The 72,089-nt window shown below is 45.1% G+C and overlaps 2 long non-coding RNA genes across 2 annotated transcripts; one reads left to right on the top strand and one right to left on the bottom strand.

Annotated features, from left to right (window-relative positions):
- Positions 1–18,590: 18,590 nt before the first annotated feature.
- LOC141201395 (uncharacterized) lies at positions 18,591–47,139 on the bottom strand. The gene is made up of 3 exons (XR_012272938.1): positions 47,072–47,139; positions 20,760–20,806; positions 18,591–19,177 (listed from the first exon to the last, which is right to left on the bottom strand). It is a non-coding gene; the product is annotated as an uncharacterized lncRNA (long non-coding RNA).
- Positions 29,402–33,726, top strand: LOC141201394 (uncharacterized). The gene is made up of 3 exons (XR_012272937.1): positions 29,402–29,527; positions 31,136–31,297; positions 33,188–33,726. It is a non-coding gene; the product is annotated as an uncharacterized lncRNA (long non-coding RNA).
- Positions 47,140–72,089: the final 24,950 nt, after the last annotated feature.

Raw genomic sequence — 72,089 nt, 5'->3', positions numbered from 1 at the left:
AGAGGAGCAAGCGGTTCCAGAGGCAGAAGAGCCTGTACCAGCAGCCCAGGAGAGTCAACCCTCTGCTGACAGTGAGCCTGCCATGCCTTGCGTTAAGCCAAAGGACCCGCAGACAGCTGCCTGCCCTACCTGTACACCCAGCTGGTAGCTGTACCCCTAACGCTAGTGGGGAAAGCCAGGTTAGTCCACCACCAGACAGTGGGTTAAGGAGGTCAACCAGGAGCACAAAGGGACAGATACCCGCTCACTGGAGAATATAGAGTGTACTAAAATTGTAAATAACCCTGTTGCCAAATGTTGAATCGTTTGCAAAGTTACCTGCATGTTTATTAATAGTGTGTTTCAGTTTCTTGCAGCTACCGTAAGGACTCACAGGTTATGGACTTTTTTATAACCGGGACCTTGTATGGACTGCGTTCGGAGCTTAACCCAGGAATGAACTAAGACTGTGAAGGACTTGGGGTAGGACAGACCCCCACCTGGTTAAGGCTCCCCTTTGTATTGGTGATATGGACACCCGGTCACAGACCACACTGTGACCTAAAGAACTCAATTTGTGCGTCGTCTGTCTATTAATGTTTTATTGTTGTGCATATTGTCTTTGTTTATTGTTTAGTCCCGGAGTACTAAATTTCACTAGGGGGCAATGTGTCACCCTACCTGGATGCCACAAGTGTAATTAAAGCTGTGTCTGAGAGCAAGGGGGAGGTTCTCTGGTCAGGGGAACATTAGCATGCAATGCCTCCTGTCTCAGGCCAGTAGGGGGAGCTGGCTGCCCCTATAAAAGCTGGTGCTGAGGGCAGGGTTAGGGAGAACTGGATTGCCTGTCTCAGCTCTGAGACGTGTCCCAGAGTGGAGCAGGGACAGAAAGTTGATTGCACCTAAGAGGAAGTGTGGCAGGAGGAGAGCCACAAGCCAGAGACAAGAGGCGAAGAGAGCCTGTCTTGGCAGAGAAAAGACTTAACTTTACCAGACTTTGGTGTCTGAGGCTGGAAGGATTCCACATCCCCCAGCAGAGAACCAGTTTGCAAGGGACTGTACTTTCCTTGGCCTAAGAAGCCTGGAGGTCCTGCCACAACCGAAGGGACCAGTAAAGCCGTACAAGGCTGGGAGCAGAAAGGAACCCACGTTGCAGGCCATACAGGCGAGAATACATGGAAAGCTCGGAAACGTGGGCTGTTACCCTATCAGGAGGAGATAGCCAGAAGGAGCGTAGAAAGCACGGTAGGCCTACACCCTCACCCTGACCAGGGCCAATTTCCCCGTTGCTCTCAGACATCCAGGTCCCCTCCTAGCTGGGACTGTTTATGGGTCAGTTTACCTGTTTCAGTAAAGACCCTGGACTGCAACCTGTTGTCTGTGTGCTCCTTGCTCCTCCAGCACTATCAGCACTGAGACTCTCACTACCATCACTCCCACCATCCACTACACTGCCCTGGGGCCGCACTCTTCCCGTGGGGAATCACACTACCCTAGCTGCACACCTCATCAGCCCCAGCGGTCTGCATGCAGCGGCGGTTCCTAATAACCGCAATCCACGGGTGGCGTAGTCGGACATTATCAATAACACATAACGGACTACCACTGGCCTGACCACCCTGAGCCACGGAACCGGGTTGCCACTACTAATCCCATCGTTTCCCTAATTGCCCGGATCCGAGTGCCACACGGCCCAGGGGGCGAGTCAATTATAGCACATAACTGACTAATGCCTTTCAGTTAAGGTCTCTGTGGTTGAAGGGGCAGCACAAGGGAGTTTAGTTGTGCAACATTACAAACCTTTCTAACAGCTCTCCTCCTCTTATGGCACTCTCACCTCTGCTGTACTGCGCCTATCCCATACTGCCTGTCCAGAAATGAGAGCACAGTGTCAGTATCACACTTAGATGCGTTGTGCTCAACATGTACTCATTCTGCAGTGAGATTAGAGCAGACTGTCCTGCTTCTGCTCACACTGCTCCTGTGTGAGGTGTAATAACAGCCTAATATCACTGCAGAGAGAATACAAGTGAGCACAGAAGACATAAGTGTGATACTGGCACACTCCATAATCAGGAGAGTCAATAAAAGGGTTTGTAATGTGACACAGAGAAACTCAGCTGTGCGGCTCCTTCCTTGTCTAAGAGCTGTTACCTCTGCTTTCTAATCATGCAGAAGGTTAGACCAGGAGATCAGGACTCTCCATCATTATACATCTTAGGCTAGGTTCCCACGATGAACTTTTGGTGAGTTTTTGATGTTGCAGAATTTCTGCACCCATTAAGATAGGTTACTTGCATTATTTCTAAAATATGCAGCGTAAAAACTCACTAAAAACTCATTGTGAGAACGTAGCTTTATACCCTAAGAAACCTGCTTTGAGCTATGGTGGGGGCGTGTTCTTCTTTTCTTTGAGTGTTGCTGCTTGCTTATGATTGGTCAGCATCATACAGGAGAAATCTGCAGCATACTTAAGGATTTCTCACAAGCCTCATTCGGGTAAATGCAAAAAGGTAAATAAAATTACCAAAATTTCCACAAAAAAGTGTAGATATACCTACAGCGTATTCACACCCAGACTATAAGATTATGGCCTGTCTCTGGGTAGTTGTTTTTTTACACAGTAGTCAGAACCTACAAAATTGTGGTGCCGTGCATTACATGAGCTATACTAAGGGAGTGCCTGTCACCATAGAGCTAATATGTAGTGTTGAGCCACCCCCGTAGTGTTCGAGTTCGGTTCGGTTCGTCGAACACCCGTGTGTTCGCCGAACTGTTCGTCGAACTGTTCGTCGAACACCTTCGAACACCGTTAAAACCAATGGCAGGCAAACAAAAACACATAGAAACACATAGAAAACACCTTCAAAGGTGTCCAAAAGCTGACAAACGGCTCAGAAGACATAACTAACACATGGAAAAGTGACAAGTACATATAGTCATGCGAAAAGAAAAGAGGTGGAGGAGTAAAAGGAGGGGGAGACACAGATATAGGCATGTCATGCCCTTCTAAAATCCAAAAAGTGAGAAGCCGACACGGCCAGTCCGCTCCTGCCCGTGCCACCTCCGTGTCGCCAGGTTTGTGCCAGAGCCGCGGTGAACCCTGATGGCCAGCCCCCCTCTCCCAATACTGGTGCCTGTCCGCTGGTGGGTCGAGCGAGCCCCCCTGTGGTGGAGGCAGCTCTAAGCTTTTTAATTTAAATTGTCTCTCTAATTTGAATGAATACACTTTAAATCCATTTACAAGGATCTATTGGATTGCAAGTCTCATGCCAGCAGCCGCGTAATTCCAGCTCCAGTAGCGTCCACTAAAGCTGCTGCAGTTAAAAAGCTTTTATAAGGATCGAGCTCGGCTGTCCACCGCAAGGCATCCTACTGCCAGTCCCAGCCCCTATGCCTTGGGGTGCCTCCTGATGCTCTTCACTAAGTATCCCATGGTCCCGAAGCATTTCCTTTGAAAAGATTAAGTGTCTAAACTACAGGTGGTGTAGCTTGCTTAACAGCTGGGATAATCCGCTGACTAGCAGACACTGCTACTAGGCACAAAGTATTTCCTGGGCTAGATGCAGTTAAAAATTTGTAATTAGATACTCTCGTTGGATTCTGAGAAAGCATTCCATAGAGTCTCCTGGCACGCCATATATGATTCTCTTAAAAAGCTTGGGGTAGGGGTCTAGGGGACCCTTTTATAGCCAAAATCACGGCCCTGTATCACAATACGTCACCTAGGCTGAAGATAAATGGAACTGTAGCACCCTGAGGGCTCGGTTGCTACAGACGTATTGCACCTCACCCAGAGGTGTGATATCTCACTCTCAGGTAAGGATGGAGTGTGGTTCAGGACCCGACACCTGCATGCATTACACCACATTGCCGTGGGGCAGGGCGACCAATATGCCCCTGAGATGGGCACGACAGTCCCTGTCCCTGGCTGGAGTGGGGGGAGGGAACACTGAGGAAGGGGAACCCTGTAGTGCAGGAGCAGGGAGGAAGCAGTTCCTGGGTGCATTGAGAAGGGAGTATAAAAGGTGGGCACCATCTTAGTTCAGTGCAGAGAAGTCTGAGCAGAAGTGGCAGGGAGCAGGGGCTCTGCATGAGCTCTGCTCCGGAGGCGGGCCTAGTAACAGAGGCCCAGGCCTGGAAGAGGGAGAAGGAAGGAAGAGGAGCGGAGAAGGCTCCAGGAACGAGGAATGAAGGGATCCCAGGGGTGCGGACGGGTGAGTCGCCACCGCACGCCCGAATCCACCTGCGTGGAGGGGTCAGGCCAAAGGGGGAGACCGGTCCCCGAACTAGTGGAGGCAGGAACCGACCCTCAGCTAGAAACCGGAGGCTCTGACATTTTATGTGGCGCAGCCCCTCGCTACACCCGCTAGGAAGGCACCACATAGGGTCAGGGAAACTGGCGCCAAGTTTACCAAGAGGAGGCCCGAGGCAGCCGGACAGAAGTGTTGGTAAGAAAGGCCAGACAAAGGACACACAAAGGGGGTCCTGTGAAGTGCTCCAAAGTTATCTGGGAGTTGTCTGAGCCCCTCACCTGGTGAGCACAGTACGACGTGGGCAGCCGTTACCTGCAGACGTGGTCTGGATAATAAGAACTGTGAGTAAAGGCCCTGAACTGCATCACTGACTCCGTGTCGTTACTGCTGCTGCCCTGCACCATCACCCCCATCCCCCGCATACACTGCCCTGAGGCTATACTCCTCCCGTGGGGAGTTATGCTACGCTCTGCTGCACCCACAACACCAGCCTCAGCGGTCTGCCCAGTAGCGGCGGTTCACTCTGACCGCAATCCACGGGTGGCGTAGTCGGACATTTAAACATCAAAACCACATAAATAGTTCCGCCACTTGTTTGACCGCCCTGAGCCACGGAACCGGGTCGCCGCCACGAAGACTACAACCACCAGCATCCACCAAAAAGGGTCCGGCTCCGGGTGTCCCAAGGCCCAGGGGGTGCGTCAGAACATTTTCATCACCTTTCACAATCACCAATGGGACAAGGCAGGGATGTCCTCTGTCCCCTCTCTTATACATCCTAGTGACGGAGCACCTGCTCTCATCAATTCGCCATAACCCCAATATTAGGTGGATTGAGGTGGGAGGCACCGAGTACAAGTGCTCTCTATTTGCTGATGATGTCCTAGAATATATATCTCAATCACATATATCCATCCATGCTGTTATGGCTGAAATAGATCACTTTGTTACATGGTAAAATTTTAAAATCAATGCAGCGAAGTCTGAGGCCCTCGATGTCTCCCTCCCCAAATCCATATAGGATTCCATCCAGTCCAACTTTCCCTTTGCCTGGCCCTCACAGGGTATCAAATACTTAGGAATTCCTATTCATAGAGACCTCTCCCATCTATGTTATCTTAATTTTGGGCCCTTTATTGAACAACTCCATACAGACCACGGTTGGCAAGTTAGAACTGTAAGATTCACTACGTGAACCACTGGTGTTTTGTGGAAAAGCACATGTACACTGCGTTCCAAATTATTATGCAAAAAGTGTTTAGGAGTGATAAGGGAAGAATTTGTTTGTTTGTCAGTTAAACTCATTGATGGTGATGTGTGTCAGGGCTCTTTATATCACTGTAAGCAATTGCAGACACCTGTGCTAATTAGTTTGGCAGGTGTGTCCAATGAAAGGCAAGACTACTTAAGAAGGCTCTCTCACATTATTAAGCAGCCTACATTTTCTGCCAAAATGGGAAAGAAAAAGGATGTGTCGGCTGCTGAGAAGCAACAAATTGTGGAGTGTTTAGGTCAAGGCATGACTACAATCAACATTGTGCGATGATCAGGATGAAGTGTCTTGGCAATCAAGAAGTATGTAGCTGATTCACAGTACACACGTGTGCGTGCTGATAAGGGCAAATTGAGGACTCTTTCCTACAGGCAATTACGTCAGGTTGAAAGAGCAGCGGCAAAAAAGCCTTGTCATAGCAGCAGACAAGTTTTTGAAGCTGCTTGTGCCTCCAACGTCCCCCGAACAACAAGATGCAGGGTCCTTCAGAGGTTTGCAGCTGTGCATACGCCATCCTGTCGACCTCCTCTATCCACTTCACACAAGCAGAAACGGCTCCAGTGGGCCAAACATTACATGAAGACTGATTTCAAAACTGTTTTGTTCACGGACGAGTGCCGTGCAGCGCTCGATGGTCCAGATGGATGGAGTGGAGGATGGCTGGTTGATGGACACCCCACGCAAACACGGCTACAGCGCCAACAAGGAGGAGGTGGAGTAATGTTTTGGGCTGGAATCATGGGGAGAGAGATTGTCGGCCCCTTTAGGATCCCTGAAGGCGCTAAAGATGAACTCCATAATGTATGTGGATTTTCTCAAACAGCACTTCCTGCCATGGTTCAAGAAGAAGAACCGTGTATTTCACAGCAAGATCATTTTTCTGCATGATAATGCACCATCTCATGCTGCACATAAAACATCTGCATCTCTGGCTGATATGGGCATAAAAGGGGACAAACTTATGGTGTGACCCCCATGCTCCCCTGACCTCTACCCCATTCAGAACCTTTGGAGCATCATTAAAAGGAGTGTCTATGATGGCGGGAGGCAGTTCACATCTAAGCAACAGCTCTGGGAGGGTATTCTGTCCTCATGCAAAACAATTGAAGCAGAAACCATCCAAAACCTGACAAATTCAATGGACGAGAGAGTTCAGAAGCTCATTTCGAACAAGGGGTCCTATGTGAAAATGTAACATCACCTAGAATAAAGTTTTGAGTTGAAAACTGTTTGATTTCAGTTTCTAACAACCTGCTAATGCTTATAATTTCAAAAATGACCATTTTTTTGGTCTTTATTAAAATGAAAAGGTTGATCGAAAAGTTTGGGGGATCTAAGAGTGTGGCAACCCAGTAGTCATGATTACTTCGAATTCTGACAATATGAGGGTCATGCTGCAGGTAGTGCAGCAAGAAGGCACTTATGTGTCTTGCGCATCTCGGAGCCCCAAAATTATTTTCCGGGCTAGATGCAGCTAAAAATTATTTTTAATTTTAAATCTGGTGAAGCTTTAGTATAGATGGCCTAATAGGATCAGCGCTGCACACTGCTACAAAGCCCAAATTATTTTCCAGTCAAGATACAGATAAACATGATTAGTAATTTGAAAGCTTAAAACGGTTGGTAGGGTGATTTTAACCAATCATCAAGCTTTTACTCTCCCCAGGATGACACAGGGGTAGAAAAGTCGTTTCGGATCCATGATTTGTTCATCTTTATGAACGTGAGTCTGTCTACATTATCAGTGGAGAGCCGCGTGCGCTTATCTGTCAGCACACCACCAGCAGCGCTGAACACACGTTCAGACAGAACGCTGGCTGCGGGGCATGACAAGATCTCCAAGGCGTAAGTGGCTAGCTCTGGCCATTTATCCAGATTGGAAGCCCAAAAAGAGCAAGGGTCCAGTGACACAGTCGTGGCTTCAATGTTTACTTGGAGATACTCCTGTGCCATCGTCTCTAGGCGTTGACTATGTGTCAGACTTCTTGTCTCCTGTGGCCTTGCAAAGGATGGGCTAAAAAAGTGGTGAAATGATTCCGCAAAATTGATGTTACCAGCAGATACTGTGGTTCTGTTACGGTTTGAGTGCTGAACACTTGACGGTCCCACGGTTGGCAAGTTGGAACTGTGAGATTCACTACGTGCACCACTGGTATTTTGTGGAAAAGCACATGTAAGATTCTGCAACAGTCTCTGCTGATACTCCTGCATATGTGCATCCCTTTCTATGGCAGGAATAATTTCTGCAAATTTACTTTTGTACCGGGGATCTATCAGTGTGGCAACCCAGTAGTCAGGATTATTTCTAATTCTCACAATTCGAGGGTCATGTAGCAGGTAGTGCAGCAAGAAGGCACTCATGTGTGTTGCGCATCCAGGAGCACCAAGTCCCTGTTGTGTTGGTGGCGAGGTAACAATCATGCTTCCTTCCTCTGTCCTCTCCCCCCAACCTCGCACAACAGAAATGTGATCAAGGTCTCCCTCATCTGATGAGTCTTCCATCAGTTCGTCCTCCACTTCTTCCTGGGCTCCTGCACCTTCCTCACTAATTTGGCTGCTACCATGCGCCCTGGTAAAACCATCTCCCCCACCCTCACATGCCTGCCGCCTTGGTGCTGCCGACCGTCTGGACCTTGCAGATGTTAGCCCTTCCGCATACAACTCCTCCTCCTCTACTTCCTCCACCTCCTCTTGTGCCACCACCTGACTCCGAATTCTGTTTAACATGTGCTCCAGCATGTAAATCACCGGAATAGTCATGCTGATAATGGCATCGTCAGCACTAAACATCTTCGTCGCCATTTCAAAACTGTGCAGAAGGGTGCATAGGTCCCTGATCTGAGACCACTCCTCCAGCCTGATTTGCCCCACCTCTGAATCTCGTTGGCCCAGGCTATACGTCAGAACGTATTGCACCAGGGCTTGTCGGTGCTGCCACAGTCGCTGCAACATGTGCAGAGTTGAATTCCACCGGGTAGGCACATCGCATTTTAGCCGGTGAAGTGGCAGGCCCAACGACTTCTGTAGAGATGTAAGTCGCTGAGCTGCGGGATGCGAACGGCGGAAGTGAGCACACAGCGACCGTGCCCTCTGCAGAAGGCCATCTAGTCTGGGATAGTGGGCTAAAAATTGCTGGACAACCAGGTTCAACACGTGAGCCATACAAGGCACGTGTGTGACATTGCCCCGGCGAAGGGCCGCACCCAGGTTTGCAGCATTGTCGCACACGGCCTTCCCTGGTTTCAGGTCCAGTGGAGACAACCATTCATGAAATTGGTTCTCCAGAGCTGACCACAACTCCTCAGCTGTGTGACTCACATTTCCCAGACATTTCAATGTAAAAACCGCCTGATGACGTTGAGCCCTACTGCCAGCATAGTAAGGAGGTGTGCAGGATCCCTTCTGCGCAGTTAGAAAGCTTGTGGCATGACCAGACAGGCTTTGGGTGCAGGTGGAAGACCGAGAGGAGGTTGAGGAGGCAGAAGCAGTGGAGGAACTTTGACATAAAGAGGATTGACGCACAACTCGTGGGGACGGCAAGACTTGGACAGCAGCCCCTTGTCCTGCTGTCACCATAGTTACCCAGTGCCCAGTCAGCGACATGTAACGCCCCTGTCCATGCCTACTCGTCCAAGTGTCTGTGGTGAAATGCACCCTGTCACACACAGAGTTTCTCAAAGAAGCGGTGATGTTGTGTGCGACATGCTGGTGGAGCGCAGGCACACCTTTCTTTGAGAAGTAGTGCCGACTGGGCATCTGGTACTGGGGCACTGCGACGGACAAAAGGTCTCGAAAATCCTCTGTGTCCACCAGGCGGAAAGGCAGCATTTCTGTAGCCAAGAGCTTGCAGATGGTGAAATTCAACCTCTTAGCTTTCTCATGGCTAGGAGGAAATGGTCTTTTACTTGTCCACATCTGAGGGACCGAGGGCTGGCTATTGTGCTTAGACGGGGTTGATAAGGGTGTCCCCGGCAAACTGCCGGTCTGTGAGGAAGATGCAGGCGGACATGTTAGGTTGCCTTGATCCAAAGGTGGTGCTATTGATGTCGGACAGCGCTCAACACCAGCTGGTGTTACCACCTCCAAAGAAAATGATGACCTGCCAATCACGCTGGCTGTTGCGGGTAAAGAGGTGGCAGGTCTGCGCCCCAAAACAGGTGTGACTGCTGTCCCCCCAGTCACAGAGGATGAAGAGGCCGCGGATGCACAAGATATGGCAGACGGTGGTTGGCCCGGCCGGCTAGGCCGCATTGTAGCACACTGAGCTTCCCACTGCAACTTATGCTTCATGTCCATGTGCCGGTTCATGCATGAAGTACTCAAACTATGTATTTTTTGGCCTCTACTTAGCTTTTGCTGACAAATGTTACAGATAACACGAGTTGGGTCAACTTTATAGATCTGAAAAAATGCCCAGGCTATGCAAGGCTTAGCACCCATGCGACCTGAAGAGCCACCACGACTTGTGGTGAGAGGCAGAGTTGTGTTTGAGGATGCAGTTGTTGACGTGCTTCCAGTACTACGTCTCTGTCCAGGAAGGCGCAACCTGACCTCGTCGTCACTAGCATCTTCCTCCACCTCCTCTGCTGACCTCATCTCTTGGCTGACTGTGGGTTGACAGTAAGTGGGATCTCCAACCTCATCATCATCACCCTGTGCGTTATCACACCTGTCGTCCTCAGAGCCAACCTGTTCCTGCCCTGACAAAAAACTAAAGTTGTCGCTCCAATCAGGTATTTGAGTCTTATCATCGTCTTCCTCATTGTCTCCACCAACAGGAGTTACAGTTTGGGAATGAGGGTCTACATTATGGTCAGAACCTTCTGCGTCTGGTCCTGGATCCGACTCATAAAGATTCTGGGCATCAGTGCAGATCATTTCCTCGTCTGGATTCACAGAAGCGCTGGAGTCGACCTCTGATTCCCAGGCTATAGTATGAGTAAACAGCTCTGCAGACTCAACCATCTGTTCTACCTCATACTCAGACGGGCAGCTGGAGATTTGGGAGCTGTGAGGAAGCAAGTGCGATTGGGGTGACACCTTTGAGGACTGGAGTATTTGTGATGTTGAAGTTGATGTGGAGGAGAGCCCACTTAAAGGAGCACTTGATATCCGTTGAAGCACCTGCTGTTTTTGTGCCTCATCTGGAATTTGTAGCGATTGGCGTGGCCGTAAGAAAGGGATCTTATCACATTGTCCGCTAAAAGAAGTAGACATTTTAGTTTGGCTGGAAGATGGTCTTTCTTCTGCAGATGTTACTGTTGCTTTAACACCTACCCCACGGACACAACCTTTTTTCCCCTTCCCAACACGCCTATTCCCCTTTCCACCAGCAGCAGGCCTTTTTCCACTCATTTTGGTGGTTAACTAATTCACAACTCTGGAGTTGTTTGCACAAAAAAACAATGGATGGTAACCGAGCAGAGCTGAGTGGCCAAACTGTGGTATTAGGCCAAAACTATTGGCTGGGTTAGATGGAGAAAAAAATTATATTCAATTTGCAACCTGATGGAGGTCAGTATAGATGGACTAATACAACAAGTCCCACACACAGCTAGAAGCCCAATATTTTTTCAGAGGTAGATGCAGAAAAAAATATATTCAGTTTGCAACCTGATGGAGGTCAGTATAGATGGACTAATACAACAAGTCCCACACACAGCTAGAAGCCCAAATATTTTTTCAGAGGTACTGTAGATGCAGATAAAAATTATTTTTAATTTGCAACCTGATGGAGGTCAGTATAGATGGACTAATAGAGAAAGTCCGACACACTGCTAGAAGGCCAAATATTTTTTCAGAGCTAGATGCAGAAAAAAATTATATTCAGTTTGCAACCTGATGGAGGTCAGTATAGATGGACTAATAGAACAAGTCCCACACACTGCTAGAAGGCCAAATATTTTTTCAGAGCTAGATGCAGAAAAAAATTATATTCAGTTTGCAACCTGATGAAGGTCAGTATAGATGGACTAACAGAGAAAGTCCCACACACTACTAGAAGGCCAAATATTTTTTCAGAGCTAGATGCATACAAAAAATTATTTTGAATTTGCAACCTGATGGAGGTCAGTATAGGTGGACTAATAGAACAAGTCCCACACACTGCTAGAAGGCCAAATATTTTTTCAGAGCTAGATGCAGAAAAAAATTATATTCAGTTTGCAACCTGATGGAGGTCTGAATAGATGGATTAATAGAACAAGACCCACACACAGCTAGAAGCCCAATATTTTTTCAGAGGTAGATGCAGAAAAAAATATATTCAGTTTGCAACCTGATGGAGGTCAGTATAGATGGACTAATACAACAAGTCCCACACACAGCTAGAAGCCCAATATTTTTTCAGAGGTTGATGCAGAAAAAAATATATTCAGTTTGCAACCTGATGGAGGTCAGTATAGATGGACTAATAGAATGATGCTATGCCCAAAAGATTTTACTTCACTAGGTGCAGTAAAAAAATTGGTATTCTATACACAGGTGGTATATCTTGCAACACAGATAGGCTACTCCACTGACTAACACACTCTGCAATAGGCCAAAAAGGATTAGCTTTGCTAGATTCAGCCAAATGCTGTGAAAAAAACTTGCACAGCACTGGCACAGACCTGCCTGGCAAAAACTGATAGGAACTGATGTAACCTAGTCCTGAAAAGGACTCCAATTACAATTAGTCTTTACTCCCACAATCTATCTATTTAAGAGCACAGACCTCCCTGATAAAAGTCGTAGGAAATGCTGTAACCTAGTCCTTAAAAGGACTGCAATCACAACTATTCCCTACTCCCAAGCTATCTGTATATTTGTGCGAAAATTGGCTTGAAATTAACAAGGTATAGCGCACACAGCAACAGCGGTGCCGTCTAACACGCAGCTGCAGCAGTGAGAAAATGGTGGCGACGGGGAAAATGGCTTGGTCTTATAGGGCAAGGACATGTGACATACACTGCCAATGACACATGCCCTTGCTTGTTTGAAAAAAAGCACTTCGCTCCGTGTGTGCGCTGCTGATAGGCTGACAGATTGCACCTCCCCACTGCAAATGTGGGAAAGAGAAAAAAAAATGGAGATCTTCATTGTTCCTGCAGAGATCCATCCCCTGCCCCTCCCCCCACCCCGCTGTACACTGAAACTGCGTATTAACATTAATTTTCATCATTACTGAGAAAAAATCCAGTTATGATTTTGGTGCACGAACAGTTATCGAACATAACCTCGAACAGCCGAATTTTTCTCAAATTGTTCGTGTTCGCCGAACGGCTCGAACACCGCCCAAAACAGCTCGAATTTGAGATTGGCGAACAGTTCGAGTAGAACAACGCTCATCTCTACTAATATGTCCATATACCGACCAGCAGAAATTGTAAAAGAAGAACTATAGAAGGATAGACTATAGTGGATCATTCCGGATTGGTGCAACATAAGGAGCCAAAAGGATTCACACCGGTATTCCATGCTATGTGCTTCTTATAAAGTGAAATCTCTCCATAGACCGCCTCTGTGAAGACCACCCCCTTATCCAGATGATAGATTTTCAGTTCCACCATATATAATGCATACTGGCCATTTTTTTTTTTTTTTCAGAATATCACCAATTTTGGGTCGTCAGCTGTACCAGAAGAAATGCTTTAAACCAGTGCTGGCGAACCTATGGCACGCGTGCCAGAGGGGGCACGCAGAGCCCTCCTGGTGGGCACGCGCGCCATTGCCGCAGCGCTACTGGATCGGGCCCGGCGGGTGAGAACTCTGAGCCCGCCGAGTGCCGACACCAGCTTCGCTACTGCAACTAGATGTGCGTTCTCTCTGGGACGCACATCTAGCTGAAGTGTATTGCAACGCACGAACTTGCCAGGCCCGTGCGTGGCAATACACGCTGCCGGTCAATCAGAGGCCAGCATGACGTTGGCCGGCCAATCAGAGGCCTGCGACTTCTGGCCAATCAGAGACCAGCATGACGTTGGCCGGCCAATCAGAGTCTAGCGGCTTGCGGCCAATCAGAGGCCAGCATGACGTCGGACGGCCAATCAGAGGCCAGCGGCTGCCGGCCAATCAGAGGCCAGCATGACGTCGGCCGGCCAATCAGAGGCCAGCGGCCACTGGCCTCTGACTGGCCGGCAGCGTGTATTGCAGCGCAAGGGCCTGGCTAGTACGTGCGCTACAATACACTTCAGCTAGATGTGCCGACTACAGGAGAGGACGCTGCGGGGGAGAAGAAGGGAGGTGAGTAGAAGTGTTTATTATGTGTTTTTTTCTTTTTTTTTAATATGCGATGCACAGTGGCGCCAGCAGGCTGGGGGGGAGAGGGAGCATGCATGCATGGACTGGGGGAGGGCCAGCATATATACATGGACTGAGGGGGGGGTCATATATGCAAGGATTGAGGGAAGGGCCAGCATATATGCCAGGATTGAGGGAAGGGCCAGCATATATACCAGAATTGAGGGGAGGGCCAGCATATATACCAGGATTGAGGGGAGGGCCAGCATATATACCAGGATTGAGGGGAGGGACAGCATATATACCAGGATTGAGCGGAGGGCCAGCATATATACCAGGATTGAGGGGAGGGCCAGCAAATATACCAGGATTGAGGGGAGGGCCAGCATATATACCAGGATTGAGGGGAGGGCCAGCATATATACAAGGATTGAGGGGAGGGCCAGCATATATACCAGGATTGAGGGGAGGGCCAGCATATATACCAAGATTGAGGGGAGGGCCAGCATATATACCAGGATTGAGGGGAGGGTCAGCATATATACCAGGATTGAGGGGAGGGCCAGCATATATAACAGGATTGAGGGGAGGGTCAGTATATATACCAGGATTGAGGGGAGGGCCAGCATATATACCAGGATTGAGGGGAGGGCCAGCATATATACCAGGATTGAGGGGAGGGCCAGCATATATACCAGGATTGAGGGGAGGGCCAGCATATATACCAGGATTGAGGGGAGGGCCAGCATATATACCAGGATTGAGGGGGGGGCAGCATATATACCAGGATTGAGGGGGGGTAGCATATATACCAGGATTGAGGGGAGGGCCAGCATATATATCAGGATTGAGGGGAGGGCCAGCATATATACCAAGATTGAAGGGAGGGCCAACAAATATACCATGATTAAGGGGAGGGCCAGCATATATACCAGGATTGAGGGGAGGGCCAGCATATATACCAGGATTGAGGGTAGGGCCAGCATATATACCAGGATTGAGGGGAGGGCCAGCATATATACCAGGATTGAGGGGAGGGCCAGCATATATAGCAGGATTGAGGGGAGGGCCAGCAAATATACCAGGATTGAGGGGAGGGCCAGCATATATACCAGGATTGAGGAGAGGGCCAGCATATATACCAGGATTGAGGGGAGGGCCAGCATACATACCATGATTGATGGGAGGGCCAGCATATATACCAGGATTGAGGGGAGGGCCAGCATATATACCTGGATTGAGGGGAGAGCCAGCATATATACCAGGATTGAAGGGAGGGCCAGCATATATACCAGGATTGAGGGGATGCCAGCATATATACCAGGATTGAAGGGAGGGCCAGCATATATACCAGGATTGAGGGGAAGGGCCAGCATATATACCTGGATTGAGGGGAGGGCCAGCATATATACCAGGATTGAAGGGAGGGCCAGCATATATACCAGGATTGAGGGGAGGCCAGCATATATACCAGGATTGAAGGGAGGGCCAGCATATATTCCAGGATTGAGGAGAGGGCCAGCATATATACCAGGATTGAGGGGAGGGCCAGCATATATACCAGGATTGAAGGGAGGGCCAGCATATATACCAGGATTGAGGGGAGGGCCAGCATATATACCAGGATTGAAGGGAGGGCCAGCATATATTCCAGGATTGAGGGGAGGGTCAGCATATATACCAGGATTGAGGGGAGGGCCAGCATATATACCAGGATTGAGGGGAGGGCCAGCATATATACCAGGATTGAGGGGAGGGCCAGCATATATACCAGGATTGAGGGAAGGGCCAGCATATATACCAGGATTGAGGGGAGGGCCAGCATATATACCAGGATTGAAGGGAGGGCCAGCATATATACCAGGATTGAGGGGAAGGGCCAGCATATATACCAGGATTGAGGGGAGGGCCAGCATATATACCAGGATTGAGGGGAGGGCCAGCATATATACCAGGATTGAAGGGAAGGCCAGCATATATACCAGGATTGAGGGGAGGGCCAGCATATATACCAGAATTGAGGGGAGGGCCAGCATATATACCAGGATTGAGGGGAGGGCCAGCATATATACCAGGATTGAAGGGAGGGCTAGCGTATATACCAGGATTGAGGGGATGTCCAGCATATATACCAGGATTGAAGGGAGGGCCAGCATATATTCCAGGATTGAGGAGAGGGCCAGCATATATACCAGGATTGAGGGGAGGGCCAGCATATATACCAGGATTGAAGGGAGGGCCAGCATATATACCAGGATTGAGGGGAGGGCCAGCATATATACCAGGATTGAAGAGAGGGCCAGCATATATTCCAGGATTGAGGAGAGGGCCAGCATATATACCAGGATTGAGGGGAGGGCCAGCATATATACCAGGATTGAAGGGAGGGCCAGCATATATACCAGGATTGAGGAGAGGGCCAGCATATATACCAGGATTGAGGGGAGGGCCAGCATACATACCATGATTGATGGGAGGGCCAGCATATATACCAGGATTGAGGGGAGGGCCAGCATATATACCTGGATTGAGGGGAGAGCAAGCATATATACCAGGATTGAAGGGAGGGCCAGCATATATACCAGGATTGAGGGGAGGCCAGCATATATACCAGGATTGAAGGGAGGGCCAGCATATATACCAGGATTGAGGGGAAGGGCCAGCATATATACCTGGATTGAGGGGAGGGCCAGCATATATACCAGGATTGAAGGGAGGGCCAGCATATATACCAGGATTGAGGGGAGGCCAGCATATATACCAGGATTGAAGGGAGGGCCAGCATATATTCCAGGATTGAGGAGAGGGCCAGCATATATACCAGGATTGAGGGGAGGGCCAGCATATATACCAGGATTGAAGGGAGGGCCAGCATATATACCAGGATTGAGGGGAGGGCCAGCATATATACCAGGACTGAAGGGAGGGCCAGCATATATTCCAGGATTGAGGGGAGGGTCAGCATATATACCAGGATTGAGGGGAGGGCCAGCATATATACCAGGATTGAGGGGAGGGCCAGCATATATACCAGGATTGAGGGGAGGGCCAGCATATATACCAGGATTGAGGGAAGGGCCAGCATATATACCAGGATTGAGGGGAGGGCCAGCATATATACCAGGATTGAAGGGAGGGCCAGCATATATACCAGGATTGAGGGGAAGGGCCAGCATATATACCAGGATTGAGGGGAGGGCCACCATATATACCAGGATTGAGGGGAGGGCCAGCATATATACCAGGATTGAAGGGAAGGCCAGCATATATACCAGGATTGAGGGGAGGGCCAGCATATATACCAGAATTGAGGGGAGGGCCAGCATATATACCAGGATTGAGGGGAGGGCCAGCATATATACCAGGATTGAAGGGAGGGCTAGCGTATATACCAGGATTGAGGGGAGGGCCAGCATATATACCAGGATTGAAGGGAGGGCCAGCATATATTCCAGGATTGAGGAGAGGGCCAGCATATATACCAGGATTGAGGGGAGGGCCAGCATATATACCAGGATTGAAGGGAGGGCCAGCATATATACCAGTATTGAGGGGAGGGCCAGCATATATACCAGGATTGAAGGGAGGGCCAGCATATATTCCAGGATTGAGGAGATGGCCAGCATATATAACAGGATTGAGGGGAGGGCCAGCATATATACCAGGACTGAGGGGAGGGCCAGCATATATACCAGGATTGAGGGGAGGGCCAGCATATATACCAGTATTGAGGGAAGGGCCAGCATATATACCAGGATTGAGGAGAGGGCCAGCATATATACCAGGATTGAGGGAAGGGCCAGCATATATACCAGAATTGAAGGGAGGGCCAGCATATATACCAGGATTGAGGGGAGGGCCAGCATATATACCAGGATTGAGGGGAGGGCCAGCATATATACCAGGATTGAGGGGAGGGCAAGCATATATACCAGGATTGAAGGGAGGGCTAGCGTATATACCAGGATTGAGCGGAGGGCCAGCATATATACCAGGATTGAAGGGAGGGCCAGCATATATACCAGGATTGAGGGGAGGGCCAGCATATATACCAGGATTGAAGGGAGGGCCAGCATATATTCCAGGATTGAGGGGAGGGCCAGCATATATACCAGGATTGAGGGGAGGGCCAGCATATATACCAGGACTGAGGGGAGGGCCAGCATATATACCAGGATTGAGGGGAGGGCCAGCATATATACCAGGATTGAGGGAAGGGCCAGCATATATTCCAGGATTGAGGGGAGGGCCAGCATATATACCAGGATTGAGGGGAGGGCCAGCATATATACCAGGACTGAGGGGAGGGCCAGCATATATACCAGGATTGAGGGGAGGGCCAGCATATATACCAGGATTGAGGGAAGGGCCAGCATATATACCAGGATTGAGGGGAGGGCCAGCATATATACCAGGATGTGGGTGAGCACATTCTTTATTTCTGCAGTCTCTTACCCCTGCTCCTCTCTGTGGCTGCTCTATGCTGCCCTCGCCTGCTCTTTGTATCAGTTGTTTGTATCAGTAAAACCTCAATCTTTAGGTTAAATTGCCGTGTTGACACTTGGTGATAAATAAGTGGGTTTTGAATTGTAGTTTGGGCACTCGGTCTCTAAAAGATTCGCCATCACTGCTTTAAACCAATCAATGTGCAAATATCAACATTTTTGAGAAAATACAATACATTTGATCAGATGTCAAAAAATATTCCATAAAAAATAAATTGTGATCAGAAATCATAAAGAAAAATTAACTCTATAATACCATTTTTACCAAAAATACATTGTAAAAAAAAAGAAGTGTAATTTTCTACAGTACAATATTTATTTCTATTTTTCTCAAAAGAATTTTCATTTTAGGCCCCCCAAAAATTGAAAATCAATGTAAAAAGTGTATTTTACTAGAATAAAAAAAATCAGGGTAATTGTTCAGTTGTATTGCCAGTTTTATAGCACGACCCGTAGCGATTTACGATCCCACAGGCCGATGAGCTACAATCTTCCTGAGAAAGGATTCATCAATGTATCAGATGCTTTCTTGCATGTTTCTACATGGAGCAATACACATATGTTCCATGTCCCTTCCTCTAAGAAACCTTCAATGAACCCTGATAGGATCTACAGAGAATAGACAAGACGTCCTTTACAGTGTTACACACTTACTCGATACTCAGTCTAATTTCATCATTCATTTTACTTTCTGCTTATAAATGCATTCATTAAAATAATGAATATCTGCATTGAGGACAGTAGAAGAACTAGTTTGTGTTTGTTCATCAAGATGCATTATCTTGGTTTCGTCTTGTAGGCAGAGTACTGGAGAGGTTGCTCCCGTCGTTCAGAGAGTTGCTCCGGTGCGGTGTTCTGTTTGTAGACTGACCGCTTTGTTGGTTTGCTATCAGGTGGTGAATCATATCGGTTATGAGATTGAGTTTATGATCCATTTGAGTTACCTACAAATGTATAAAAAAAAATTCAAACAAAGAGAATAGCATAGATACAGACCACACTCCATACACATTTCACACTACCCGTGAGCGCTGCCTGATATTGTAGCTTATCCATAACCAAATCAATGGGGCACTGAGTTGCAATACCAGACTCACCACATGGACAAGAGAGGCACAGTTTTGGGGAGAAATAAAGTAGATAGATCCCTTAATGCAATATTGGTTAGCCATTTAGACATTGTTGTTTTAATTGAAAACTAGAGTTGGTGCGATTCGTTTTGCAGCACTCGGTCCATCGGCCACGTCAGTAATCTTTGGATGCTGGACAGGAGTCTCAAGACCTGCCTTCTACCTTCCAATATTCCCTGCTTCTCTTTTGATTAGATGCATCTTTATAGTTACAGAATGATGCATATGTGACATTGCATCAGGCCGGCTAATCAGTAGAACAGCTGTGGATGCCGGCATGTAGGAGGTGGTTCTCAGGGCTCCGATGCAGCGGTCACAGATTATGGATGTGACTGATGGACTGGGTCCTGCAAATTGACTCGCACCAACCCTATTGGAAACCTTTGTCAGATTGAACTACTTAGTGAACTCAGAAAGAGCTTTCTGTCCACATCCATGAAAGTAGTAGCCAACACTTAAAGGGGTTTTCTACTACTCGGACATCTCCTTCTCCATATATATATTTTTGCCCTCAGTAAAATAATAACACCTATACTCCCCTCCAGTGTTTCAGCCGTTTCGGCATTGGCTCTCCTTGGGATCACGTGACATTGTTATGTCAAGTGATCCCTGCTGCCAATCAGCGCTGGCTTCACTCTCCTTGCCTCCAGTTATATCACATACCTGTACATCCGGAGGAAGTAAGAGCAGCAACAGCTCTCACTTTCTCTGGATGCATGCAAGTTGGCCAAAGGTGGAGAGAGTAAAGTCAGCGCTGATTGCCCTAAGGAATCATGAGACATAATGTCATGCTGTCACGCAAGGTGTGGGAAAGACTAAGTGCAACACAAAGGGAAAAGGGAAAGGGAACCCAGACTAGGGAAAGTGGGGAGTGGAGAACTCCTAGGCTGATCTAGTGTCACCCTGACTCCACTAATGTCCCTTTATTGGTTCTTCACCAATCGCCGCACGTGTACCTCGGCCTGTCTTTCCCTGGCATTAGGCTCAGGCTAGGGAACAGAAAGGATGAGCACTAGTTGATCCCCACTAAACACTAAAGACAACAAGGGGGGACAAACAAGGGAAAATCGCTTAGCTTTAGTCGACTCCAGACAAATCCGCACACGTTCTCTAGCACCAGAGAAGAAGCACTGCTCTTGCTCAAGCCTTCACAAGGGGTAATGAATATCGCCGGCACCTCCCTCTGTCTCACAACAGGTATTTATACATCCAGGCCAGAGTGTTAATTAGCCAGAGGAAGCTAGCCACTGGGTCCTAGAGATACATATTCTAAGAAGTTGTCTGTAAGGCCAAACGAAGAGATCTCCTGCAACCAACTGCAGGATGACTGTCTGTCACTTCTGACACACCCATGACACACGCAGTGGAATCTATGTTACATAGGGAAATCAGTTACCTGATCCAGAAAGAAACAGTGAGGGCTTCCCCAATGACTGGTCCAGTCTGTAGAGAAAGGAAAAAAATCACTGGTGTAATCAAAAAGTATTTTTATTGAAGAGAAATTCCACCCAAAACTTGCAAACTGCCTCTTCCAGTGCCACCTATTAGAAGTAGCAATCCTAAAACTCAATATCAACCTTTTAACAAGCCTTGCCACATGATTTAGGATAAATGGCAAACTAGAATCTCAATTTGCAGCCATGGTGTTCCGGGGTGTTGCCCCTCGGCAGTGCAAAGCATGAGATCTGATTTGGCTGTGTGAGAGACTTCAGAAGGAAAATCTTTACCCCTTAGATCCCAGTGAGGAGAGTGAAATGCCAGAGTAAGGAGGCTTATAAACCATGCAATGGCTCCCCGGGGAGCTTACGAGCCTCCTTACACTGGCATTTTTTAGACAAATCATCTTACTTTTCCTCTAAGGATTCAATTTTCTTCCTTTTTTTCTATTACTTTATCACTGTTGATGACTCCCACTGATTTGCTATAGCAATGAGATGTGCACATACAGTTATATGAAAAAGTTTGGGCACCCCTATTAATCTTAAGCTTAATGTTTTATAAAAATTGGTGTTTTTGCAACAGCTATTTCAGTTTGATATATGTAATAACTGTTGGACACAGTAATGCTTCTGCCTTGAAATGAGGTTTATTGTACTAACAGAAAATGTGCAATCTGCATTCAAACAAAATTTGACAGGTGCATAAGTATGGGCACCCTTATCATTTTCTTGTTTTAAATACTCCTACCTACTTTTTACTGACTTACTAAAGCACTTTTTTTGGTTTTGTAACCTCATTGAGCTTTGAACTTCATAGCCAGGTGTATGCAATCATGAGAAAAGCTACTTAAAGTGGCCACTTGCAAGTTGTTCTCCTGTTTGAATCTCCTCTGAAGAGTGGCATCATGGGCTCCTCAAAACAACTGTCAAATGATCTGAAAGCAAAGATTATTCAACATAGTTGTTCAGGGGAAGGATACAAAAAGCTGTCTCAGAGATTTAACCTGTCAGTTTCCACTGTGATGAACATAGTAAGGAAATGGAAGAACACAGGGACAGTTCTTGTTAAGGCCAGAAGTGGCAGGCCAAGAAAAACATCAGAAAGGCAGAGAAGAAGAATGGTGAGATCAGTCAAGGACAATCCTCAGACCACCTCCAGAGAGCTGCAGCATCAACTTGCTGCAGATGGTGTCACTGTGCAGCGGTCAACTATTCAACGCAGTTTGCACAAGGAGAAGCTGTATGGGAGAGTGATGCGAAAGAAGCCGTTTCTGCAAGCACGCCACAAACAGAGTCGGCTGAGGTATGCAAAAGCACATTTGGAGAAGCCAATTTCTTTTTGGAAGAAGGTCCTGTGGACTGATGAAACCAAGATTGAGTTGTTTGGTCATACAAAAAGGCGTTATGCATGGCGGCAAAAAAACACAGCATTCCAAGAAAAACACTTGCTACCCACAGTAAAATTTGGTGGAGGTTCCATCATGCTTTGGGGCTGTGTGGCCAATGCCGGCACCGGGAATCTTGTTAAAGTTGAGGGACGCATGGATTCCACTCAGTGTCAGCAGATTCTTGACAATAATGTTCAAGAATCAGTGATAAAGTTGAAGTTACGCAGGGGATGGATCTTTCAGCAAGACAATGATCCAAAACACCGCTCCAAATCTAATCAGGCATTCATGCAGAGGAACAATTACAATGTTCTGGAATGGCCATCCCAGTCCCCAGACCTGAATATCATTGAACATCTGTGGGATCATTTGAAGAGGGCTGTCCATGCTCGGCGACCATCAAACTTAACTGAACTGGAATTGTTTTGTAAAGAGGAATGGTCAAAAATACCTTCATCCAGGATCCAGGAACTCATTAAAAGCTACAGGAAGCGACTAGAGGCTGTTATTTTTGCAAAAGGAGGATCTACTAAATATTAATGTCACTTTTCTGGTGAGGTGCCCATACTTATGCACCTGTCAAATTTTGTTTGAATGGAGATTGCACATTTTCTGTTAGTATAATAAACCTCATTTCAAGGCAGAAACATTACTGTGTCCAACAGTTATTACATACACCAAACTGAAATAGCTGTTGCAAAAACACCAATTTTTATAAAACAATAAGCTTAAGATTAATAGGGGTGCCCAAACTTTTTCATATAACTGTATATACATATATACAGTTGAAACCATAAGTTTACATACACTATATAAAAAGACACATATGCATGTTTTTCTCAATATCTGACATGAAATAAGAATAAACCTTTCCTGTTGTAGGTCAATTAGGATTACCATAATTTTTAATATTTGCCAAATGCCAGAATAATGAGAGAGAGAATGTTTTAAGGCATTTTTATTACTTACTGCAAAGTCAAAAGTTTACATATACTAAGATTACTATGTATTTAAACAATTCTCGACTGCCCATATGATGATGCCATGTGTTTGGAAGCTTCTAATAGTTTTTTGGGCAACATCTGAGTTAATTAGAGACACACATGTGGATGTATTTTAATGCACACCTGAAACACACTGCTTCTTTGTGTAGCATCATGGGAAAGTGTAAATAAATCAGCCAAGATATCAGGAAGAGAATTGTAGACTTGCACAAGTCTGGCTCATCCTTGGGTACAATTTCAAGATATCTGAAGGTGCCTCGTTCATCTGTACAAACAATTATATGCAAGTACAAACAAGATTGGAATGTCCAGCCATCATACCACTCAGGGAGGAGACGGGTTCTGTGTCCCAGAGATGAACGTGCTTTGGTCCGAAATGTGCATATCAACCGCAGGACAAAAGCAAAAGACCTTGTGAAGAGGATGGCAGAAGCTAGTAAGATTGTCAGAGTGACAATTCAGTGAAACGAGTACTGTATCAACATGGGCTGAAAGACCACTCTGCCAGGAAGAAGCCATTACTCCAAAAGAAAGATAAAAAAGCCAGATTAATGTTTGCAAATGCACACAGGAGCAAAGACCTTAATTTTTGGAGACATGTCCTGTGGTCTTATAAAACTAGAATTGAACTTTTTGTGCATAATGACCATAGTTAAGTTTGGAGGAAAAAGGGAGAAGATTAGAAGCCTAAGAACACCATCCCAACTGTGAAACAAGGGGGTGGCAGCATCATGTTGTGAGGTTGCTTTGCTGCAAGAGGGACTTGGTGCACATCACAAAATAGATGGCTTCATGAGAAAAGAAGATTATGTGGCAATACTGAAGCAACATCTCAAGACATCAGCCAGGAAGTTAAAGCTTGAGCAGAAATGGGTCCTCCAAATGGACAATGACCCGAAGCAAACTGCCAAAATGGTAACAAAGTGGCTTAACACGTTCGTGACCAAACCAATTTTTTTAAATCTGACCAGTGTCACTTTATGTAGTAATAACTCTGGAATGCTTCAACATATCCCATAGCTTTTGAGACTGTTTTTTGTGACACATGATACTTTATAATAATCATAAATTTAGGCTGATATGGTTTGCGTTTATTTATAAAAATATCAGAAACTTGGCAAAAAAGTTTTAAAAATTGCACTTTTCAAACTTTGAATGATTATGCCTTTGATCCCAATAGTCATACCACACAAAAACAGTAATAAATAACATTTCCCTCATGTCTGCTTTACATCAGCACCATTTGTAAAATGTTGTTTATTTTGTTAGCATTTTAGAAGATTTAAAACTGTAGTAGTTATTTTTCATTTTTTTCAAGGAAATTTACAAAACTTATTTTTATAGGGACCTGTTCAGTTTTGAAGTGACTTTGAGGCTACGTGCCCACTATGCATTTTTCAAGCGTTTTTGCTGCGGAATTTTCAAAGCGAAAACGCTTAAATGCTTGGTAATGCGTGCCCCATGGTCCTCAATGATAACCCGCATGTGCTGTGTGTTGGTATATGCAACAGTTGTGGACTTCTTTGTTTGTGTGAAGGAGGACTTTATGCTCATCTGACAGTAGATGGCGACGTTGTGTAAAGTTTCCTTGTTTACTGTATTGTAAAAGAAAAAAAGTCTCTCTTGTATTTTCTATTTTGTTCTTACTTCCTGGTGCAGTACTGTGTGACTGTGCGTTTTTTCCTTTACCTCATGTTCTGAGAAGTAAAAGCTTGTTATCCCATGTAATCTGCTCTGTGAAGTTTTATACTGCAACTGTGGGTATCCAGAAGCTGTGCAACACTGTGCACATGCTGCGGAAATTTATGCTGCGGATTAGCATTGCGGAAAAATCTGAAGCATATCCATTAATTTTGCGGAAACGCAGCGTAATTGCCGCCATTGACTTGCGTTGAATTGCATAATATCTTAATGACTACATGTACACATGTGGATATTAAGTGATTCAATGTGTGGATGGTACCCGGGTCTGGAGAAGAGGAGACTCTCCTCCAGACCCGGGTACCATAGTACCTGTAGTTAAAAAAGAATAAAATAAAAAACAACATTATACTCACCTTCTGATGGCCCCCAGTGTCCTGTATGGTGCGTCCGGTGTCTTCGGCGGCTCGTGGTGGTGTAAAAGGACCTTCCATGACGTCATGTAGTCATGTGACATTATCCATTGTCTGTCTTTCCAAAAGTGACAAAAGGAAGTGCAGCCATATCGGTTGTGACCTTTGAATTAATTTCTCAGAAACAGACAGTGAACAGTCATTTTGTCAGGATGTTATATCAATGACTAAGTCATTAGTTTCCAAGAAGCTGCTTTAAAATTGACAAACTACTTCTTCCTATTTTTGCAGCGCTGCAATATTGCCATCTTATTAGAGAAGAGCAGTTAAAGAGAATGTGTTATCAAAAAATAACCAATTGTTTAAATTACGTTTTTACATAAAATTTATTTTTTTCTTTTTACTTTTTTTTACTATAGTAACCATCTAAACTAAAAAAACACACCCACAGATCTTGCAATTATCACCCCGGCCAAAATTAGTTTCATATTTCCTGTTGTATACAGAAGATTTTTCAGCAATTTTATTATCATTTTTCTTTTTTCCTCTCCTTCTTTCTCCCTTTTCGTGTGACATAGCTGTATGAGGGCTGGGGGAGTTTTTTTAGAGGAGAGCTGTAGTTTTGAATGACACCATTCATTTTACCCTACAATATACTGGAAAACTGGAACAAAAATTCCAAGTGAAGTTAAATGGGATTGCGTTTTTCATTGTTTTTGCTGCCGTATTTGGGTTTTGTTTCTAAGGTTTCATTGTGCAGTGAAAATGACCTGTGAACATGATTCTTCACGTCGAGCAAACTTGAAAAAACAGATATCAAACTTGTATAGTTTTATTTTGATGGTGAAAATATTTCAGCGATTCGGTCGATAGAGCTTTATGAGGGCTTGTTATTTGCTGAGGTTTTCATTAATAACATTTTTTGGGATCTATACGATGTTTCAATCCCACTTTTTCATGTACCAACATGGCAGCCATGGGGGCGGTCAGCAGGCTCATGGTTGCCACTGAAATCCATAAGCAGCACTTTCACTTAGTGAAGGGGAGTGGAAGGCAACATCCCATGGGCATCCAAAATGGTGAACCTCTGGGACATCGCACCTTAACTACCACGGTCTGGGATTTACTGCAGCATCTAAGTGTTTAACAGCAGCAACCAGAGCTGCTCTAATAGCGGCTTTTACAGACAAATACCGGCAGTATAACACAGCTGGAATCTGCAGGTATATTGCGGGTTGAGTTGCAGAGTCCACTCCACACACTTGCACCCAACATGCACTATACATGTAGGGCAGATAGGGGTTAAACAACAGATGACACGTTCCTTTTAAGCACTTAAGAATTTATTTATTTTTTACTTTGCAGATAGTATACTGACATATGCTTTGTACTTAAAGGGAATCTCTGCATTAGTTAATGTCTTTTTGTTAGAAGGGCCCCAATATGCTGACTAAAGTATGATCTGTTGCTGGCAATCTCAGCGATAAGCAATTTGTTGAAAAATCTGGCAACAAGCATTTAATTCTCCTGCACTGCCACCAAAAGAAACAGGAGGTACTGCACAGTTTCCATTGAAATCAATAAGCTGAGTATGTAATGAATGAAGTACTGGGACCTTTAAAGTGGGACTTACTCCATGTAACTGCTCTCTAGTCTGCATAAAATGGGTTCAGGTTTACAACGGAGAATCCCCACTATTAACCTGTATAGTGCCCCAAGTATGTGCAAGTGGTTTCTAAACCAGACAACCTCATTAAGTCTCATAACACCTTCGTCAATAAACAGGTATTCTCAAATTACTAAGTTGCTTTAATTAGTTAAACAGCATGAACATACGCAAGTTTGCCACTGACTAGCTTTTTCTATCTGCTGTCATTCTCCTTCAATGAGAGCTTTTATCTTACATAGTGTAAAGCTCATTTCCATGGAGTTCAGCCACTAGTAGACCTTGGTAGAGAGTGTGCAGTAGTCACATTCCAGGAGAAAAGTTAACTCCTAACATAGCGTTATCTCTGTCCAGCCCATTCATTTCTATACGCCAGTTAGCTGCTCCCTGCCTTCTCCCTTTTGGCTCTTGTGCTGAGCTTTATAGTTCTAATAATACTACAGCTCTGCTGCTCATCAGAGCTATCACTCAGGGAGAAGAGCCCGTCCTGCCAGAAATCAGGAAGTAGGGAGACTGCACAGCTCTGAGCTGCTCAAGAGATCACTTATGAAAATTCCTTTTAGGCATCAAACATTTCCTTTGTTCAAATGGAAAGAATATAGATCTACATATTTTAGATTGTGTATGAACTACATGTCTGAAGTAAAAATAAATGATTCTAAATAAAAAAAAAAAAAAAAAAATATATATATATATATATATATATATACAGTACAGGCCAAAAGTTTGGATACACCTTCTCATTTAAAGATTTTTCTGTATTTTCATGACTATGAAAATTGTACATTCACACTGAAGGCATCAAAACTATGAATTAACACATGTGGAATTATATACTTAACAAAAAAGTGTGAAACAACTGAAAATATGTCTTATATTCCAGGTTCTTCAAAGTAGCCACCTTTTGCTTTGATAACTGCTTTGCACGGTCTTGGCATTATCTTGATGAGCGTCAAGAGGTAGTCACCGGAAATGGTCTTCCAACAATCTTGAAGGAGTTCCCAGAGATGCTTAGCACTTGTTGGCCCTTTTGCCTTCACTCTGCGGTCCAGCTCACCCCAAACCATCTCAATTGGGTTCAGGTCTGGTGACTGTGGAGGCCAGGTCATCTGGCGTAGCACCCCATCACTCTCCTTCTTGGTCAAATAGCCCTTACACATCCTGGAGGCGTGTTTGGGGTCATTGTCCTGTTGAAAAATAAATGATGGTCCAACTGAACGCAAACCAGATGGAATAGCATGCCGCTGCAAGATGCTGTGGTAGCCATGCTGGTTCAGTATGCCTTCAATTTTGAATAAATCCCTAACAGTGTCACCAGCAAAGCACCCCCACACCATCACACCTCCTCCTCCATGCTTCACGGTGGGAACCAGGCATGTAGAGTCCATCCGTTCACCTTTTCTGCGTCGCACAAAGACACGGTGGTTGGAACCAAAGATCTCAAATATGGACTCATCAGACCAAAGCACAGATTTACACTGGTCTAATGTCCATTCCTTGTGTTCTTTAGCCCAAACAAGTCTCTTCTGCTTGTTGACTGTCCTTAGCAGTAGTTTCCTAGCAGCTATTTTACCATGAAGACCTGCTGCACAAAGTCTCCTCTTAACAGTTGTTGTAGAGATGTGTCTGCTGCTAGAACTCTGTGTGGCATTGACCTGGTCTCTAATCTGAGCTGCTGTTAACCTGCGATTTCTGAGGCTGGTGACTCGGATAAACTTATCCTCAGAAGCAGAGGTGACTCTTGGTCTTCCTTTCCTGGGGCGGTGTAGCATGAACATGAAAAATGGCTATTTTATATTTCAAATCCATATTGAAATATAAACCAGACATCTCAGCATTTGTAGGTGTCTTACCTCAGTAGACTCTAGGGGTCATTAGTCCAGACATACTAAAGCATTAGGTTAAGTTTGCGAAGTCTGAGGTTTAATCTTTATTACTGAAGGGAATTAGCCTTTTGTATACTCTGTGTTTGTCATCCGATGTAGAACCAGAGACAGACGATTGCACAAAATTGTAAATAAAACTACAGACATATGATTTAAGATGGAGAAGCTTATTGTAGTACTAAAAATATAAGTGGCTTTCTGAAACCCATTATGATGTATCCCACCTTTAATTAATATTCTAATTATATATTCTGTGTTAAGGTATACTTTATCTGTGAATGTATCTCACTGATACATAGCTTCTTAACACAATATACTCTCTGGGAAGAAAACCTTGTTCTGGTTTATAACCCAGTGTAGGATTTACTCTTATCTTACTCTTATTATGTAAACATTATGACAGAAGTAGAATGGTCCGTGAACAGGTCTTGTCCAGTATTGCTCATCTGTGATAGCTGGCCACTGTCACAAGATTGGAATGTTGGACAACAACCTATGAACTTTCATGCTTACATAATATTAAGTTGGGTAAGCGTTTTTCTAAAGTATAAAGCTGTTGAAGAATTCAGTTATGGCAGAAGCATTGTCGACCTTTGAAGAGGACGCTCTTCAAAGTGTAGGACCTAGGACGCATTCTCTGTCCATCGCTGAGTGCTTCTCCAGCTGAAGTTTCCGGACAGATGATGTATATGGTACTAGGGAAATCTTTTTCTTCTTCTATTCAATAGTAAGTATGTAACCTTTATAAGTATTTAATATTAGTAACCTTTAATCTACAAAAGTGTACGCAATATCATAATATCATACTATTCCTTTGATTCTGTATTTTATCTTTCAAATTATCTATTATAAATAAAATTGCGTTATATTGCAAGTGGTTGCCTTCTTTAAAGCCGTATCCAAACCTTATTGCTAAAAACTTGGCAATACATAATTTGGCGTAGTCAGCAGGATACGCAGAAGGCACAGAAGTTCTTTTTATTGGAAAGTAGAAGGGACTCTGTGTGATAGTGTGATATTGCGTAAAACATGCCTCTCTTTAAGAAAAAAGAGATTGTAAGTGTTTCTGTAGAAATTCCAGGGTGGGAGCAGGCTCCTTACCATATTTTGGCCAAAGAGTGGTCGCAATGTGTTGGATTAAGTGAATCATGGGACAAATGTTTGAATGATGCTGAACCTGATGATGTCATTGAATGCTTGCAAAAAGTGAGAGTGGAAAAAAAGCAGGAATTGGGTGCTGTGAGCAGGAGAGGATGGATTTTGTTACATGCATGTAGAAAACAGCTTGAGGAAAGAATATGTATATTAACAAAAGTTCAGGAATTGGAAAGACAGTTGTGTGAGGCCCAGAATGCATTGGTTATAGCACAGTGTCAGAATAAGTTATTAATGGACAGATGTGATGGATATCAGCATTTAGCAAAAAAGGCAGCGGTATGTGTAGCGCAGTATAAATACAGAAGGAGACGAGGGAAGGTTAATAAAAAGAAAGTTGCTTTGGCCATAGCCAAATCAGGAATAGAGTGTAGCCCTGATCAATGGGATGGTGTCCACAGGGATAAAATAGATGGGATTGGTACTGACGAGATGTGGAAGTTGTATCAAAATAGAGGACTTAATAAAAAGTCAGAGGTTTCACATAATAGAAAGGTTACAGTAAAAGATTCTGAATCCCCACAGCAGGGGGCGGGTGGGACACGGGGAGAGAAAGGGCCCACTTCCTCCTCGTCGCCAGCAAAGCCCACAGCACTGGGGTTTGAGGATCTTTATGCTGAAGTTAAATCCTTGATACAGGAATTCAAAGCCCAACAGAAGGGGGCATCATTTTCTTCTAATATGATGTCTTCATCTGAAATGGGGGATCGATGGAGGGAGACAGATAAAAGTGATTGACATGCTGGCCACGCCCCACAAATATTGGTAGATACAGGGGCGGAGGCCAATTTGATTAATGGAACTCCAAAACAATTCAGTGAGTGCAAGATTATAACTACAGAATTAGGAGGAAAGCAAATTGAGGCAATTCAGGACAGAGCAAAACCAGGAGTTAGTGGAATCTCCACATTGTATGAGAAGGTAAGCAAAGTCGCTATGGGACTTCAGCAGCAGGAGATGCCCTTTGAACAATTGATTCCTGAGCAGAGGAAACAAGCGTGGTTTACAGAAGGGTCAGCTAGGTACCAAGGTAACAACCGTGTGTGGAACGCAGTGGGCTATCAGACTACAAGTATACATAACAAAGAAGTATGGGGAAAAGAGTTGTGGCAAGATATCTGGGCAATTGTACAAATAATTAAAGTGACTGTGTTTCATGTTGATGCTATTTGTGCTTCAGATCCCGTGGAAAGATTCTTCAACTCAGTAGCAGACGAACAGTCCAAAATATCAGTCACTGAATGCAGTAAAGACTGACACCACTGAGGAGCTGCTCGGACTGACACCACTGAGGAGCTGCTCGGACTGACTCAATGGGCACAGACCAGAGGGTGCCCATCAGGTTAGATGTAATCAAGGAAACAATTATGAAATGTCCAGTATGCCAACATTCACAACAAAGACCTGTCCCCCATGTTGTTAGGGGTCAAATAGCCCGAGGTAAACTACCTGGACAAATTTGGCAGGTAGATTTCATCGGCCCCCTTCCACAAGATGGAGGGTGTGTATATGTATGCACGGCTGTGGATACATACTCAGTGTATATGATGGCTTGTCCGTGTAAAACGGCCAATGCTAACAGTACCATTAAAACCATGGAAACCATAATATTATATTACGGTATTCCATTGCAAATTCAGAGTGACAATGGTAGTCACTTCAAGAACAGGAAACACCGTTAATAAGAATGATTACCCCCAATTTACAGATCATGCCTTTAAAAGCTACTACCACAGGACAGACAGTTCTCTATTGGGAACTAGAGCCAGGGGCTCTGGGATCTTATAGAGCCACCCCACAGGCAGCAGGACTAGATTTACACTCTCATGAGGAAATTAGATTAGAAATAGGGGTGGTAAAGGCAATCACAACTGCTATAGGATTACAAATGCCTCCTGAGCATTTTGGTCTTATAGCTCCAAGATCAGGTTTGGCCCTGAGAGGAATTCAAGTGATGGCTGGAGTGATAGATCAGGATTATCAAGGTGAAATCAAGGTACTCCTGTTGAATAGTGGGGATAGTGACTTGTTGATCCAAAAAGGAGACAGGATAGCTCAATTATTAATTTTACACCCTTACACCCGTACAGATGGTAAAACTCTTTGAACAGCTCGGCTTCAAAAGCAGGGCCTTGATCCGTCAGCATCTTATCTGGGTATCCATGGGGCCTGCAGAAGTATGCTTGAAACGTCCTTGCTGCAGTTTCTGCCATCAGATCCTTGATGGGGGCTACCACCAGGAACCGGGAGTAGTGATCCACCATGGTCAGGGCATAGGAGTATCCTGACCTGCTGGGTGACAGCTTGACATGATCCAGGGCAAAGATCTCCAGGGGCTGGGTGGTCTTGATGGACTGCAAGGGTGCTTTCTGGCTGCTGTAGTCTTTTCTTCTGAGGCTACAGGGTCCACAATCCCGGCACCATCTCTCTATGGAGCTCCGCATACCAACCCAATAAAACCGACTCTTCAGGAGGGTTTCCAGTTTCTTCCAGCCAAAGTGCCCTGCTCGATCGTGGTAGGCCTCCAACACCATCTGGATGTCTGTCCTGGGCACTACGATCTGCCATACCATCTCATGGGTCCTAAGGTTGACATACCTCCGGCACAGCTTCTCTCTATAGATGAACAGCCGGCTTCTCTCATTCCACAGTTGCTTGGCTTGTGGAGGAGCGTCCTTCTCCAGGGAGTAACCTTCCTGGGTTATCAGTTCTTTGATACGGCTGACAACCGGGTCGGTGTCCTGGGTCTCCTTCACAACTGCTATAGGATTACAAATGCCTCCTGAGCATTTTGGTCTTATAGCTCCAAGATCAGGTTTGGCCCTGAGAGGAATTCAAGTGATGGGAGGAGTGATAGATCAGGATTATCAAGGTGAAATCAAGGTACTCCTGTTGAATAGTGGGGATAGTGACTTGTTGATCCAAAAAGGAGACAGGATAGCTCAATTATTAATTTTGTCTATTCAGAAAATGAAAATAATCAAGGGAACAGCTCCTACAATAATAACAGTTGGAGGAGACAGAGGTTTTGGCTCCACTCATTTTCTGAATGATGGTGCAAAAATCTTGGTGAAGCAACCTGGAGATTAAGGTCCTCCAGAACCTGCAGAGGTGATCGCCCTAGGGGCAGACAATGTGTTAAAAGTGAAGAAGCCAGGACAAGAGAAGTGGGAACATGTTCCTGCAGACAGGTGTTATCTCAGAGACTAATGTATATATATTTCCATTTTAGACTCAAAATTGGAGATGGTGGATGATCGGTGTTACAGGCACGGTCCTTTTGGTCTCTGTCACTACCCAACCGTTATACAGAAGGGAAAGAGAAACGCCGGAGAAGGAGAATGAGGTTTTATGGAAAATTAAGCAGAATTTATGGAGTTACTTGGCGCAACTGACAAACATGAGCCATTTTTGTATGGCAAAGACTGCTACAGCTACAAATGTGTTGGAAACTTGTATGGTAGCTATACCAACCCCCTTACGACTGTGGACCAAATTGATAGGGGGATTTATCCAAGTTGAGAAGGTAGAAGAAGGAGATGTGCTTCAGAATTATACATACAACCCGTATTACGCTTGTATAAACTGTACTGGAGAAGATTTTATTACTGAAGATATGATCACTATAAAGACTCAAAAGATTGCATCTGCTGAGCTATGTTATCAAATGACTTGCGACCAAAATAAAATAGGTAAATGCCAGCAAATGAAAATAGAAAGAAAAACAGGGAATAATGAGATTGATATTATTTGTAGTTCCCGTACAGGTAAAGATTGTAAGAAAATAATGTCGGGGAAAATATGAAGTGTAATAATACAGTAACTTCCCCCTCGTACATACAACATGCAAAATTGCCCAAGGGGTGGATGTTTTCTTGTGGGAATATAACTTTCCCATCTCGTAAAATTAAGCCTTCAAAAAGGGGATTTTTTTCGCTTATCAGAAAATTGTAATTATAACGTAAACTTACTAATTGAATCAGAAATTCTAGGAATATATTTGACAATGGTAGGATCCCCTGTCATAGCGGTATATGCTGCCCATACTGTAGGTAGATTATCTTTTCTTGTGGCTAGATCAATAAATATTACTAGTAGAGCTTTAGAGAATATATTATTGGATATACAAAGTTACCAAAAAGCAATTTTACAAAATAGGGCAACCATAGATTATTTGTTGTTAATTCATAATCATGGATGTCAAGAGTTTGGTGGGATGTGTTGTTTTAATCTGTCTGATCACAGCCAAGATTTGCAGTCTCAAATAGATCAGTTACAGGATGATGTTAATCACATCACACGAAGTGATGGTAAATGGTGGGACTGGTTATTTTCCTAGCTGCCTGATTTTGGGTACTTACGCTATATTTTAGGAGTAATTTTTGCAATAATTTGTGCATGTATTGCTTTATGTTGCTGTATACAATGTATTCCTTCTTTGTTATCTCTATGTCGCTCATCTGTTGAAGTTATTCCTTTGGGATATGACGTTGGATATAAATAATATATGGTTTCCGATAACTGAGGGTGGATTGTAGTATGAACATGAAAAATGGCTATTTTATATTTCAAATCCATATTGAAATATAAACCAGACATCTCAGCATTTGTAGGTGTCTTACCTCAGTAGAGTAGGGGTCATTAGTCCAGACATACTAAAGCATTAGGTTAAGTTTGAGGTTTAATCTTTATTACTGAAGGGAATTAGCTCTTTGTATACGCTGTGTTTGCTAGAACCAGAGACAGACGATTGCACAAAATTGTAAATAAAACTACAGACATATGGCTTAAGATGGAGAAGCTTATTGTAGTACCAAAAATATAAGTGGCTATCTGAAACCCATTATGATGTATCCAACCTTTAATCAATATTCTAATTATATATTCTGTGTTAAGGTATACTTTATCTGTGAATGTATCTCACTGATACATAGCTTCTTAGCACAATATACTGTCTGGAAAGAAAACCTTGTTCTGATTTATAACCCGCTGTAGGATTTACTCTTATCATATGTAAACATTATGACAGAAGTAGAATGGTCCGTGAACAGGTCTTGTCCAGTATTGCTCATCTGTGATAGCTGGCCACTGTCGAGGGATTTGAATGTTGGACAACAACCTATGAACTTTCATGCTTACGTAATATTAGGTTGGGTAAGCATTTTTCTAAAGTATAAAGCTGTTGAAGAATTCAGTTATGGCAGAAGCATTGTGGGCCTTTGAAGAAGACGCTCTTCAAAGTGTAGGACCTAGGACGCATTCTCTGCCCATCGCTGAGCACTTCTCCAGCTGAAGTTTCCGGACAGATGATGTATATGGTACTAGGGAAATCTTTTTCTTCTTCTATCCAATAGTAAGTATGTAACCTTTATAAGTATTTAACCTTAGTAACCTTTAATCTACAAAAATGTACGCAATATCATAATATCATACTATTCCTTTGATTCTGTATTTAATCTTTCAAATGATCTATTATAAATAAAATTGCGTTATATTACAAATGGTTGCCTTCTTTAAAGCCATATCCGAACCTTATTGCTAAAAACTTGGCAATACACATGGGCAACTTTCCCGTCTTGCTCTCATGAGGTACGCTGGAGCACAATTGGTGGAAATCACAGGTATGTGATTGTACAAATCTACCCGGTCAGGTAGTTTGTCTGGCCACTGATTCCTTTCTTCTAGAGGTAAAGTCTTCAGCCGGTCTATGACGATATTGTTCATCTTTTCACATAGACCATTGGTTTGAGGATGTTACGGCGTAGTCCGAATCTTCTTACACCCGTACAGATGGTAAAACTCTTTGAACAGCTCGGCTTCAAAAGCAGGGCCTTGATCCATCAGCATCTTATCTGGGTATCCATGGGGCCTGCAGAAGTATGCTTGAAACGTCCTTGCTGCAGTTTCTGCCATCAGATCCTTGATGGGGGCTACCACCAGGAACCGGGAGTAGTGATCCACCATGGTCAGGGCATAGGAGTATCCTGACCTGCTGGGTGACAGCTTGACATGATCCAGGGCAAAGATCTCCAGGGGCTGGGTGGTCTTGATGGACTGCAAGGGTGCTTTCTGGCTGCTGTAGTCTTTTCTTCTGAGGCTACAAGGTCCACAATCCCGGTACCATCTCTCTATGGAGCTCCGCATACCAACCCAATAAAACCGACTCTTCAGGAGGGTTTCCAGTTTCTTCCAGCCAAAGTGCCCTGCTCGATCGTGGTAGGCCTCCAACACCATCTGGATGTCTGTCCTGGGCACTACGATCTGCCATACCATCTCATGGGTCCTAAGGTTGACATACCTCCGGCACAGCTTCTCTCTATAGATGAACAGCCGGCTTCTCTCATTCCACAGTTGCTTGGCTTGTGGAGGAGCGTCCTTCTCCAGGGAGTAACCTTCCTGGGTTATCAGTTCTTTGATACGGCTGACAACCGGGTCGCTGTCCTGGGTCTCCTTCCAACTGTAATGAGGTAACGGGTTTAGTGTCTTACCGCGATACCTCCTGGAGGTGCGCTGCTCGTGTACCATCCCATTTCTGTGGAAGGCAGGTAGCTCAATCTCCTCCAGGTCATCCACTTCTTCTTCATTGTCCGACTGGTGAGGCATTCTGGACAGGGCATTGTCGTTGGCGTTCTTGTGGCCTGTCCGGTATTTGATGGTGAACTGATAGTTTGACAGTCTGGCCATCCAACGCTGTTCCATTGCTCCCAAATTGGCTGTCTCTAGATGCGTCAAGGGGTTGTTGTCAGTATAGGCCGTGAACTTAGTGGAGGCCAGGTAGTGCTTGAATCGTTCAGTGATGGCCCAGACCAAGGCCAGGAGCTCCAACTTGAAGGAGCTATAGTTTTCTGGATTCCTCTCGGTAGGACGAAGCTTCCTGCTGGCATAGGCTATCACCTTCCTTTTGCCATACTGCTTCTGGCTTAACACAGCTCCTAGTCTCTCGTTGCTGGCATCAGTGTACAGCAGGAAAGGTTGGCTGTAGTCAGGGTAGGCCAGGATTTGTTTGCCAGTCAGGATCTCTTTCATCACTGCAAAGGACTCAGCCTGTTCTTTACCCCACTGGAAGGGGGATTTTGCCTCTGTTGGACTGTCCTACCAGGAAATCTTGCAAAGGCACTGCCTTCTTGGTGTAGTCCTTTACAAATCTCCGGTAGTACCCGACCAGTCCCAGTAACTGATGTACCTCCTTGAGATTCTTCGGTTCTGGCCATTTCTGGATGGCTGTGACCTTATCCGGGTCTGGTGCTACGCCTTCTGGACTGACGATGTGCCCCAGCTACTGAACCTTCTGTTTAAGCAGGTGGCACTTGGAAGGTTTCAATTTCATCCCATACCGGACAATGCTTCAAATACCTCCGCCAGGTGCTTCAAATGGTCCTCATAAGTCTTGGAGTAAACTATTACGTCATCCAGGTATAGCAGCACGGTCTCGAAGTTACGGTGTCCCAAACAGCACTCCATCAATCTCTGGAACGTTCCAGGGGCATTGCAGAGTCCGAACGGCATGCTGTTGAACTCGCAGAGTCCCATCGGGGTAGTGAAGGCCGTCTTCTCCCGGTCCTCCTCAGCAACTGCTACTTGCCAGTACCCACTAGTGAGGTCAAGGGTAGAAAAGTAATTTGCAGACTTTAGTGCAGCCAGGGATTCCTCTATATGGGGTAAAGGGTATGCATCTTTATGTGTTATGCGATTTACCTGTCTGTAATCTACACACATCCTCATGCTTCCATCCTTTTTCCTGACCAGGACCAGGGGAGCTGCCCAAGGGCTACAACTATCTCTTATTACCCCTGCTCTCTTCATATCATGCAACATTTCCTTCTCTTTTTGGTAGTGTGCTGGTGGTATGGGTCTGTAACGTTCTTTGATGGGTGGATGGTCACCTGTGGGTATATGGTGTTGTACCCCTTTAATCCTCCCAAAATCAAGTGGGTGTTTGCTGAATACCTGTTCGTATTCCTGGACCACCCTGTGTACACCTTGTTTTTGATGGACAGGAGTGGCGTCAGTCCCAATATGGAGCTGCTGACACCAATCCTCCACCTGGGTTTCGGAGTCATTGTCCTCCACAGTGTCTGATGAGGTCAAGAACTATACTGTGTGTATGGCATCATCATTCACAGTATACAACCGGGCAACAGTGGCGTATCTTGGTAATTTAACTTCGTCCTCCCCACAATTTAGGAGACGTACGGGTACCCTCCCATTGCGTGCATCAACCACCCCTCTGGCAGTTAAGAGTGTAGGTCTGTGCTCTGAGCCAATGGGCTCCACTACCGCCTGGTAGTTCTGTCCTTGAGACCTATTGCTGCCCTACACCAAATCAGCATTTCACTCATCGGGGGAATCACAATGGGTATCGGGTCTGTCACCCGTACATTACCGATCTCACCACCTGTTAGCTTTACCTGTTGCTGGTACAGGAGGGCTCGTATCTCTCTCTGGAGCACCTTCCTCTGCCCTGGTTTGGCAGTGTCAGCAATCTGTTGGAGCAAAAACAACACTTCTCCCAGTTACCAACAATATTTGTACCAAGTATCATATACAAGTCTGTATCACCAGGATTAGACTCCACTACAATCAGTCCTTGGTCTTTTAGTTCCGCTCTCCCCACCTTCACTGTCACATCCTTAAACCCTACTAGGTTAAGAGAAAGGCCGTTAGAGGGATACACAGAGAGGTTCGGGCTGGTGGCTGGAGTTCATCTACAGACCAGTACCTTTTGTAGAGGACATCAGGTATGATGGTTACCTGCGAGCCGGTGTCCAGCAGGGCAGGTGTCGCAATGCCATCCAGCACAATGGACAGGAAAGGTCTTCCTCACACGAACCGATGGTACCAGTTTCATAGGCCTGGTTGATTTACTCCTGGGTGTCGGCCCTCGGCCCCAGGGTTTGCTCGTTTAAAGGACAGTTCTGCGCTCTGCGACCTGCCTTGTGGCAGCGGTAGCAGATGAAGTCTCCTGTAGGGCGACGTTGGTCGTTGGTCCTCCCACGGGGTGGTGTTGTCCTCCTCCGGGGTGGCGTTGTTCTCCTACGGGGTGGCTTTGTCCTCCTTCTTCTCCTCATCCAGGGGACATCTTCAGGGCTGTCGGCCAGTAGGATCCTTCCTTCCGGCTCAGGCTCCGTCTGTAGCTGCAGGGTGCTCAGGACAGTGGCCAGGGTTTTACTTAACTGGCGCACTTCAGAGCGTAGTCTGTCCAGCTCGCTACGAGGCACTGTTTGCATTTTTGTTTCAGCCGTTAATGAAGGAGCAGTGGGCGCTGTGGGCACTGGGGTGGCCCCACCCTGGTAGCGCTGGATAGCAGTATCTGTTGTTTCCACGGACTGCAGACCCTTTATAGCCATGTCCTTAAGGGTGTCAAAGTTGGCATCTGGATGATCTAAGGCCCACCACCGTAGAGTTCTGCTCTCCTCCTGGGACCTCAACCCCCGGATGAACTGTTCCGTCAGCATTTTATTTTTATCTTGCATGCTGGCTGGACTAACCTGTTTCAGGGCCCCAGAGCCGTGGAGTACTCAGCAGCCGGGCCTATGGATGCTTGCGGGGGATATTACGGTGGCTGGCCCGGTCCGTGGCCCAGGGCGGTCAACAAAAGGGGAAATATTTACAGGGGATTATAAGAGTTTGTGACGCCACCTGTGGATTGCGGCTAAAGGGAGCCGCCGCTGCGGAGAAGTCCTCTGAGGCAGATGTTAGGGCAGCTTATGATGGAACGGCTCCCCACAGGTGGTGCGGGCCTCAGGGCAGCGTGGGGGGTAATGTTTAGCAGTGCAGGGGAGAGACAGCCAGGGCGGTTCAGGAAGAAATGACAGACACTCACACGGGGGTGCGCTTCGGTACCTTTACTGGTGTCGGTGTGGTATGGTCCAGGGTACTCGGTAGGCAGGGTGCATTTCTGGACTCTCCCCAGTGAGCGGGTATAGGGCCTCCTGATCCGTCGCTTCCACTTGCTAAGCTTCTGACCTGCCTGGAGCAGGGCATGGCTTAATTACTGTCTCTCTCTCTTGCACCTGCTGACCTGGTGGTAGGGCCTTCTCTTGGAGATCACTCTCCCTGGACACTGGGGCCTCCGTGACTCCTAGCCCTGGTGCTGTAGTCAGCGTTGATCGACCTGGGACTTGTAGTCCTCCAGGTGTCCGGTGATCCCTACTGGGTATGAAGGAACCCGGAAGGCGCGGACCCGATGTCCGGTATATATTTCGGAGTGAGCCTGGTACGCTCCTCTGCCCCCTCAACTCCTCTCTACTTTTCTCTTTGCCGTCAGCCACACTCGGGGCCCTAACTCCTCATTCGTGCCGTAGGCCTTGGCTCGCCTAAGCACAGCAGCCAGCGTGCTGCCTCTTCACTGGTCTAAGTGCCAGCACACTCTCTCACAACTCCGAACTCAGCTCCTGGCTTCACCTTCCCTATGTATATGTCCCTAATGGGCTCCCTCAGCTGGTGTGAGGTGGAAGGGTGGAGGTGTATGAATGTAGTGAGGGCCTCTTGTGGAGAAGTCAATCCATGCACCCAACTGGGTTGTGTGGCACCTAGGCGTAGCAGGACGCCACATATGGGCTGTAGTCAGGACATGGTAGGAGCCCATACATTCTGCTGCCTCCAAGAATATATACTTGGTAGGAGCCTACAGATTCTCCTGCCTCCAATAATATATACCTGACAGGAGCCCATACATTCTGCTGCCTCCAATAATATATACCCGACAGGAGCCCATACATTCTGCAGCCTCCAATAATATATACCTAACAGGAGCCCATTCATTCTGCTGCCTCCAATAATACATACCCGACAGGAGCCCATACATTCTGCTGCCTTCAATAATATATACCTGACAGGAGCCCATACATTCTCCTGCCTCCAATAATATATACGTGACAGGAGCCCATACATTCTGCTGCCTCCAATAATATATACCCGACAGGAGCTCATACATTCTGCTGCCTCCAATAATATATACCTGACAGAAGCCCATACATTCTGCTGCCTCCAATAATATATACCCAACAGGAGCCCATACATTCTGCTGCCTCCAATAATATAAACCAGACAGGAGCCCATACATTCTGCTGCCTCCAATAATATATACCTGACAGGAGCCCATACATTCTCCTGCCTCCAATAATATATACGTGACAGGAGCCCATACATTCTGCTGCCTCCAATAATATATACCCGACAGGAGCTCATACATTCTGCGGCCTCCAATAATATATACCTGACAGAAGCCCATACATTCTGCTGCCTCCAATAATATATACCCAACAGGAGCCCATACATTCTGCTGCCTCCAATAATATATACCCGACAGGAGCCCATACATCCTGCTGTCTCCAATAATATATACCTGACAGGAGCCCATACATTCTGCTGCCTCCAATAATATATACCTGACAGGAGCCCATACATTCTGCTGCCTCCAATAATATATACCTGACAGGAGCCCATACATTCTGCTGCCTCCAATAATATATACCCGACAGGAGCTCATGCATTCTACTGCCTCCAATAATATAAACCTGACAGGACCCCATAGATTCTGCTGCCTCCAATAATATAAATCTGACAGGACCCCATAGATTCTGCTATCTTCCAGAATGTATGGGCTCCTTCCAAGTCCTGACTACAGCCCATACATTCTGGCTGGCTCACTAGTAAAGACGCTAGAATGCATGGGCTCCTTCCAGGTCCTGCAGTCAGGACCTGGAAGGAGCCAATACATTCTAGTTTCCACCCGAAAATGATGATGTGTGCACACACCCTTAGGGTGACTCGTCACACCCAGTGCCATGGAAAAGTTTAGCAGTTGCCCAATCAGATTCCATAGGTCATAGCAGACAAGAGAGTGAGTTGCACATGTGCGACCATCTCTCCTCTGATAGTGGTGCGAGGCAATGCCCCATTACTGTCACACAAACACAAAAAAAGTATATGGCTCAATGTGCCTGACAGAAGCTGCTTTGGAGGTTGTAATGGCCCCCTTATCATTTGGGCTCCTGTGCAGCTGCACAGGTTGCACCAATCATTTGTCCGTCGCTGGTCCTATATATATACTGCAGATTAGCATCTCGTTTCAGGTGACGGTCAGAAGTTTATCTCAATGGGTGGCAAAATATTGCCCTGTGAGATGCCCGCCTAAAAATTCTGCCTTAGAATGGGACCGAGTGTGTGAAGTGGGATCAGGAGCTGTACCTGGTTCACACACAGTAAACGCTGACTGTCACACAGCTGGCATCTGTCTCAAACAGCAATTGCCGGCGCTAAGCATCAAATGCAGCTGTTAACCATTTAGATTATGCTGTCAATTTCTGACAGCGGCATTTAAATGGAGAAGTTACTGCTAAAGCGATTGTGGGGTACCGATAAGCTGCCGGAGGCCAAGGGAAGGCCTGATCCACTGCCATTTAGGCTTTCCAGTCACATTAAGAGGTGGGAAAAAATATATTGTTCACCCTTCTCGATTTATGGCAGTCCGTGGACATCGGACTGAACTCGGATGTCTACCGAGTGAGATTAGATGTTTTCCACGGACCCATAGACTTGCATTGCCAATTTTGATCCAACACTCGGATGAAAATATGACATGTCACCAATTTATTTTTTTTTCTCCCTCGGATGACTGGGTCAAGTGCACAGCCCAATATAATAACATGGATACGAGGGCTATCCGTGAAAACCAAGGATAACACTCGTCCGATATAATAGGTCGTATGCTCAAACCCTTGCTCTGATTCATTCTCATCTGGACTACTGCAACTCTACTAAATATTCTCCCTTTTACTAAACTCTCCTCTCAAATCCATCCTAAATGCGTCAGCGGGGCTCATATTTCTGTCCAGCTGTTACACCGATGCTTCCACCCTGTTTCAGTCATTGCACTGGTTGCATCTGCTAAAGAGTACAATATAAACTTATCAATATCACCCACAACACTCTCCACAGTTCTGTACCACCCTGCATCTCCTCCCTCACCTCTGTCTACCACCCTATCTCCGTTTTCTGTTATGCTAATGACTGTATCCTGACATGCTCTATAATCCAAACCTCCCACTCAAAATCTTCTCTCATGCTGCTCCAGTTCTCTGAAATGCATTACCCCAAACAATCTGGTTAATTCCCAGTATCCACAGTTTTAAATGTGCTCCAAAACCACATTTCTTTAGACTAGCCTATCACAGTACCTCACTAATCTAATCATTGCCCGTTCTCTCTTCTTAAATTCTTAGAATCTTGTACCTTCTGTCATCTATTCTCAACAATCCGTGCACTCAGTAGCACTTTGTATCTGTCCTTATACAGGTACTGACTGATGACTGGTTCATGAAGCGTTATGTGAATACCCCTATTTATTAGAATGACGACTGGACTATACAATACAAGCCCCTTTTGCTCATCCTGCTATTTTCTAATAGATTGTAAGCTCTTGCGAGCAGGGCCCTCACTCCTTTTAGTTTTTGTTGAATTATGTGTTACGATGTAATGTCTGATATTGTTTTTACAAGTATTGTAAATTGCTGCGGAATATGTTGGTGCTATAAAATAATTATTATTTGCACTCATGTATATTTAGAATATGGAAATTATTTTTTATATTCTAGAGTACTGATATAGCAGCCGCCATATGCTGTGCTATGTTAATAGTGGAGCGCACCACATCACTGTGCGCTAGTAGTGGACTACAGCTGTCTTATTAGTGGCTGCTACATCTGGATTTAGAATATTGTAAGCGTTAATTAATAATATGGAGAAAAAAATGTCTCTGGAGCTCTACACCACGGGCGGACCCTGGGAACTTATTGTAAAAATGTGAATCCTATTCCTGGGAGTACAGCAGTGTTTCTTTACACCTGAATATCTGACAAAAGAGAGAAGTACTGCATAAGGCTAAGTGCCCATGCTACAGAAATGCTGCATCTACCTGGCAGGAAGAAAGGATGCGGATTTTACATGCGTTTTTCTTGCCAGGTAGAAGCGTTTGTCAAGCGTTTTTGCATGCATTTCTGCATGCGGGTTATCAAGCGCTTTTCCAAGCGATATTAGCATTGCTTATAAAAGTGCTTGACAATTTGGTCACACTATGTAAATCCATGCAACCGGCATGAATTTATATAGTGTGGCCAAGTTAATAGTTAAAAAAAAGAATAACAATGGTAAAAAATAAAAAAAACATTATACTCACCTTCTGATGGCCCCCGGTCATTTCTCCGCTGCGTCCTGTCTCTTGTACGGCTCGTGGTGGTGTGAAAGGACCTTTCAGGACGTCATTTAGTCATGTGACAGGTCACGCGACGTTCTATGGTACCCGAGTCCCCTCTTCTCCAGACCCGGGTACCATCCGCACATTGAATCGCTTAATATCCGCATGTGCACATGTAGTCATGCGGATATTAAGCGATTCAATGCAAGTCAATGGCGGCAATTACTCTGCGTGTCCGCAAAATTAATGGACATGCTGCGTATTTTTCCGCAATGATAATCCGCAGCGGAAATTTCCGCAGCATGTGCACAGCACATGCGGATTATCATTGGGGACCATGGGGCAGGTATTACCAAGCGTTTTTTTAAGCGTTTTCGCTGCGGAAATTTGGCGGCAAAAACGCTTGAAAAACACATAGTGAGCACGCAGCCTAACTCTTCAAAGGTGTTGTCCATGATCTGAAACTTGTGTTTTTTGTCTAAAAACAGCACCACAACCTGTCTACAGGTTCTGTGTGGTATTGCAGCTCAGCTCCATTTATTTCAGTAGAGCTGAAGTCCAATGCCAGTCACAATCTATGGACAGATGTGATATTGCTTTTGAAAGAAAACAATAATGTTTTTCTAATCCTGTATGTGAAGATCTGAGGTTGTGGGTTGCAATAATCACTAAGACAAGTTAACGATGCAACAATAGTTCATCTCTTATGACTCGCCCCCTGGGCCGTGGGGCACGCGGAACCGGGCAATAGGGAGACGCTGGGAGTAGTAATGGCGGCCTGGTCCCGCGGCTCAGGGTGGTCAGACCAATGGTAGTCTTCTACCGTACTTTAGATAATGTCCGACTACGCCACCCGTGGATTGCGGTTATTAGGAACCGCCGCTGCAAGGCAGTCCGCTGGGGCTGATGATATATGCAGCTGGGATGGTGTGACTCCCCATGGGAAGAGTGCGACCCCAGGGCAGTGTAGTGAATGGTGGGAGTGATGGTGGTGAGAGTCCCAGTACCGGTAGTGCTGGAGGCGCAAAGGAGCACACAGACAACAAGTTACTGTCCAGGGTCTTTACTCACAGTTCATGTGCTCCGGGTCACTTCGGCACCAGTAGTGACCGCCCGAGCCGTGCTGCGTCCACCAGGTGTGGGGCTCGGTCAACTCCCAGGCAGTTCAGAAGTATGGCTCAGGACCCCCTTTTGTCCTTTCTCTGGCCTGCCTCACCAGTGACCCACTTTTGTCCAGCTGCCGCGGACCTGTGCGGTTAAACGTGGGCCCCGTCCTCCGCTGTCCTATATGGTGCCTTCCTAGCAGGTTTGATGAGGTGTTGCACCAATAAATCATCACGACGACCGGTCTTTGGCTGAGGGTAGTTTCTCCTCCACCAACTTGGGATCCGGTACCCTTAATCTGCCTGACCCTTCACCCTGTATTCTCGTGGGTTCTTAGGGTCCCTTCCACCTTCTTGTTCCTGAGCCCTTCTGTTTCTCTGTCTCTTCTTCTCCCTTTCTGTTCCTTCCTGTTCTGTCTTCTCCTCCTTCCCTTGGCCTCTTCTCCAGGCCCACTTCTCCTTCTCCTCTCAGGCCCTGGCCTTTTCTCTAGGCCTGCCTCTGGAGCAGCACTCAGCCTGAGCTGCTGCTCCCTGTCAGCTCTCCTCTCAACCTCTCCTCACAGACTGAACTGAACCAAGACCTAAGATGGTGCCCACCTTTTATACCTCCCTCTGACCATGAGCCCAGGTGACCAGCAACCAATGGGCTCCTTCCTATGCCCAGAGACCCACCCCTATCTGCTCCTACACCACTGGGTTTTCCTCCCCCTCCCCACTCCAGCCAGGGACAGATGCTGTCGTGCCTGCACTTCTGTCTAGTGGGAGCACCGTTGAGCTGTCCCTCGGAAATGGGGTGTGTGTGGTGCATGCAGCTTACTGAGTCCTGGTCCACACTCCATCCTTACCCGGGAGTGGAATATCACACCTCTGGTTTGAGGTGCAATACCCCTGTAGCGGCCGAACCCTCGGGGTGCTACACTTACATCAAAGGTTTTACTACGACTCTAGGTAAATGGCCAAAATACATTGTCCCCAGTGCACAAGATACCCTTCCTGGGGCGGTAGTTCAACTGCCTTTGTACCAGGCGATACTCACTGTTTCCCAACTTTTGGTTGGCTCACAGATTTCGTATCGTCAACCAGTATAGTTTGTATTCACATTCCTCGCTCCTCCAGACGACAAGATAAAACGATAGAAACACAGGTATCCAGTAGCAACAGTCCTTAAGAAAGTTCATCAAATCCAGACGACAGATTCCACAACTGTAGCACATTTATCCAGCCCAGTGATCAACCGATCTTCAAACTCCATAGGCCATTCATCCATGGATCCAGGATCTCAGCCTAGATCCTTTCCCTTCAACGTCATTTCACCAACTTCCTAAACATGGGGCTTTTTTTCCTCCCTTCATGGGAGCATTTGAGGGTCATCAGAGAGGTTCACATACAGCAATTTGAATTGGTTTTAGAAATAATATTTTTCTTTCATATATTTTCACGTTTTGGGTGCAGTTTTTGTTTATGTCCTAGATCATATTTATGACTTTTTAGCATTGTATAAATAAAGGTTACATTTTATTATTAGATCCCTTTATGATTTCTGACTTTTTGAGACCTCTATATAAATTTGACAAATAACCTGCAGATTAACTGCATATCTGCAGGTCAATAGCCATTCTTTCACGTGACAGGTTCCCTTGTAGGGTTGTCGTATGAATGCAATCCTTAATAAACCCAATCCTGTCTATGCTATATATACCCTTGTCCAGATCTATATTATAAAAGTATACAGTTGACATCTATCTGATGGATACATTTTTTGGCCAAACCTGTTTTCTAGCTTGCACGTTATATTCATGCTGCAGTGTGGACTTACTTTACAGAGTGTTTTTTATAGCAGCGTGCTTTAGTAGAGGCATTTCCATGGGGATTTTTCACTTGATGTGATATGCATGTAACATTTTACTGTATATGCCGTGCTGCCAATGTGGTTTTCTGTAAAAAGATGTAGTAAATTAATTATTAAAACACTGCGCTACGACAGCCATCAATTACATCCCATAATGATACAATAACCAGTACAGTTCTATTATCCTCATTAGACAGTGGTGTACACAGTTTATTGTATAGACCTTTGCTGCACAATGGGACAGTGTTCATTTATGTAAAATAATCCATAGATGTGGGACAGGTCCATAGGGATATGTACAAACACCCTCCATATAAATGTGCATATATAAGCTAACACTGCCCCCCTACAGCTTCAGTGGCTGATCTCAGGTGCCCACAGGGAATCAGTGCCCATGTATTGTTATTAGACTTCCATTGTAGTCTTTATTAACACATCTACAACCCTTTGTATTATTCTGAACCTCCATAGAAGTGAATGGAGAAAGCCTATCATGCACAGCCACTTCTATGTTCATATTAACTAGAGATACAGCCTTATCTCGATAGCTGTGGGGGGCTACAGAGGTGGAGCCAACATCTATTAGCCATTTATGGCTTATTCGGTGGATATATCTGAGAGGGAAATAACCCTTTAATTGGGTTATCCACTACTAGACACCAACTATTGATGGGCCAAGGGAGGTGAGAAATCTAAAAGAAATTGATATCTCCAGACCAGCGCTGCATACCCCACTGGTTACATGAGGTTAACAACCGGTGGGGGCAACGCAAGAGTGTTGCAGCTTCTGTTTGGTTGCAGCATTCATATTTCATCTAAGCCAGAAAAAGTAGTGCTCACATGACACCCCTGCCTGATGTTGATGTCAGAATAATGGCGGGATACACAACAATGAGTATAAGAGGGCACTGGTTTGGGAGGTGATTTGGAGGTGATTTGGGGATTTTTTAATATTTTCTCCTTCCTAGGTCCACAAATAAGACCCTACAAGTTCCAGGGAACATAGGTACACAGAACACCCTTTTTGGGCTGTGCATCTTGTCTATATACAGTGGGGAAAAAAGTAAACTGCTAAAAAAAATAAAGGGAACATTTAACCAACAGAATATTACTCCAAGTAAATCAAACTTCTGTGAAATCAAACTGTCCACTTAGGAAGCAACACTGATTGACAATCAATTTCACATGCTGTTGTGCAAATGGAATAGACAATAGATGGAAATTATTGGTAATTATCAAGACACCCTCAATAAAGGAGTGGTTCTGCAGGTGGGGACCACAGACCACATCTCAGTACCAATGCTTTCTGGCTGATGTTTTGGTCACTTTTGAATGTTGGTTGTGCTTTCACACTCGTGGTAGCATGAGACGGACTCTACAACCCACAGAAGTTGCTCAGGTAGTGCAGCTCATACAGGATGGCACATCAATGCAAGCAGTGGCAAGAAGGTTTGCTGCATCTGTCAGCGTAGAGTCCAGAGGCTGGAGGCGCTACCAGGAGACAGGCCAGTACACCAGGAGACGTGGAGGGGGCCGTAGGAGGGCAACAACCCAGCAGCAGGACCGCTACCTCCGCCTTTGTGCAAGGAGGAACAGGAGGAGCACTGCCAGAGCCCTTCAAAATGACGTCCAGCAGGCCACAAATGTTTGAAACAGACTCCATGAGGGTGGTATGAGGGCCCGACGTCCACAGATGGGGGTTGCGGTCACAGCCCAACACCGTGCAGGACACTTGGCATTTTCCACAGAACACCAGGATTGGCAAAGTCGCCACTGGCGCCCTGTGCTCTTCATAGATGAAAGCAGGTTCAAACTGAGCTCATGCGACAGACGTGACAGAGTCTGGAGACGCCGTGGAGAGCGCATAGTGGGCAAACAACCTTACGCGGTGAAATTAGCTGCATCTTTATCTCGTCCACCTAAAGGGACTGTCAGCACAGAATGACTGTTCAAACTTAGTCCCAACTCTCGGTGCTTAATGACGGGGTCAATCATTTATATACACCTTCCCACCTGCTTGCTTTCCCTCTATCCACACCCTCCTCTTCCTTGATTGACAACTCTGGCTTCATAGAACCATAGAAGGAAGGAGACAGAGGTAAAACAAGCAGGTGGGAAGGTGTATATAAATGATTGGCCCACGCCGTGATCCATGGAGCGCTTGTACTTGGTTTCAACAGTCATTCTTTGCTGACAGTCCCTTTAAAATCAGTGTTTCCCAAACTCCAGTCCCCACGGCCCCCCACAGGTCATGTCTTCAGGATTTCTATAGTATTGCACAGGTGAGAGAATTCCTGATTCCTTGATGATACTTTCATCACATGTGTAATACTGAGGAAATCCTGAAAACATGACCTGTTGGGGGGAAAACCTGACCTGTTGGGGGCCATGAGGACTGGAGTTTCGGAAGCACTGCCTTAAATGGAGCGGTGCTGCAGTTTTATTATTCAGCGATTAGCAGGATCCCCCAACAATTTCTTAAGAAATGAGAAAATGCAGTCCCTAATGATGTCCTCTGACAATAAGCGGATCACGGACAGCAGATGCATTGGGTTCTGCATTTCTTTGAGAATGGGATGGGGCAGCTTCTGTCTTCTCAGTGATACAATCAGGAAGGAGATGCAGCGTGAGACAATCCCTGTCTAGATCTTTGATCTGATCATCAATACAGAGGGCTGATTGGTGAAGACAGAGGGAAAGGCTAATAAGATTATTAAAAAAACCCTTAGTTTTTCAGCTGGTACTTCCTCTGGGGTCAGTATACCAACCTCATTGACTTCATAGCACTTGCCAGAGTGGGCAGACACGATTTATTGCCTTTACACACGTCACCTCCACACAGGGCGATTCTGGCTACGACGCCTCTGTAGTGATCAAACGTTGAGTCAAACAGCAGGGCTTTAAGAGGGCTGCCCTTTTCAATCTTGGGACTAAAACACAAAAATAAGACATCCTGTTAAGAGGTATAAAGGTAAGTAAACCGCATTCAGTCCGGGGTGATGAATTCCAAAAGACAAAGTTTATTCTGCCATCACATAACGTTTCGACCTGTTCTAGGTCTCTATCAAGTATATACAAAGACATACAGGGATACTGATCCCCCTGGTCAGTGGCCAGAACCCTGTAAATTCCCCTTAAATGGTCCGAAACTGAAACTGTGGGAACAATCGAATCCACTTAGGGTTCAGCAAACTTACAGTCAAGGGTTTGATAAAGTTACCTACACCCTTGTGTCTCCGGAAAGCATAGCGTACGTTCACGTGCTGAAAATGCCGACCAGTGCTGGAGTGAGCAGAGGTCCGCAGCTTATGACACTCCTGCTGTAGTGAAACTACAGATCCCAGCAGGCTGACTGTCTCTCATCAAGTTATTCTGGGAGCCGCAGTTTCACAAATAGTGCTAGAGGATCCATGTCAGAAATATGAGGCTGCCACTAGGGTTTCTCCCACAAATATGTAATCGGATGTGGAGCAGATCTGCACGTGGATGAGCCATATTCTCTATCTGTGAACATACTACTCTCCTTCACTCAGATTCTAAGTGGTTCTGCAGCGCATCTGTGCAGAGCAAGCTGTCAATCAAAATACGGGCCAGGTTTACAGCCGTCACCTCCGATATAGTGAGCGGTGCTGTGATCCAAGACTGTAGCCCCTCCGTGCACAACGATGAGTGAAGGCCGGCAGCTGCAGGGAGGAAAGAAGTTAATTTTCTCCCGGTACCTGCACTATCAATAAGGCGGCCGGGCAATATTGTAACAATATTTATCTGCAGATTAACCCTATACCTGCAGGTACATAGCATTTTTCAAGGTGACAGGTTCCCTTTAATAAAGAGAAGATGGATAGAGCCGCATTAGTGCATACTCACGGTGGAAGCCTCCTGACAACTTCTTGAAGAACACTTTCCACATTTGTTCCAAGCTTCGCCGAGATCTAATAGAAATAAACAGAGAAATTAATTTCTTAATACAGTTTAGAACTCGGCTCCAATGAATCACAAGAAATGAAACCTGTTTGAAGCTGACAAGCAATCAAGCCCCTCCGTAAGCCGCACAGAACATGGCTACTTATGTCGTCTGCAGGTGATTAAAGGAACCTGTCATGTTGAAATGGTATAAGATCTGTAGGGGGATGTTGTAGAGCAGAGAAGTTGATCAGACTGATAGACATATCTGTGGGAAGAGAGTCAGTAAGACTTGCATTTTATGCAGAGAAAGTCCTGCCGTATGTACACTAGTCCAGTGGGCGGTCCTAAGTGATTGACAGTTCCCTGTATGACCATGCAGGCAAAGATAGCTGTCAATCACTAGCATGACCGCCCACTGGACTCATCTGTACAAACAGCAGGATTCCACTGAATAAATTGATACAGGAAAAATATCTATCTTTGTACTGTGTTAGCCAGTAGATAGAAGAGTATTTAGATTTGAGAGTCCTCATTGGTTGATACCTTTTAATGGCTAACGGAAAAGATGGTAACAAATTGCAAACTTTCCAGACTACTCAGGTCTCAGGTCTGCCTGATGAAGAGGCCTGAGCAGTTTGGAAAGCTTGCAATTTGTTACCATCTTTTCAGTTAGCCATTAAAGGTATCAACCACTGAGGACTCTCAAATCTAATGAATGAATTACAATTTATACTCAATCTTCTCCCACAAACCTATATATCGTTCTGCTCAGTTTCTCATGGGTAAAACCTGTAAGTCTGAATGGGGCTGTAATGTTATTACAATCATGTAAACGCAGATCACAAAATCTTTCGTAAGATCTTTTTTTTTTTAACACTCAAAACCCCTATGGATATTTATGTTTACTAAAGGATTCCTTACCAATTCTTTTGACAGCTCTTCTTTAGGTATGGACACATACCGGCATCCGGCATAAAAACATCTGGAGACTTTTCCTTTTTCTGTGATATTGGATAATCTTCTTCATTTCTAACGCTTTAAATCTTTCAAATTCTTTCCGAAAAATGTATCATAAAGGGACTTCCTCAGGTCAGTTTTGCTTGTGGTTGTGTTACCATTATTTCTGCCAAATGTATCAAAGAGTTGCACGATGTTTGATAAATGTTTATGTAGCACTTCCATCTTTATTTATTTTACTCACTTATATAGCACCATCCTATTCTGCTGCGCTTTACAGACATTATCATCACTGTCCCCATTGGGGCTCACAATCTACATTCCCTATCAGTATGTCTTTGGAGTGTGGGAGGAAACTGGAGAACCTGGAGGAAACCCACGCAAACACGGGGAGAACATACAAACTTCTTGCAGATGTCGTCCTTGGTGGGATTTGAACCCAGGATCCCAGTGCTGCAAAGCAACAATGCTAACCACTGAGCCACCGTGTATCTTTATCCACTGAGCCACCATGTATCTTTATCCACTGAGCCACCGTGTATCTTTATCCACTGAGCCACCGTGTATCTTTATCCACTGTGCCACCGTGTATCTTTATCCACTGTGCCACCGTGTATCTTTATCCACTGAGCCACCGTGTATCTTTATCCACTTTGCCACCGTGTATCTTTATCCACTGTGCCACCGTGTATCTTTATCCACTGAGCCACCGTGTATCTTTATCCACTGTGCCACCGTGTATCTTTATCCACTGTGCCACCGTGTATCTTTATCCACTGAGCCACCGTGTATCTTTATCCACTGAGCCACCGTGTATCTTTATCCACTGAGCCACCGTGTATCTTTATCCACTGTGCCACCGTGTATCTTTATCCACTGTGCCACCGTGTATCTTTATCCACTGAGCCACCGTGTATCTTTATCCACTGAGCCACCGTGTATCTTTATCCACTGAGCCACCGTGTATCTTTATCCACTGTGCCACCGTGTATCTTTATCCACTGTGCCACCGTGTATCTTTATCCACTGAGCCACCGTGTATCTTTATCCACTTTGCCACCGTGTATCTTTATCCACTGAGCCACCGTGTATCTTTATCCACTGAGCCACCGTGTATCATTATCCACTTTGCCACCGTGTATCTTTATCCACTGAGCCACCGTGTATCTTTATCCACTGAGCCACCGTGTATCTTTATCCACTTTTAACGTCACCAGTCATTCTTAGACCTGTGTAGCTTACCAAGCCTAATTTCTAAAAGTTGCAAGAGTGCTGTAAAATAGGAAGCTGCACATTTTTGCGCAAAAATGATGCGTCACAAAATAGTTTCGTTTTTTTTTTAACACCAAAAATTGATGTAAATTCCTCGCTACATTGCCCCTTTTCCAGCCAAATTTTGTAGAAAAAAAAATAAAAGACAAGGTACAGACAGCGAAGTTAAATTTGCCTACAGGAATGATTTTGATCTGGAGCGCATTGTACCCGGATACAGTCACTAGCAGGAATGTCAAACATCTTCTCAATTTGTTTCTCCACCCTCTCCGGATCTGCATTCTTCAAGTCTATCTAAAAGCAAAAGTATAAATACTAATTATTTATCAAAGCTGGACAAAATCTAGAAACCATATAATAAAACGGGCATAAAATATAGTGCTGAACAAGAGTTAGGGAGAGATGTACAACTGGCACTGGCCTTTACAAGGGATTGTGTAATCGTACAAAACTAGCAAAAATGTAAAGTGCCTGTAAAACAAGCAACTTGCAGTTTACCTCTTAGTAAAAATCCTATTCTTTCTCAAGAACGGGAGGAATTTTAATTTCATAATTTTTGTTTAATCAAATAATTTTTATTGAAAAGCTCCAAATACAAATTTTCCATCTTTCAAATAACATACATGACATAGTAATTCCATAGTATAAAACATGCACAAAGTATCTGAACTTCAATTCCCTAACCCACCCTAAACCCAAATCCCAACACTCCAGAGAGAACCATTCTCAGAGCAGTTCTAGAATAACGAACTACAGCATTCGTAGAAGGGGGAAGAAGATAAAAAAGTGACTAACAAAGGGATAACAACCAAGAGAAATTGCTGAATGTTATGTCCAAAGAAATATATCAAATGACACGTAAGATGTAATAAAAAACCTTTATTCGACTATGGTTACAGTGGTAAGAAAAGCACAAGAGTGTCCGCATTCATAAAGAGATATGTATATATGAGAAGCATCTCACCTACATAGGCATATATGCACACATCAGTCATATATAATAAATGGAAGTCTCAGCAATTGATTTACATATATCTATAAGGCACTTAGGGTAGTATAAAATGTCCATGCATAATAATGGTTAGGAGCAAATATAGATCATTGCATAAATATAAAATCTAAGAATAACTACTATCTTTTTATGAATGCGGACACTCTTGTGCTTTTCTTACCACTGTAACCATAGTCGAATAAAGGTTTTTTATTATATCTTACGTGTCATATGATATATTTCTTTGGACATAACATTCGGCAATTTCTCTTGGTTGTTGCATGTTTAGCCGAATGGTCTGCCATTCGTTGTCCATATAGCACACATTCCTTCATCATCTGGATGTTTTATATTGACCAAACTGGTCTCTGATGAAACTCCAATACATGTGGCTATATCCTATGTGTCTGCATATTTAACAAAGGGATAGCAGCGTTTTAATTTTATCATTTACTGCTTGATGCCTGAGCCGGGAAGTGCACGCTTGAAAACTGTTGCAGGCTGCTGTAATCACAGGACACAAGCAAAGAGCATGGCATTTCCTATCAGCAGGGAGGAAGTAAAGGGAACAGTAATGAAAGTCTCCTCCTACTCCGCTCCATATTGAAATGAATAGTGTGCATCCTACAAATGCGATGCATATGTAGCACCCCGAGGACTCGGCTGCTACAGGGGTATTGCACCTCGAACCAGAGGTGTGGTATTCCACTCCCGGGTAAGGATGGAGTGTGGGACTGAGCTCAGATAGCTGCGTGCACTACATTCACCCCATTTCCGGGGGACAGAACAACGGTACTCCCACCAAATAGATGTGCAGGTACGATAGCGTCTGTCCCTGGCTGGAGTGGGGAGGGGGGAGGAACATCCCAGTAGTGTAGGGGCAGATAGGGGAGGGACTCTGGGCATAGAGGTAGGAGCCCATTGGGTGCTAGTCACCTGGGCTCACACATAGAGGGAGTATATATGGTGGGCACCATCTAGAGACAGGGAGAGTCGAGTTCAGAGGAGGAGCAGAGCAGAGGAGCTCAGCCAAGAGGGCTGACAGGGAGCTGTGGCTCCGGCTGGGCCCAGCTCCAGGGCCAGGCCTGTAGTGGAGAGGAGGAGGAAGAAAGGCCCAGAGACGCAGGACCAGAGGGAACCCTGAGATCCCACAAGTCACCGGGTGAAGGGTTGGCAGAAAAGGGTACCGGATCCCAAACTGGCAGAGGCAAAATATCCTTAACCAGGAACCGGAGGTCGTGGTCAAGTTTTGCCACGACCCTCACCATATCCACCAGGAAGGCATACCACGAATAGGGTCAGGAAAGCCAGAGAAGGTTTTGCCACCAAGAGGCCCGAGGGAGCCGGACAAAGGTGGATCCCTGGTGGGGACGGCCAGCAGAGAGAGAGAGAGGGGAGCTCAGGACCACGCTCCGGAACTGCCTGGGGGTTAGCCGAGTCCCGCACCTGGTGAACGCGGTACGGCTCGGGTGGTCACTCCCGGCCGCAGTGACTGAAGCAACATCTGTTAGTAAAAACCCTGAAACTGCATCATACGTTTCTGAGTCTCCTTGTCGCACCATCACTACCACCATCATTCACGTCTGCTGCCCTGAGGCCATACCCCTCCCGTTGGGGGTTATACCATCTACGCTGCACAACCATATTACCGGCCTCAGCGGACTGTCCTGCAGCGGCAGCCCCATAGCTGCATTCAACGGGTGGCGTAGTCGTACAACACCTACTATTCAAGACACTGCCGCTCAGCTTGACTCCCTGGGCACGGACCGGGTCACCGCCACGAGACTACTACTCCCATCTGATCCGGCTCCGGGTAAGCCCCCGTGCGCGCGATGCCGCACGACACAGAAGGCCCAGGGGCGCGTCACATACAGCAAACAATTGATTTTCCATACACAGGTTTTGAGTTGACCACTGGATATACACATGTGTATAACTAATTACCAGAACTGGAAATCGAAAAAAAAGACGAGCAAGTTTGGGGTGAATCCTGCCTTCATTACTGCATAGCCGCTCATAGAGGGATCGGTACTAGGAACAGCAGGAGTGCCGGCGATGTTCACAGATTTACCTGCTGCGGGACTGAAGGAGTCTGATAGTGTTCGACTCTAAGCTTTTTACCTTGTTTACGACAGGAATAATTGAAAGCTGTGCTTCAAAGGCGAGGAAGAAGTTTGTCACCGTCTGCGCTTGAATACCCTTAAGAGAGGAAAAAATATATATACATATATACAAATACTGAAACATCAAAATGCATTAGAAGATCAAACCTGGTGAAGCGGTAAATGACTTGTCCTCCAGGGATACAGGCTACTGTCATTCAGTAATTATTTAATAGGACTTTTACATTTTATGTGATCACCACGCTAGAATGTAAATGATGAAAACACAACACAACTCCTCACCATATGAAGATATTTTGTGTTTTATAGAACAGCATTTCTGTGGAATAACACGACTGATTTACTGTGTATGCACCATAGCCTTCATTTGATGTCACTTACTGTCACCTGTCACCTTGCCCCAACTCTGCAATCCCCAATATCAGTCCATGACCTCAATGGGGTCACTATAAAGTTCTAAAGAGGACTGGTCATGTCTCTATTAGAAAATAGACAAACTTAGGATAGAAACAATATGAGCATATACCCTGCTATAAGTAAGTAAAAAGCAATAGTGAATATATATAATATAGGGTACTTAGTAAACATGGTTTTTGATTTAAAAAAAGCAATCCCACCCGCACCAAGGTGTACCCAGTCAGTTATGTGAAATATATAATAAAATACACTTTGGTACAATATTAGTGTTTTGTCCCTTTAAATCTGCTGCTACTTCTGTCACCATGGTAACTGCATTCATACTCAGCCAATAGGATTGCTCGGTTTGAATTTGGAAAAAAAAAAAAAGTCCTATATGGTCATTTTGTTCCATCTCATCTGAGTGTGAAGACAGACACCTGCGATCAGCGAGAGATTATAGGTATAAGACGTGATATAATATAACGGACGGAGCCACATCCCATCACATGCACTCAGCAACCACAGCTGACAGGAGTCAGCACATTTACCAGACAATAAGTTATTATTCCCCAACACATGATACGCTGAGACACCAGTGGGGGGCGTCGCACTCGTTACATCTCCCATCTGGATGGATCCAGCGACGAGATCCTGATATTTCCCCCCAGCTCCGCTCCTCCATAGGGAATGGCCCAGATGCACGCAGAACGGACCGAAGTGTAATACTGCTAGAACTCTGCATGATATCACATCCTCCATATATACCACATAATAAAGGGGTGCTCCCACTGGGACAGGTCATCACCTATCCAGAGATCAGTGATAACTTGTTCCAACTAGACATCCCCTTTAACCGCTTCCCGACCGCCCACTGTAGATAAACGTCCGCGCTGCCTGGGCTCTGTGCAGCGCGGACGTTTAAAAACGGTGGGTGGTCTCGCAGTGCTCAGGACCCCCTGGGTCCTGCAAGCGCTGTGAGAGCGGTGCAGAGCGTTAGCTCTGACAGGGAACATCATCGGGACCTGATTAGATAAGGTCCCAGTGATGTTAACCCTTTGCTGTCTTCTATATGCTGTGATCTATAGTGATCACGGCATATAGGAGACAGCAGGAGGAGAGGGGGTCGTCCACTTACCTCTCCGACGGCCCCCCTTATACCTTCCAGGACCTGGCGTTGCTATGGCAGCTGGAGGTCACATGACCGCCTCCAGCTCTGCCATATATGGTGTCCTTCCTGTCTGACTTCAGCCTGTATGTAGCTGATGCCAGACAGGAAACTGACTGAAAGAGTCAGTGAAGATCTCATGTAATGTAATATATGTCTATTACATTACATGAGATCAGGGATCAGAAAAATAAAAATTAATGTCCCATACAGGGACTAAGTAAAAATGTAAAAAAAAGTAAAAAAAAATGTTTTGAAACTGTTAAAAAAAAAATACAAAATAAATAAAAATAAATAAATAAAATATTAAACCGATAAATCCGTATATTTATGCAAAAATAAAAAAAGTACACATATTTGGTATTGCCGCGTTCGAAACAACCCGAGCTATAAAACTGTCACACTAATTAACTCCTTATGTGTACACTGTAATAAAAATAAATAAAAAACGGAGCAAAAAACTATGCTTTTTCCTCATATCGCCAAACAAAAAGTGGAAAAGAATGCGATCAAAAAGCAAAATGGAAATAGAAATGGTACCGCTGAAAACGTCATCTTGTTCTGCAAAAATCAAGCCACTATACAGCTCCATCAGCCAAAAAATAAAAAAGTTATACCTCTCAGAATAAAGCAATGCAAAAAAAATATTTTTTCTTTAAAATTGTTTTATTGTGTAAAAGCGCCAAAACATAAAAAAATATACAGTAAGTGTAGTATCGCTGTAAATGTACTGACCCGAAGAATAACGCTGCCTGATCACTTTTACCACACGCAGAACGGCATAAAAAAAAAACTCAAAAAACAATTCCTGAATTGTTGGTTTTTGTTAATTTTAACTCCCAAAAAAACGGAATAGAAAGCAATCAAAAAATGTCACGTACCCACAAATGGTACCAATAAAAATGTCAACTCGTCCCGCAAAAAACAAGCCATCACATGACTCTGTCGGCCGAAATATGGAAAAATTATAGCTCTCAAAATATGGCGATGCAAAAACTAGATTTTGCAAAAAAAAAGCGTCTCTTAGTGTGTGACAGCTGTCAGTCATAAAAACCCGATATAAATCTGGTATCTCTGTAATTGCACCGACCCGAAGAATAAAGTAATCTAATCAGTTATATCACACTAGGAACGGCGTAAAAAAATAAATAAAACCAATTCTTCACCTGCTACTGATTTGTTTATTATGTCTCCCAAAGATCGCAGTATTTCTCGGCACACATTTATCCTGCGCTCTGCGCTGAGCACTTACGCCAGAGTTTCCATGTAAATCTCTGAAATATGTGATTCAGCCGGAACCCATGACGGAAGATTCCCTGTAATGAGGCAGATATAGGCCACTGTGGATGCCGTCTGGCCTGTGATCCCACGGTGTCATTTGTTTTAGGCGTGCATAAAAGTGCGGTTGGCCACAGTTTTGTGCACTTCTGAAAAAAAGGACACCGCTAAACAGAGGCCAGACGGAGTCCAGAGTAACTCTGCTGCCTCATTACAGTGAATGGATCCCGCAGGGGTTTCATCTGAATTACATCACTTGGAAATTTAGATGGAAACCCTGATGTAAGTGCTCAGCCTAGAGCGCCGGATAAATGTTACGTAAAATGTTCCCAATAAAAGCTTCAACTTAGTCCTCAAAAAAAGCTAGTCCCCACTCAGGTCCGTCATCTGTTAAAAATATAAGGGACTTACAAGTTACTGGTAGCAGAAAGGCTCTGGAAAAGCGAAATGGCCCTTGCCCCCTAAAAGAAATTCAAAAAATTTTGTGCTCCCAAATCCAAATGCCTATTCTACAATAATTTGTTCTCCAATTGTCAAATAGCACTCCATCCCCCCCAGATCTCGCCGTATGGCTGAGCGGTACGATACAGCCACATATGGGGTATTGGCACTTTTAGAAGAAATTGTGTGACACATTTCGGCACCATTTTTACCCATTGCCCTGTGTGAAAATGTAAAATCTGAGGGTAAAACATTTTTTTGTGGTAAAAATATAATTATGCTTTTTTCACTGCCCAATGGTATAAATTAAAAAATTAAAAAATACTCACTACTTCCCTAGATGAATTCCTTGAGAGGTGTAGTTTACAAAATGGGGTCACTTGTGGGGGTTTCTGCTGTTTCTGCATGTCAGCGACTCTTCAAATGTGACATGGTGTCTGCTGCCTATCCCAGCCAACATAGCGCTCCTTTCTCTTCCGAACCCTGCCGTACACCAAAGCAGTGGTTTTCCCCCACATATGGGATATCGGCGTGTTCAGGAGAAATTGCACAACAAATTTCATGGTGCAATTTATCCTATTACCCTTATGATAATGCAAAATTAAGGGATGAAAAACGTTTTTGCGGGAAAAATGTGAAAATTTTATTTTTACAGCTGATTATTATAAACTTCTGTGAAGCACGTTGGGGTTCAAGGTGCTCACCACACATCTAGATAAGTTCCCTAAGGGGTCTAGTTTCCAAAATGGTGTCACTTGTGGGGGGTTTCCACTGTTTAGGAACATCAGGGGCTCTCCAAACGCAACATGGCGTCTGCTAATTATTCAGACAAATTTTACATTCAGAAAGTCAAATGGCGCTCCTTCCCTTCCAAACCCTGCCGTGCGCCCAAACAGTGGTTTTCCCCCACATATGGGGTATCGGCGTGTTCAGGAGAAATTGCACAACAAATTTCATGGTGCAATTTATCCTATTACCCTTCTGATAATGCAAAATTAAGGGATGAAAAACGTTTTTGCGGGAAAAATGTGAAAATTTTATTTTTACAGCTGATTATTATAAACTTCTGTGAAGCACCTTGGGGTTCAAGGTGCTCACCACACATCTAGATAAGTTCCCTAAGGGGTTTAGTTTCCAAAATGGTGTCACTTGTGGGGGGTTTCCACTGTTTAGGCACATCAGGGGCTCCCCAAATGCAACATGGCGTCCGCTAATTATTCAAACAAATTTTGCATTCAAAAAGTCAAATGGCGCTCCTTTCCTTCCGAGCCCTGCCGTGCACCCAAACAGTGGTTTGCCTCCACATATGGGGTATCGGCGTGTTCAGGAGAAATTGTACAACAAATTTCATGGTGCAATTTATCCTATTACCCTTATGATAATGCAAAATTAAGGGATGAAAAACGTTTTTGCGGGAAAAATGTGAAAATTTTATTTTTACAGCTGATTATTATAAACTTCTGTGAAGCACGTTGGGGTTCAAGGTGCTCACCACACATCTAGATAAGTTCCCTAAGGGGTCTAGTTTCCAAAATGGTGTCACTTGTGGGGGGTTTCCACTGTTTAGGAACATCAGGGGCTCTCCAAACGCAACATGGCGTCTGCTAATTATTCAGACAAATTTTACATTCAGAAAGTCAAATGGCGCTCCTTCCCTTCCAAACCCTGCCGTGCGCCCAAACAGTGGTTTTCCCCCACATATGGGGTATCGGCGTGTTCAGGAGAAATTGCACAACAAATTTCATGGTGCAATTTATCCTATTACCCTTCTGATAATGCAAAATTAAGGGATGAAAAACGTTTTTGCGGGAAAAATGTGAAAATTTTATTTTTACAGCTGATTATTATAAACTTCTGTGAAGCACCTTGGGGTTCAAGGTGCTCACCACACATCTAGATAAGTTCCCTAAGGGGTCTAGTTTCCAAAATGGTGTCACTTGTGGGGGGTTTCCACTGTTTAGTCACATCAGGAGCTCTCCAAACGCAACATGGTGTCTGCTAATTATTCAGACAAATTTTACATTCAAAAAGTCTAATGGCGCTCCTTCCTTTCCGAGACCTGCCGTGCGCCCAAACAGTGGTTTTCCCTCACATATGGGGTATCAGCACGCTCAAGAGAAATTGCACAAAAAATTTTGGTGTCCATTTTTTCCTGTTACCCCTGTAAAAATAAAAAAAATTGGGTCTAAAGTAACATTTTTGTGAAAAAAGTTAAATGTTAATTTTTTTCTTCCACATTCCAAAAATTTCTGTGAAGCACCTGAAGGGTTAATAAAGTTCTTGAATGTGGTTTTGAGCACCTTGAGGGGTGCAGTTTTTAGAACGGTGTCACTTTTGGGTATTTTCTGTCATAAAGACCCCTCAAAGTGACTTCAAATGTGATGTGGTCCCTAAAAAAATGTTTTTGTAAATTTTGTTGGAAAAATGAGAAATCGCTGGTCAATTTTAACCCTTATAGCTCCCTAACAAAAAAAAATTTTGGTTCCAAAATTGTGCTGATGTAAAGTAGACATGTGGAAAATGTTATTTATTAACTATATTGTGTGACATATCTCTCTGATTTAAGGGCTTAAAAATTCAAAGTTTGAAAATTGCAAAATTTTCAAAATTTTCGCCAAATTTCCGATTTTTTCACAAATAAACGCAAGTGATATCAAAGAAATTTTACCACTATCATGAAGTACAATATGTCACGAAAAAACAATCTCAGAATCAGGGGGATCCGTTGAAGCGTTCCAGAGTAATTGCTTCATAAAGTGACAGTGGTCAGAATTGAAAAAATTGGCCCGGTCACGAAGGCAAAAACAGGCTCTGGTGCGAAGTGGTTAATGGAAGAGATCACATCTCTAACAGTCAATACGCTACTCATTCCCAATCTTCCCTGGCCCCAGTAATGCCCCTGAGTATATCGCCAATATGAGCCAATCATCAAACCCTCTGCTGACTGTTCCCGATGTTTTATAGATTTTGGATACGTTGCTACAAGAGAAGATATCAGCGGACACCATGGGGGTCGAGTATTCTGCCAGCGATGGAGCAGGTAGTATCCACCAGCCTGTGATATCTGACCTTCCTCCATATTCTGCTGTTACATGCGTTTCTTCAGCTTTACCCCTTCCCCACATAACCAATTTATATTTTTTTCTGTTTTTTCCTCGGCTTTTTCCAAGGGCTATAACTTTTTGATATCTGCCCACATAGTGTGAGGTCTTGTTATTTTGTAGGATGAGCGGTACTTATAAATGACACCATTCATTTACCACATAGTACTAGAAAACTGGAAAAACATTTCAAGTGCACTAAAAGTGCGAAAAAAAAGCCTGACATTGTTTTTCTGGGAACGGTTTTAACGGCGTACATTGTGTGGTAAAAATGACCTGGTAATAGGATCCTGCTCCTCAGTGTGATTACAGCAAGACCAAACTTCTCCAATAGTTTTGGCAAAAGAAAAAAACTTTTTTTTGATGCTGTCACCATTTTTTCTGAGACCCGTAACATTTTCATTTTTCTGGTTGATGGAGCTGTGTGGGGGCTTATTTTTTGAAGGGCAAGAGGACTTTATTGATAACATTTTGGGACACATATATCATGGTCATCGCTTCTTACAGGATTTTCTGCAGTATTGAGGCGAACGAAAAAGTGCAATTTTGTCTTTTTGAATTTTTTTCTGTGTTCACTGATCGTTTTTTTTTTTTATATTTTGATAGATTGTATTTCTCTGAAAGAGACCATACCACAAAATGTGTATATTTTTATTATCTTATTTTTAGTGGGAGGTGAGTTGAACGTGTGGGGTTTAATAAATATACATATATATATTTTTTTTCACTGTATTTGTATACATCATCTGATTGCTTATGCTATATACAGCGATACCACAGTAATGCTCCATATAGCAAAACCACGGTCTTCTTTACAGCCCAAATGAAGCTTTATGATGACAGGCACGGAGGCTTCAGCAGACCCCCGGATGTCATAGCAGTCCATCGGCGCCCTATGATCGCGTCACAGGAGCGCCGGTGGGAGCATGGAACGACGCGTCCCAATGCTGGCGCGCTGTTAGTGCTGCTGTTAGAGATTGACAGCAGCACTGAACAGGTTAACAGTGGTGGGCAGATCTTCGCTCCACTCGCAGCTGTTAGAGGCAGGTCCTGGTTGTTTGTCACAGCCATTATCTGCCATGTAAGGGGTGAGCTGACCCTACTCCGTACACCCACTACTGACTTATACCATACATGTACGGCAGATGTTGGTAAGGAGTTAAAGCGGTTGACCAGCTTTGGGGCCATTTTTTTTTACTTTAATGCAAGTATTTGGGGCGATAATTGATTTCTGTAATTGAGTTTCATTAAAAATGTTGCCTTCTGTAGCATCTGTGCTGCACTGTCTATTGCTGGCTGCAAAATTAGCTAACTGAGAATCTATCAGTGAGCTCCTTAGTCTTAAGGGAGAGTTTGTAGATCTTTCATCTGTTTTTTTTTCCTGAGTGCCTTTTAGCTGATCTATGCCCAAAGAAAACACAAAACTTGAATGTGCAGGGAAACAATAAGTCTGTAATAGCCGGTGAAAAACACTTAATGAAACCTAAATGTAAAAAATTACTTTTAGTAGTAAATACATGGACATGAGAAAATATACACTGCTCAAAAAAATAAAGGGAACACTTAAACAACAGAATATAACTCCAAGTAAATCAAACTTCTGTGAAATCAAACTGTCCACTTAGGAAGCAACACTGATTGACAATCAATTTCACATGCTGTTGTGCAAATGGAAGACAATAGATGGAAATTATTGGCAATTATCAAGACACACTCAATAAAGGAGTGGTTATGCAGGTGGGGACCACAGACCACATATCAGTACCAATGCTTTCTGGCTGATGTTTTGGTCACTTTTGAATGTTGGTTGTGCTTTCACACTCGTGGTAGCATGAGACGGACTCAACAACCCACAGAAGTTGCTCATTTAGTGCAGCTCATCCAGGATGGCACATAAATGCGGGCTGTGGCAAGAAGGTTTGCTGTGTCTGTCAGTGTAGTGTACAGAGGCTGGAGGCGCTACCAGGAGACATGCCAGTACACCAGGAGACGTGGAGGGGGCCATAGGAGGGCAACAACCCAGCAGCAGGACCGCTACCTCCGCCTTTGTGCAAGGAGGAACAGGAGGAGCAGTTCCAGAGCCATGCAAAATGACCTCCAGTAGAGCCACAAATGTGCATGTGTCTGCACAAACGGTTAGAAACCGACTCCATGAGAGTGGGATGAGGGCCAGATGTCCACAGTTGGGGGTTGTGCCCAATGCCAGACCTCATGTGGCTGGAGTGTGTCAGCAGTTCCTGCAAGATGAAGGCATTGAAGCTATGGATTGGCCCGCCCATTCCCCAGACCTGAATCCCATTGAGCACATCTGGGACATCATGTCTCACTCCATCCACCAACGTCACGTTGCACCACAGACTGTCCAGGAGTTGGCTGATGCTTTAGTCCAGGTCTGGGAGGAGATCCCACAGGAGAACATCCGCAACCTCATCAGGAGCATGTCCAGGCGTTGTAGGGAGGTCATACAGGCACGTGGAGGCCACACACAATACTGAGACTCATTTTGACTTGTTTTAAGGACATTACATCAAAGTTGGAACAGCCTGTAGTGTGTTTTTCCACTTTAATTTTGGGGGTGACTCCGAATCCAGGCCTCCATTGGTTAATAAATTTGATTTCCATTGATGATTTTTGTGTGATTTTGTTGTCAACACATTCAACTTTGTACAGAACAAAGTATTCAATGATAATATTTCATTCATTCAGATCTAGGATGTGTTATTTAAGTGTTCCCTTTATTTTTTTGAGCAGTGTATATATATATTATAAACAATTACTGCAGCTTTAATGCTATTTATTACGTCTCAGGAGGAGGACGGAAGAGGAAGAGGACGGAAGAGGCGGAGGACGGAAGAGACGGAGGACGGAAGAGGCGGAGGACGGAAGAGAAGGAGGACAGAAGAGGAGGAGGACGGAAAAGGAGGAGGACGGAAGAGGCGGAGGACGGAGGAGGCGGAGGATGGAAGAGGCGGAGGACAGAAGAGGCAGAGGACGGAAGAGGCGGAGGACGGAAGAGAAGGAGGATGGAAGAGGAGAAGGACGGAAGAGGAGGAGGACGGAAGAGGCGGAGTACAGAAAAGGCGGAGGATGGAAGAGGCGGAGGACAGAAGAGGCGGAGGACGGAAGAGGCGTAGGACGGAAGAGGAGGAGGATGGAAGAGAAGGAGGATGGAAGAGGAGGAGGATGGAAGAGGAGGAGGATGGAAGAGGAGGAGGATGGAAGAGGAAAAGGACGGAAGAGGAGGAGGACAGAAGTGGAGGAGGATGGAAGAGGAGGAGGACAGAATAGGAGGAGGAGGACCGAACTGCATCTTAAGATCCCTAGGGGGAAAGGGATGGTAGTAATATAGTGTAGTATATCCATATTAGTGTAATATGAGTAATAATACTAGTGATAATAGTAAGAATGTAATAAAATAACAGTAGTAATAGTAGTAGGTAGAATAGCAGTGTGATCCAGGGTCCTAGGACTGATCGCCTTTTCTCGGGGTCAAGAAGGAATTTTTCCCCTGTGACACAAATTGGCTGAAGGTGTCCTGGGGTTTTTGCCTTCTTCTGGATCAACACTGTAGGTATAGGGCAGTATTAGTAGTGATAGGAAAGAAGAAGAATACTGTAATAAGATAGCACAATGTAATAATAAACATATCAAATAGATTTATAAAAACAAATTAAAATAACTCCAGTAGTACAATAATTAGTGTAATATTATATAACTTGTAATAACATTATTAGGTTTGATCCAGGGTCCTAGGACTGATCGCCTTTTCCCGGGGTCAAGAAGGAATTTTTCCCCTGTGACAAAAATTGGCTGAAGGTGTCCTGGGGTTTTTGCCTTCTTCTGGATCAACACTGTAGGTATAGGGCAGTATTAGTAGTGAGAGAAAAGAAGAATAATACTGTAATAAGATAGCACAATGTAATAATAACCATATCAAATAGATTTATAAAAACAAATTAAAATAACTCCAGTAGTACAATAATTAGTGTAATATTATATAACTTGTAATAACATTATTAGGTTTGATCCAGGGTCCTAGGACTGATCGCCTTTTCCGGGGGTCAAGAAGGAATTTTTCCCCTGTGACACAAATTGGCTGAAGGTGTCCTGGGGTTTTTGCCTTCTTCTGGATCAACAGCTTTAGGCATAGGGATTTTAGTAATACCATTATTAGAATCACAAGAATAATAAAAAAAAAATAGAATTACATTTTTTTAATTAGTTTTATAGCAGTTACAATTAATTGCATTAATGCAATAATAAAAAATAGTAAAAATGGTGGTAATAATAATAATACAAAAAACTAGTCCCAGTTAGTAAGTTAGTGTAATGTTAGTGTAGGGACCCATCTGAAGAGGTCGCCTTGACGTTGGCAGATGGGCTCGCACAATTTGCTCAAAATGTGCGCTAAGAACCTCATATTTCTATGTACAGGAGATCTAGCAGTAATACCATTCAGGAGATAGATATCTGTGTACACACATTTTGTTATATACTTTTGTGCAGCACACAGGGCAGATATACAGGCACAGGGCGAGAGTGTTACAGTGATATTATAACTCGGCCTTAAGGATAAAATGCTGATAACTACAGATCCTGCAAACACATCCGAAACTAGACCTTGTAAATAACTGGTTCCCAGCTAGTGGTAAATATGTACAGGGCAGTCCGGTACCAAGACCTGCTCTATAGGACACATTATCATCAGGCAGGACCTGTCAGGGCTCTTACAAGATCAGCAGCAGAAGTGTGGCTGTATAACACAGTCCTGTTCCGGCCTCAGCGGCCCACAGTGGAGCCAACCCTGATCCTGGCAGCTTAATCCATTGTATGACACAGTAGGGGGCTTCCACAGCATTTAGGCACTTTAGACAGGAGAGGGAGGCATGATCATGGTGCCAATGAGTTTCTATGGCAGCTGAGATCTAACAATGGATCCCATGACGGCCATCTTACTGCTCCTATTAGACCCCGGCTGAGGAAAGGTCTATGAGGACACCGGTCAGACTTATGTCGCCTGCTCTGCACATATTAGAAATACCTAGGGCTGATTAGTTTGCCATTTGTAAATCTGATCCAGCAGCGCTGGGCTACCACTGACGTGATCAGGGCTATTGAGCTCCTAGATTGGGCAGAGGAGCTCAGTATTCAGCAGGAGCTGGCCGAGGAGAGCGGAGCAACTTGCATAGGGCTGCTGCACAAGAAGCAACTTACAAGGTGGAGATTTACCCGGAGACGCTGTGCTCGGGCTGTGATCTGCTGTGCAGGCTGCATAGTAGATGCCTCCAAGGACCCGAACTTCACCCCTAACAGGCACAGCAGAGCTCGGACGGCTGCAAGTGAACAGAGAGCGGCTGATTAGTAACTGCTGTGTCTCCTGCAGCTCAGATAAGAGCTGCACAGAGCGGGGGCTCAGTAATGATGAATATGGGAAGTGTCCGCCCCTCACATGCCCTATATGCGGCCTCCAGAGGTAAAGTCTCCCCTGTAACCAGCGCCTCCTCCCACCTTCTCTGCTGGCATGCTCCATTACTTAAAGGGGATGTCTGAAGAAAACAAGTTATCACTTATCCACAGGCTCGGTGATCACTTACTAATCGTGGGGTCTGACCGCTGCGAGCCATCGTCTGATCGGGAAGGAGTGGAAAGTCAGGGATCAACTGCAGCTCCATTCATTTTCTATGGGGCTCCGGAAAAGCCGAGCTCAGCGCTTGAATGCCACATAGGGAATGAATGGAGCGGATCCTGGAGCAATAACATGTCCTCCTCTCCTAAGCTTTCTGTCTGTGTAAGTGGCTCAGCCCTTGTCTCCCCTTCTGCTCCGGCTTCTGTGCTGGTCCTTGTGAGGAAGAGGAAACCCTCTGCCCTTCTGCTCCAGCTTCTGTGCTGGTCCCTGTGAGGAAGAGGAAACCCTCTGCTCTTCTGCTCTCAGTCCTCTGCGACTTTTCACAATCGCTCAGTGCACCCATTATATGTAATAAGGATCATTCTTCATCCCTTGTCCAGCTTTCATCCCCCCCAGTCTGACCAGCAGACAAGATAATAAACATGTGAGCGGAAGGTTCACAATTATTAGATGTGTTGTGAAAAGTATCCACAGCATTATCCAGAGAAAACTGCAGGGTGACCGCTTGTGAAACCAGCACAAAATCCAGCGGACAGCGCTTCCCTGCCACCCCGCCGGTCTCTGTATCCTGGCATTCAGCTATTCCATTTGGTGCTTATTCTGGGAGGAAAACAAAAATGTGATGTTCTTACACAGACGCCTGAAGACTCAGCTTTTCATCATCCATGTTGGGCTGTTGTACGACGTGTGGATTACTCTGCTTGTTGGATTCTTGCATTACCACAAACACTGCCTTTATTTTGTGATTTCTGTGCCGCTTCCCACTTCTATTGGCAGTGTGATATATTAGCACGTGAGGGCTGCCACAATCATGTGTCAATAGGTTATTGCTGGAGGCCGTGATATAGAGACCGTCCTGGTCCAGGGAGGAGTTGGTACAGAAGCACCTAGAGAGGGGGGTACAGGGGCTTCATTTCAATTTTAAGCTTAGCTGGATTGTGTTTAGCTACAAGAATGGAAAGTAAAATAATAAAATCTTAATTTTTTTTTTCTATTTGGCAAAATCGTCCATCAGAGGTTTGGCCACTACCGAAAAGTTTTTGATGAACTTACAGTAGTAGCTGGCGAAACCCAAAAGCTTTGTAATGCCTTTAAGTCCTGAATATAATACCAATCCAGTACCGTCCGGACTTTGGCCAGATCCATGCAAAAACGGTGTATGATAAGAAATAACCCTGAATGGAGAACATACATTTCTCTGGTTTGACAAATATTTTATTATCTTTGAGTATCTGTAAGACCTGCCTGACATGTACCTGATGTGACTAGAGGTAAATAAATTAATATGTCATCAAGATTGGTTTGTTGTGATCTACCTGCTAGATGACTAAAAATGTCACTAACAGTGTTGAAAGAAAGCGGGAGCATTAGTCAACCCAAATGCCATCACAAGCTTTTCATAGTGCCCCTCAGGAGTATTGAAGGCCATCTTCCACTCATCTCCTCAATGTGAATGAGATTATAAGCCCCCCTGAGGTCTAGTTTAATCAAATCGTAGGAGCCAAATGGTTTTCTAAAGAGGTCCGGGATGAGAGGGAGAGGATATGCATCCCAGACCGTGATCCGATTAAACTCGCGAAAATCAAGGCGGGGGCGCAACCCCCAGTCTTTTTTTTTGACAAATAAAAACCCCACTGCAACGGGAGATGAAGAACGTCTTATATGGCCCAATGGTAGACTTTCAGTGATCTAGTTTTTCATGGCCTGCCTCTCTGAACCAGAGATATTATATAACCTGCTTTTTTGGCAGCTTGGCCCCAGGAATAATATTAATGACGCAATCATAAGGATGATGGGGAGGAAGCTCTTGACACCCCTGTTCAGAAAACACATTCCTGAAATCAGATCCACCATAGCTATCCGAGTGACCAAGCAGTGTTCTTGACAATACTCGCTCCATTTTACCACCTCCCGAGTCTGCCAGTCTACGGCTAATTGCCTGACTCGCCCCACAGGGCCGTGGGGCACACCGCAGCCGGGTCTTATGGCGGCTTTTGGGGAATATCACGGTGGCTGGCCCGGGGCGGTCAGTGCAAAAAGGATTATTTATAGGATTTGTCGTGACGCCACCTGTGGTGTCTGGTGAGTATCACCAGCGCTGCAACAGTCCTCTGAGGCAGATGTTAGGGCAGCTAGAGATGGAACGGCTCCCCACAGGTGGAGCGGGCCTCAGGGCAGTGTAAATAGATGGAGGGTGCGCTGGGCGTTGTAGTGCAAGGAGGGAAATGGCACCAGTGAAGGAATAGACGGAGGCAACTCAGTGCAGTCGTCCAAGATTTTATTCACAGTTCTGCAGGCAACGCACAAGTGCACGTTACAGGTGAAGGCCTCCCACGTCGCGCCGTGTTCTCCCTGGCAGGGGTTCAATCCTTCCTCAGGAAGTTTAGGAATGCTTGGCAGAACCCCACTTTCTCGTGTTCCTACTTTGACCGTCTTCACAGTAGGTTCTTCTCCCTGCTGCCCTGTGCTGCCCACTCTCAATCCCGCTCGGGTATGCTGAAGTCCTTCCTGTACGTCGGATCCGGGACCAACCTGACCCCCTGGAGATTAGATTAGAATGCGGCAACCGATCCCTCTGTCTTCTGGCCGATGCGGGGCGTACGGGTGCTGTCCTGCACGCGCCGTACCCCTGGGATCCATTCTTAGAATGGAGCCTACTCCCTGCTCCCCTCCGGGGCCTCCATCCTGGACCCTACTTGTGGAGCAGAGCTCCTGCTGAGCCTCTGCTCCCAGACAGTCCTCACTGACCGTCTGTACTGTACTGACTGACCATTCTGTTCTGAACTGCCACCCTAAGATTGCTTCCCATTATATACCTACTGTGTGCTCCTTCTAACTGCTTCCTCCACCCACACCCACTACTGGTTCCCCCTACCTTTGGGTTTCCCCCACTCCAGCCAGGGACAGGGCTCAGCAGCTGCGCTCTGCATGTTGCCCTTCCAGCCGGCCTGGAGCAGTGTAATGTTGGATGCAGGTGTTTTAGGGGGTTCTCTGCAGCACTCCCATCTTACCTGAGTGAAGGGAGACACCACATCTCTGGATGAGGTGCAGTACCTCTGTGGCGACTGATCCCTCAGGGATGCCACATGCCCATGATGCAGAAATGCTCCGGATTAATCTTGAGTGTTTCTGCATCTCCCTGGCAGAAAAAACCCATGCAGATTTTCCATGCATTTTTCCTGCCAGGCACAAGCGTAAGTGAAGCGTTTTTCACATGCATGTCCGCATGCGGGTTGCCAACCGCTTTCCAAGCAATTTTAGCATCACTTGGAAAGTGCTTGACAACTTGGTCACACTATATAAATCCATGCAACCGGCATGGATTTATATAGTGTGACCAAGTTAATAGTTGAAAAAAAGAATAAAAATGGTAAAAAAAAAAAATAGAATTAGACTTACCGGTAATTCTGTTTCTAAGACCCTCCATGACAGCACACCTGGAGGTAGCCTCCCCATCCTAATTAGGGACAGGAAAACAAGAGGTTAAATAGCCCCTCCCTGCTACAATCCCCAGTGTTTTCAAAGGACCACACAGTATGAATGCTCTAAATATTTATTAACACTAAGGATTTTTCCAATCAATAAAGAAATGGAGGGAACTACCCGTGAGGTTGTGGAGGGTCTTAGAAACCGAATTACCGGTAAGTCTAATTCTATTTTCTCCAATCCCCTCCATGACAGCACACCTGGAGTAATACCAAAGAATGAATTTTAGGGAGCGACAAC

This window comes from Phyllobates terribilis, unplaced genomic scaffold (genome assembly GCF_046119375.1).
Source record: "Phyllobates terribilis strain yellow unplaced genomic scaffold, ASM4611937v1 Scaffold_114__1_contigs__length_5359813, whole genome shotgun sequence".
Classification (NCBI taxonomy): Eukaryota; Metazoa; Chordata; class Amphibia; order Anura; family Dendrobatidae; genus Phyllobates; species Phyllobates terribilis.
Note: the sequence above shows the minus strand (reverse complement) of the source record. Positions and strands in the feature narration are given on the sequence as shown.